The sequence below is a fragment of the Vulpes vulpes genome, chromosome 1, assembly GCF_048418805.1.
Source record: "Vulpes vulpes isolate BD-2025 chromosome 1, VulVul3, whole genome shotgun sequence".
Taxonomy (NCBI): domain Eukaryota; kingdom Metazoa; phylum Chordata; class Mammalia; order Carnivora; family Canidae; genus Vulpes; species Vulpes vulpes.
Window position 1 is genome coordinate 26,852,473 of NC_132780.1, and position 72,089 is coordinate 26,924,561.

The following is a 72,089-nucleotide window of genomic DNA, read 5'->3' on the forward strand; positions in this document are numbered from 1 at the left end:
TTCTTCCAGAGCATGTCCTTCCCTGTCTCCAGACCTCAGGGCTCCCCTTCTCTTGGTCACAGAATTAATTCACCACACCTAAGTCATGGCTGTATTCACGTCCTGGATCTTGTTGGAGGGAATGCCCAGTGAGCAAGGACAGAAGATCTACAGTAGGTAGGGGAAAACAGTCTTCAGAGGCCCTGTGCCTCTGGGGCTGCTTGTTATCACAGGGAGAAGAGAATCCCCTGACCACCACAGTGGGGAGTTCCAGTTCTTCAGAACTAAGCTCAGACTTATTTTGGAGTTATTTGCTGACCAAAGGAGTCGGTTTCATTCAGAGGGCAGGGAAGAATCAGAGAGCAAATTCATTCAATCACATTCAATAGAGAAAGCAACTTTATTTTTTAAAATATTGTATTTATTTATTCATGAAAGACACAGAGAGAAAGGCAGAGACACAGGTAGAGGGAGAACCAGACTCCCTGTGGGGAGCCTGATGCAGAACTCAATCCCAGGACCCCAGGGTCACGACCTGACCCAAAGGTAGAGGCTCAACCACTGAGCCACCCAGGTGCCCCAAGAGAGCAACTTTAAATCGTAGATGATGGGGCAGGCTAGTTAATATTTAGAACAACGGTGCCTCATGGCCAAGGAGCACTCATGGCTCTGGTGACCCTCAGCCAAAGACCCATTTTTTTCCAGGGCAATGAAAGGAAATGTCTTAACAGGATCGGAGAGGGAATGATGCAATTGGACAGCCCTCCCCACCACCACCAAAAAAAAAAAAAAAAAAAAAAATGCCAGTGATCCTGAAATGCCACCTCCAATGTTTCCCATGTCCCTGCCCCACTGCTCTTTAGTGGAGACCTGGTCCCAGACAGGATGCCGAGATGGCGTGTGGGCATCAGTTTCTCAAGGAGCTGAGTCAGGCAACTGTGATGTTAGGATAGCAAAATCATAAAAAGTAGAAGTTATGTAGGAAAATCACTAAGCCACCAAGGGTTTGGCAAACTCGCTTCTGCGTCACACAGTCCTGGCTTTTCCAATGTGCCAAAATGTCCTTAGACTTCGCTCTGGACCAGAGAGCAGGCATTCTCAGTCCCCACCTTACCTACTGCAGTGTCTTGCACCTGCTTCACACTCAGCGACAAGAACAGCCTAAAGCCCAAGGTCAGAAGCAGTGGGACACCCAGACGGGGATGTTACTCTGTCCAAAATACAAAAGACCTTGATAGCCACTGCCCCTCCCTCACCACAGCCCTGTTCCTGGTAGATGATAGAACTTGCCTACGATTCCAATCAAACCCTTACAAGTAAAAAGTTTTATTTTTCCCAGTGTTCACGCTCGTAGAAAGTTTCTGATTTCGGGTAGTACTATGAGGCGATGTTTGATGGGAAAGCAGAGAATCAGGAGTGATCGTTGCCATAGCCAGCAACAACGGGAGGCTCGCCTGCCCTGACGCCTGTGATTCCCTCCAGACCAAGGAAAATGAACTTCCTGTATCATTAGTGAGCAAGGAGTGGAGACAACAGTGCACATGTGCACTAGGAAATCATGATTTTTGCAATGACTCGAGGAGAGAGCTGGGAGGGCGACCTGAGCCAGAGCAGAGAAGAGTCCGCCGCTGGTGTACACAAGCCCCCCATCTGCCTCAGAGCTGCATTCTACTGAGACCAGCCATCAAGGAAAAATCTTCTCTTCCATTAAATTAATTGTGCTAATTTAATTTAACAGATTGCATAGTTTGGGTTGAAATTGCTGTGAAATTCTGTTTTTGTTTTAAAGATACATAAAAACCATAAGCTTCAGAAGTTTGACCAAGGTCTGTGGCTTCATGTATTAAGTGATATTAAGATACAAATCATGTAACTCACCACATAGAGGCCCACCACATCTTTTTCTCTCGAAGTTGTCCATTCATTACTCAAGTTTGAGGAGATAGTGGGACCCTGGGTAACTGTTGAGGGTACGAGTGTATCGGGGTGAAGTTGTGGGGGCCGCTGATGGAGGCATCCTGACAAAGCCTGTATCAGGGCCAGGCCAGGAGCTGACAACATGGTCTGTGTTGCAATGACTTTTTGTCACCCCCACTGCCAGGATGTCTGATAGACACATAGGTGTGCCCGGTGACAATGCAGACAGCAAAGGGACAAGACAGATATGTCCCCTCCTCCTGCCTACTAGATGACCCCTTTCACTGTGGGTGGCAGTGTGCCCAGATCCCTCAGAATCACCCCACTTCCCTGGTGGAAGGCTGGCCACGTCAGATAGCACTAAGCAAGGAAAGGTAAGTACAGGTAACTAATAGGGCTTCCAGAAAGCTCCACAGAGGGAGCTGGGTGGGCACACTCTCCTTCCCCCTTGCCCTTCCTCCTGCTTACAGCCTAGAACATGGCAGGGTTACCAGCACTGGAACAGCCTCTGCCTGAGAAAAAGAGACAGAGAGGCCTAGAGAAATCCGAGGAGCCCTGAGGCCCTCCCCTCCACGCTCCCTAACTACCCAGGAGAAAACCTCTTTTGAGCCAATGTCACTGGGGGTTGGCCTTGGAGGCAGCTGAGCACAGGTCTTGGGGGAAGGACACAGGCCCAGCCCCATCCTCCACCAGTGCTGCATGCAGAGAGAGGGAAATTGTCCCCAAGACTCCTGCCTGGCAGCCGGAGGGGGCCCTGGCACACCACAAAGGGCCACTGGGGGCCACATCAGGAGCTCCCACAAACCCTCTTCTCAACTCCAAGGGAAAGGAAGCTTTGAACAGAGGAGGAAAAAACTGGCTTTTTCAGATTGCCTATATTTAGCATTTCCTGAAAGCAGCTATTCTGAGTGGAGTGTGAGGGAAGCAACAGCGGCTTTTGAAAGAGAGTGTGTGTAAGAAAGCAGAGGAAGTAGAAGCTAGAAGACTCGGCCTGTGATTCAGACGGCTGCGTACATGGGTTCACTCCTAGTGGACTTGTGGAGAACGTGGCCTCCCACTGAGAACAAGAGGACAGAGAAGCATCTGGAGAAGAAACGCTCAAGACAGGAGGCAGGTGGGTGGTGAGCAGCTCTGGGGCGCCCTGTCGGGACAGCTCTCACTAATAGGGACGGTCCTCCCTGTGACAGTTCCAGTGTTTTCCCTCTGATGATGAGGTGCCAAGACTTTCACATCTGCGGTTGTCCTCAGTCCTAGCAGATGTGACCTGCAGTTAGGGCCACAGACAGCGGGGTGTCCATTTGCCCCGGTCATGGTCACGGTCATGATTATGGTCATGGTCACAGTGCAGAGCCCAGCACGGCACCTGCATATTGGATGTGTTTCTAGCTGCAGGACCACACCACAAACAGCCCTGCTCCAGACACTCTGCAGAGGCCTCATTCTAAATGTGATTGTAAAAATCTCAATTAAGAGGATCTTCAATTAATCGAGTGTTCCGGGTAATTTAATTTCCTGGCTTAATTGAGCACTAACCAGAAAAACTTTTCCATTAAAACAGGTTTTTTTCCAAAGTGTCTGAGACACACTTTCTTAACTTAGTGAACCCGATTTAAATTTTCTCTGATAATGAAGTCACTGACAGCGCCTGGGGCCAGCCGTTCAGAAAACTGGCTTCTCACCATCCAGCAGCGCACATGCTGCTCTGCGTGGGATCAGACTTTTCGGGCTTTTTTCAGCCTGCTACTAATTAAGGTTGCAAAGGACGTCTCTGGGCATAAGATGTTTGGTTTTATACTTCAGATTAGTTTCAGATATGCCTAAAGTGGAATGGTAGGTCAACAGGGTTATAAAAAATTTTATAGTTGTTTTTTAATGTTTCCAGAAAATGTTTCCAAAATGCTGCACCAGTGTTCACCACATTGTTACCAGAACCCAGCATTTTATATATAAAATATATATAAATATTTATTTATTATAGGTAATTATATTTATTTATAAGTACATAAGAATATATAAATATGTATTTATAATTATATATTTATTATAAGTAATATATAACAAATAAATATATATTTATAATATAAGCACATATATAAAATATATAGGTATAAATATGCATTATATAATATATAATAAAGTATATGAAATATATTATATAAATATATATTTACTATAAGTAATATATAACAAATAAATATATATTTATAAATCAAGCTTTCTTAAAATGATTTTATTTATTTATTCATGAGAGATACAGAGAAAGAGGCAGAGACACAGGTAGAGGGAGAAGCAGGCTCCCTGAGGGGAGCCCGATATGGGACTTGATCCCAAGACCATGGGATCATGACCTGAGCTGAAGGCAGATGCTCAACCACTGAGCCATCCAGGTGCCCCTACATATTTATATTTATAACATAAATATATATATTTCTTTTTATATATTTATAGATAATATATATAGATAATTACAGAGTGTGATTGCTAATGATGACTTTAGACTGGTAACTGAGGAACTGGAGACCAGTGAGAAAGGTTCTGGGTGAAAGGGAGGCCAGAGAGGAAGGAAGAATCAGAGAACAGTCTCAGAAGAAAAGAAATAAAGCACTTCATCCACTGCCAGCATCGGTGTGCAGGTAAATGCTTGACCACCAGCTCTCCGGAAGAGAGATGTGCTGGGCTTGCCCGAGTGTGGGTTCTTGGCAAACTCAGAACTGGGACAAACGGGACCACAGCGCCCTTGTGACCCAGTGGGAACAGGCCCCAGCCTCCAAGCCATGAGAGGGCCAGGGGACGGCTGGAGGGATAGTGAGGATGAGGGTCCTCAGGGGTGGATGTGCCACCACCAGCGTCCACACTACACCAAGGGACACTTGCTCTGAGATACTACAAGGACCCTAACCAGAGGACTGGGGACCCAGATGCCCTGTGTGGTCGAGAGAAACGCATGCACCTTGACCATGGCCCTGCTGGACACCCCCACACACACACTGGGGAGGCAGATGTCATATAGGAACCACCATGATGACCACCCATCTTTTCACAGGGTCTCGTTCAAGCTGAGCAGACCACGGAGGCCTACAGCCCAGAGGCAGATTTCACAGCATATGTAGCACCTCCTATGGGCCTCCTATTTCTACCAAAGTAGAAAACCCTAATGCACAATAATACTGGCTCATTATGAGTGACAATCAGTGGCCGATTATTCTGGGAGGCAGTTCTCAGTATGAAGGACAAAGGTTGAAAGCAGACATAGAAATGAGGAGATATTTCACGGTGGACCCTCTATTCAGGGCTTTATCTGATTTGAACTAAGGAGCACATATTACTCAAAAGCCAGAGGTTAAAAGTTTCAATGGAGAGATCACAGCAAATGGATTCTTAATCCAGTCACTTATTTCATTTGGCTTTAGAAAGTGTTTCTTCGTGTTCCCTCTCCAGCACTTCGATCTGGTTTTAAATTATGCATATGATGACATTGCCTTATTTCTCTAACAAATTTAGAAAAACATGAAATATGGGGAAAATGTTGATGGCTGAGGCATTTTTTCTTCTCATGAATTTCGATGTCCATGACAGAGTACTAAGTGGCCAGTGTACTAACCATTTCTTTTATTTTCTCTGCTTCTGATGCTTTCACATGGGGGGCGGGGAAGTGGGAAGGGGCTTGCTGACACCCTCCCAGGTGAGCCAATTTCCAGATAGTATGTGAGTCACCTATGAGCCTACCTATCATAGGCAAACCAATCGATGCAGAGGCCACATTGCCACGTTGTGCTCAGTGAGGAGTCCACAGAAGTACAGCGCAAGTGATTTTTTTGCTGGAGCTCAAGCAGCCGTTAAGGGCCATTAGGAAGCATCCTACACTCTAGAGAAGGAGGAGCTGAATCATCCAATGTGTCTGGGTCTCTCCTAATTCCGTGAAGCTCCTAGACTCCTTCCATGTGACCAAGAATAAACATCTACATTGTTTAAATAATTTTTATTTGAGATTTTGCTGTGATCTTCAGCCAAAGAAGCTCATGTGATGCACAGTCCTTCACGTAAACAGAAACAAAATACATATCTTGGCCTCAGGTAGTGGATGCAGGCCTGTGGAGGTGCTCAATGGGACCCCAAAACATGTGTCTTGATTATGTTACTGACCTCCCCAATATCAAAAACAGAAGAATGTAACTGAATGTCAAACATCTGGTAAATGCATTTCTTTTCAACCGTCCATGTACCCTGCTCTTCCACTTATTCTTTTTTTTTAAAAAAAGATTTTATTCATTTATTTGAGAGAGAGAGCATGAGTGTTGGGTGGGGGTCAAAGGGAGAGGGAGAAGCAGACTCCCCACTGAGCAGAGAGCCCACTGTGAGACTCGATCCCAGGACCGTGAGGTTATGACCTGAGCAAAGGCAGATGCTCAATCAACTGAGCCTCCCAGGAGCCCCCAAGAATGCTTTTTTTTTCTTTAAATAGTCCATCAAAGATTAAACCACAGTTTATAAGTGTAACTCAGGCATGTTCTTCAGAATTTCTTACTTCATAGCACTGCATTTATTTGTACTTGATCTATTTTATTTATTCATTTGCTATTTTAAGACAGAACCATTAGCAAGAAGAAATGCTAACCTTGGGGTTATAAACCAGGGAGCGTCTGTGAGTCAAGGTCAGGTGGATGGTGCTACTGGAACCCACAGCCCCCCAGATCTCAACAGCTGAGACCAGCAGAGGCTCCTGGGGGACATGGGCAGGGGAGACCCCAAGAGCAGCTCCTTGGAGATGAAGGGCTCACTCCAGCCTGGAAATAACAGGTGTCTCTTCTGCCCTAAGAGGGAAAGGGCCAGAATCCACCTGACATGTGAGGAGCTAGGACACGTAGTCCTGCTCTGCGCCCTGAGGCACAGATGGGTGCGTGTGCAGAGCCCAAGGAACCCCATCGGAAGGGTTAGGCACCCTCGGCTGCCCGTTGGAACCACGGCCTACGGGCGCTTACTTGCTCCAAGGTACAATTCCAGCTGCCAAGAAGGTTCAGCAGGGACTTCAGGTCCAGCTGCATGGAGTGAATCGGGACGCGGTGTACCCCTTCTCGGCACAAGGAAACCTGTTGGAAGAGCCTTAGAGGCTGGCAAACAGGTGTCAGGAAGGCGGAGAGAATTCGTTTGTTTTTAATGACTGGGGAGGGCTTCCTGGACTTCGCTGGGTGCAACTGGGACATGGGAATGGATGCTCAGGTGTGGGGACGGGACACGAGGACAGAGAACGGGTTTTGGAGCAGAGGAAGCAGCAGTGCCGGGCGACACCCCCACGTTATGGTTGTACGTCTTGGGTGTTACAGCGACAGTGGTGCACCAGGCAAAGCCTTCTCCTAGTCCCCTCCTCTGAGACCCCCAGACTAAACCTGTGGTTGTCACACCGCGCACTGGGGGCTGTTTTAGTGCTACGGTTCAGGGAGCGTGGGCGCGTGCACAAGTGTGTGTGTGTGTGTGTGTGTGTGTGTGCACGCCCTCCCCGCTCATGAGCGGGGTGGGGGGTACTTTCCGGAGGTGCTCCCCGAAGCTCACGCATCCTCGCGGGGAGGCCGCAGCCCGACCTCTGGCATGAGGCTAGCCTAGCGAGCGCCTGACGTTCCCGTCGGCGGCAGGCCCTGTGTGGCCCCAGGAAGCACCTGCTTGGTTTTCATCTCACCGCCCGGGAGCGGCTGCGCCTCGGCTGGGGCTTCCTCAGCCCCAGAGCCCGTCCTTACAGGAGTCGGGCCACAGGGGCGCCGGGCTCGGTTTCCTACACATAGGCTGACGCCCTCCGCGCTGCACGGGGCGCACGGGGCACTGTAGAGCAAACCAATAAAAACTGATGCAGTTTGGGGATGTTGGTGAGGTCAAGAGCCAATGACCAGGAGAGAATGCTTGAGATGTCTTGAGTGCAAAAAGGTGGTTTTATGAAAGCTCAGAGCCTGGGGACGGGACCCGTGGGCAGGAGAGCTGCTGCCCCAGGCTGGTGAGGGGTGCTGGTTCTCTACTGGGGGGCTGGAGGTGTCCGGAAGGGCTTTCACCTGCTCCGGGGACCCTCAGGACCCCAGAGGCCTGGCCCCCGCCCAGTGCAGATGGTTGTTCCTCCCACAGAGGCACCAGCATTGAGACAGTTGGGAGCTTCCTGGAGGCCCCTTACCCTCTTCTCTCTGTGCGCTTGTCAAGGGGCGGCAGGTCACAAAGAAGCTTAATTTCACTTCGCTTCTGCCTCTGTTTCCCACATCACTCACGGAGGGGAGGGTGACGTGAGGGCTCCAGGGAATGGAGTGATGAGCTTCTGGAGGTCAGGTTATGGTAAGAATGCCTTTCCCTTGTGAATCACTGAGAGGTTGGTGGAAGGAGGGAGACTGTCCTGCGGAGCTGTGATCGCTGCCCGTTAGCCATTTGTTTTCCCTTCCCTTGGTTTTAGGGCAGCTGGGAGTGCCTGGGGGACGTCACAGGTATCCCACCCATGGGGACAGGTGTCCCGGGGTGTCAGCTTGTGCTTTGTTCTCAGCTTATCTTCTGCTCCTTCATCAAAAACAACAGTATTATCATTATGACACCAAAGTGCTGTTAAAATCTCGGAGGCAGGTGGCAGCCTCTCTGGGTCAGCCCATGACGTGAATCTCCAGGTTGGCCAAAGTCCGCTTCTAGTCAAGAGAAGATAATGGAAGGGTAAGGTGATTGAGAACCACCCAGAAATGTGGAAATAGGAAGGCACACGAGCACACGCAAGCACAGGCCCCATGTGAATGAGGCAGGACCCAGGCAGGGCAGAGCCAGGGCCCTGGGGCTGAGAAATGGAGGGTGTGAGTGCAGGGTGTCGGGGCTCTGACCACTGACCCTCAGACTCAGGCCTGAAAATCACAGGCAAGCCCGCAGAGCCAGGATGGGACGGAGGGGGAGGCTGTTGGTCTTTGGGATTCAGAGGAGCTTGAGTTCTTAGGAATGGGGTGTGCACCAGAGGTCAGGCCAGCCTAGGATAGAACACCCCAGACAGCGTGGGACTCGGACCCAAGACACACCAGGTCCCCTCACACTCAGAGCTAATGTGACCCTCCTGGGAGGTGCAGGTGAGCGGGAGCTCTCGACCTGGATTAAACATTTCTCTCTGCGCCAGGCTCGGGCACTGCTGGACATGGTGGGGGCCCCACGCAAATCCCTCCAATCTGCTGCCTGGAAAACTTTCATTAAAGAGAAACTTGATTTAATAAGCAATGCCCCTCCGTCTGGGAGATTGAGTGGGAAGGGGCAGACATTCCCAGCTCACCCTGGCTACCAGCAGGGCTCTCAAACTCTATTCCATGTTTTGATTACGCAGAAACATCTTGAGCTAAGGCCACGTTCTGGACCCTCCTACATTAGAATTTCGGGATTGGGGCCTGGGGATCAGGAGGTTTCAGAACCTCTCCAGGTGACCCCCAATGTGCAGCGGAATTGGCATACAAAGAGACGACAGCCTCACGACTCAAAGTGCAGTGGGTCGGTGACCAGAAGCATCAGCATGGCCAGGAAGCCTCCTCGGAATGCAGATTCCCAGGCCCGGCCCAGCCCTGCCCACTCCAGCTCTGGGGAGTCACAAGGTCCTTCAAGAGCTTTATTTGCACATTAAAGCTTGGTAAGTACCGGATGGGATGTCCTTTAATGGGGCCTAATGGGGCCTGCTGATTGCAATTATCTGTGTAAGTGGAGAAACCCCTGAATAATGTAGCAATGCTGACCTGGGGGTAGGGGCGGGGCCTGCGGAGAGCCAGCGCAGCAAAGCCATTAAAGAGGCCTCAGGAACCGGGGAGTTGCTGGCTGACTGTTGTACCTGCACAGATGAATCCTCCCCTGCCACAAACCCTCCAGCAGAGTCCTGCAAGGTCCAGGGTCTCTATGTGCTGCTAATTCCCATTTTATAGAAGCTCGGGGAGGTTCAAAACCTGCCCGTGGTCACCTAGCTGTTCGCGGGTGGACAGAGGGTTTTCTCCTGTCTGTAGTTGTTGATTTGCTTTCCCCGTGTTACCAAAAGTCAGGTTTATATTATAATTAGCCTTGAGAAAGAGGAGTAAGGACCAAGGATGTCAAAACAGCCCAGAAACAGCACTGGGGTTTTCAGGAGCAAACCCACTTAACCCTTGAGAGGAGGTGGGGAGCTGAGATGCAGGAAAAGAAGGGAGCTTTTCCTCACTGGAATTTGGAGCCCAAGAGAGCCCTGCCTCTACTTCCTCCCTTTCACCTCAGCCTGAGATGGGACTGATGGAGGAAAGATGTTGGGGTCTGAAGCCAATGGTCAGGAAAGAATTCTTGAGATGTCTATGATGCAGAAAGGTGGATTTATTAAAGCCCAGGGGGACCAGACCTGTGGGCAGGAAGGGCTGCACTGGGGCCACGAGGAGCAGCCGACCACACACTTTGACGTTGGCAGGGGGTCAGGGACAACAGGTCTCTAAGGAATTTTGGAAGCAAGGCCTCCAGGACCTTGATGGGCCAGCCATTGTCAGGAAAAGGTCATTCATCAGTGTCTAATAAAACCCCACCCATGAGACCCCCCCCAACAGATGTACATCGGTGGGTCATGTGCTTGGGGGATGACCCACAACCCGTGTCCTGGGCGGGAAGAGACAAAGGATGTCTCCAACGGAACTTTTTTTTTTTTAAGATTGTATTTATTTATTTGACAGAGAGAGAGAGAGTGAACGAGATAGCACAAGCAAGGGGAGCAGCAGAGGGAGAGGGAGAAGCAGACTCCCCGCTGAGCAGCTAGCCAGCCACTGCAGGACTCCATCCCAGGATCCTGACATCATGACCTGAGCCAAAGGCAGATGCTTCACCCACTGAGCTCCCCAGGCCTCCCTCCGAAGGAATGTGTACCTGCTAAGGCAGATGCACAGGATTCCAGGGGTCCTGCCAAGACTGCTGCCCCCCCCCCCCCCCCAGCAAAGTACCAACATCGAGGCCACCCAGCTCCAGAGAAATCCCCGCAGAGGACTTGCCCGTGGGCTGCAGGCAGCAAGGAAACTTAATGCTTCTTTTGCCTTGCCTGAAAGCACATCAGGGATCGCCAGCAAAAACCTCCGGAAACACTGTCCCCATCCCAGCCCCGCGAAGAGCCCGTCAGCCTCCTGCCCCGCGTTGTGCGCTCAGAAGGAGGTGGGAGACAAGGAGGTGCAGACCCTCCCCGGCCCGCTGCACCCCCCAAAGGATCGGCAAAAACACCACCACCTACTGGCCAGGGGGTCAAAACTGAAGCTTTATTACAATAGGTTTCATTATGTTCAGAACATCACCGGCAACTAGAAACTGGTATGCAAGGGTGGCTTTTGTAACTGAAGAGTAAATAAAATAGATCATGGAGTTGTAACAATATACACCATAAATACAAATATACACACGTATAAAAGTCATGCTCTGTCAATACTCTGTCCACATTCGGTCTCTGTGGCGGACCGAGTTCCAGGATGCTTCCAGGGTTTACGTGTGTCCCGTTAGTGATGGATGTTTCCAGAGAGCTGATGTATGGGCGACACGTTACAAATCTTGAAAAGGAAATGACGTATCACAGAGCAGTTTTTAAAACCTTTAATAGTTGTTTGTTCTACAAAGAATGCGCATTTCTTAAATATTAGAAATGGTGAAACAAGGATGCTAGCTTACAGGTATGTACAGTGTACGGCTTTATACTTCAAAAATGCAGGAAGATAAATTATATATATATATATAAATATATATATATTTATAAATATATATATAAATATATATATATATATATTTGAGATCTAATGAACAATTCAATATTGCTCTTGTTTGGTCCTGCTGTATTGCATGCATGCCCAGGGCACGCCCATGGCTTGTTACCAGATGGAGGAGAGATGGGAAGGGACAGAAGGGGCTCGTGGAACCCCATGCTTATCCCTGGAATGCCATCTTCAAAGCAATATTTGGAGTTTTGTGACGTACGGTGTGGCTCGGTCCAAAACCTCTGTGCCCATGTGCAACGTGGGACGGATCCTCTGGAACCACAGCTACATATTGAGGACGGGGCCACATACATGCTAAGCACATCTGATCCTGTGGAGCTAACTCCTCCTGGAGCCCTGAGACAACGGGAATCTCCTCAAAGACTATTTTGAGATAATCGTCAAACCCTCAGCGCAGTTAATAGAAAATCACAGCAGAGCAAAGACCTGCGGGTGAGGCATCAATGACCTTCCTACAGATCCACAGGCAAAGCACAAAGGGACAGAATGTGTCCCAAGCGCACTTCAATTTTCAACCATCTGAAGCTTCTCCTGTTGGTGAAGCTCTAGACATTCGATGTGAGAGGCAGAACGGGAACTGTGACTTATATCTGTGGGGAAAGGATGCCTGGCAGAGAGACCTCATGCTTGGGAGCCTTAGGGACACGCAGCCCGTGGCCAACCCCCAGCCTCCCACTGTGGCCACCAAGTCCTGTTTCTTCTTCCACTGAACCCACATCCAAATGACAAACTTATAACATCTTTCTGAGAATAGAAACAGAAAAAAAAAATAGGGATAGGTTGGAAAATAAATGTTCTAGGAAGTTCACCAACTAGGTGTCACTGTAAAGGCTGTGGGGCGGCCACCGCAGGGAGAGTGCATGCATTGGGACTGGACGGGGCCTCAGGTCTGGCTGGGGCGTTCTGGGGTCCCTGACCCCATTGGCTCCCAGGCCACATCCATGCCCCCCTCCTCAGGGTGGCTCTAGTTGGCCAAGATACGGGAAGACAGTGGGGCCGCTGATTCTCAAAGGTGCCTCCACACACGGACACATACCACAGGGGGACCTGCCAGCAGAGTATGGAAGATGAGCAAAAGCAAGGACATTTAATCACAAAGGGCTGATGAGGATATGCCGAGGGCAGGGAGGGAGTTCCTGGCTGTGGCAGGAGAGTGGAGCAGAACCAAAGAAGGTGCACGCAAACGTCCCCAAGTTGGGGACCTCTCTGCTGAGGCTGGTGCAGAGGCCCCACAGCTGGGGGCTCCCTGTACCAGCCCAGGGCTTCCTCTATCTGCCAGGCAGGGAGCACTGCTGGAAGGAAGATTCTAGAGTCCAGGCCAAGTGTGAGCTACACGGACTGGAACAAATAGGAGGACTCACAGGCTCTGTCAGTGGGAACTTTCTGGAAGCAGAGCCAAACCAGACTAGACAGAGCAACTGAGTGGACTGTGCCCGGCCCACAACGGAGCAGCTTTCCTGTCTCCAGCCACTGGCCACCGTCCATCTCGTCACCAGCATGCAGGAACCGGCAGGGGCCCTAATTTGGTCCAGAGGATCAAGGATGCACACAAGGTCACTAAGAGGAAAAGATAACTGTTTCCAGAGTGAACATGGCATCGAACGGCTCTTAGAAGACACTTCTGAGGGAGCATGCAAGATAATCTATTACTTGAGCACATTTTCCAGGAGTATACTTCTGTGATAGATCATCAAAAACACAGTGAACAACTTCTGTTTCAAAGTATTTTGTTGAGGTGCAAAGTATGGCATTTAGATACCCATGTGATTTAGAAAACGGATGTGCTTCTGGTCTTTGGGTGGCCTTTGTTGGCTGTTCCCCAGCTGGATACAGACGGAGTTACTGAAAAGAAGGAAACTATTTTGGAGGGAAAATAATTGTCTAAAAATAGCTACTTTAATTGCATTTATTTAAAATCTGAGGGGCTGGAAGAAGCATACCACTCATGGGTCAAAGGAAGGAAAATAAAGCGCATTTCTAAAATCCTCAAGTGTAACACACAGAGCCTTAGGGAGCTGCTCTAGTCACGTCAAAATATCCTCACTCCCACATGGAAGGGTCTCTGACCCAGCAGGACGCCCTTCAAGAACTCATCATTGTATGGGAAATAAATACTCCAAACGGGGATGGGGATGCCTGCTAACTAGGCCTAGTGAGGTGAGTGCATCCCCTTGAAGGGGAAAGGCTCCCCCGAGCCAGGGACCCGACAGTGAGCACCCTCGGGGGCGGAGGGGGAAGCTGTGTCATTTTATTTGTGATTTTGCTAGAGAACCTGAAATGGAAGGAACCGCATTGGCCTGGTCTCCTCGCCTCCCACCCCCCTCCCGCCTCCAAGGATGACCAGCTCCGCCACCGGAGGGAAAGGTCTGGGCTGGGTGGGCTGTAGCTCTGGGTCATAGGCTGTCACATGCATGCAGAGGGGACCCACTCCCGCCCATACCAGCCCCACGCCTTCTCCGGGCACAGCCACCGGGGGCCATGGCTGGCGCCCGTGGCGGTCCCCTGTGCTGCCGGGCACACGGGTTTCCATCTGAGCCGCTGGGCAGAGTCCCTGATTCCAGAGAGGGGTGCTGATCGGAGGCGGTGTGAAATGCCCTCTCAGGGACGACAGGGCACATCTCTGTCAAAAGGCGATATTGAACACGTGGGCATCATACATGCTACCCTGACGACGGTGGTGTCACGTGGGGGGGGAAGGGGACGGAATGGGGGACACGCTGCGGCTTCTCCCACGGAAGGGCGTTCACATGACCACGCATTTACCCTTGAGCTTTTCTTTCCTCTTCTGCTGCTTGCTCTTTTTCCCGTCGATCTGGAGGCTCACGGTCCTGCGTTTCTCCAGGTTGAGCAGCTCCTGGAAGAGCTCCTTCACGTTGTGGTTGAGCTTGGCGGAGGTCTCCATGAAGGCGCACTTCCACTTGCGGGCCAGGGCCTCGGCCTCGCCACTCTCCACCTCGCGGTTGGGGCTCTCATCACACTTGTTCCCCACCAGCATGATGGGGATGCTCTCCACGTCCCCTTTGATCTCGCAGATCTGTTCATAGATGGGCTTGAGCTCCTCCAAGGACTGCCGGCTGGTGATGGAGTAGACCAGGATGAAGGCGTGCCCCTTGGAGATGGACAGCCGCTGCATGGCAGGGAACTGGTGGCTGCCCGTGGTGTCCGTGATCTGCAGCGTGCAGATGCTCTTGTCACAGCTGATGACCTGCCGGTAGGTATCCTCCACCGTGGGGATGTAGCTCTCCCGGAACGTGCCCTTCACAAACCTCAAGACCAGCGAGCTCTTGCCAACGCCACCTGCCCCGAACACGGCCACCCGGTAATCATTGCTTTGTTCCGGCATGGTGCTTGAGAGCTCAGACTGTCAACCAGGAAGCACCTAGCAAAGGAACCAGATGTGTGAGAGTATTAGTTCAAAAAAAATTTTTTTTTTAATTAAGACAATCTCAAGAAGGATGGCTCTACCCCCTTTTGATAGTTTAAAAAGAACTAGAGTGATGAATTTTGCTTTTGCTGTCCCGACATAAGAAAATTTGAATTTCATTTAAAAATTCTATCCTTCTATCTAAATCCAGTAATTATGGGCAATCTCCAGTTTCCAATAGGACAGCCAATCTATTTAGTAGTTAACTGGAGTCTATTTCTCCTTCTTGGGCCACGACTGAGCATCCCTGTGCCTACGGAAGAGGTGCCAAGTCAGGCCAAGGGAGGTGGAATCAAGAAAACGTAAAGGAAAGATGGGAATTAACCACCCTCCCAACAAACACACACACACACACACCACACACACACACACACAATATCACCAAATACCCTTATTGTTTTACACAAAATACTGTGAACATCCGAAATTCAGGTGATAATGATACATGATATTTTATAAGTACAGGGGGAAAGGGGAGGAGAATTCTATTAATATTTATTCAATGTTCACATTAACTAATGAAATCCTCACCACCCTGCAGCACCGGTGTCACTGTCCTTTTGCAATGAAGTAACTGGAAACACAGAAGGCACTGGGGAATGTCATGTCCCGATTTCACACAGCTGGTGACAGGTGAGCGCTGGAAGGCAAACCAAGTGCTGCTGACACCCTCAGTGCCCCCAGGCTATGTGGACAGGGAAATGGTCTCAGAGGCTTGGGTGCTACTAAGGCCATGATGTAGAGGGGCTCATTGAGTAGCATAAGTGGACAGTCAACTAAGAAGCTTGCAGGGTCCTTTTGTTCAAATCAAATTTCAGTCTAAATTAAGATGATGATAGGTACTTTATTTTTTAAGAATTACCAGGCATCAAGTGTTACCAAGATAACAGCATGGTGGGGCATCCAGTTCTGTGTGGGGCCCTCAGTAGAGATTTCACAGAAGGCTGGGTGAAGACGTTAAGTGATGAAAGGCACATCATCCAGAAGATGGTGCCACTTGTAGACATACAAGGGCAGGAACAGATCCAATGTTCAGGCCAGGGCACAAAGCTGATGGGCACTGATATCTGGGGCAGAGCTGGGCAAGCAGGTGAGTGGTGGCTCCATTAGTCAGGATGAAAGGCAGCAGAGAGAAGTAGGTTTGAAGAAGGTGATGAGGAGGCAGCTGTGATTGGGTCAGGTTTGTAGGACAGACAAGAAGAGATAGTATCTGGTAGGTGACTGGGCTTTAGTCTGAAAGCTCAGCAGAGACATCTATTCTAGTGTTAAATACTTGGGTCTCATCCACACATAAACAGCACTATAATAAGTAATAGCCAGAGGTAAGGCATGTAGCAAGAGAAGACGGAATGCCAAATCTGATATAAGAGAGCTTAGTGAGTTTTCTACTTGAATTTTCTGCACTGGAGTTGCCTGCAGATGGAGAATAATGACAGCACCTTCTTCCCAATGCTGCTTGGGGGGGGGGGCGCTAATGAGACAAGACAAAACCAAGCACTTGGCACAGTTGGGAGAGCCCAAGCTCTCTGGCTACATTTAGTAAGGACGGGGCAGAAAAGGGGGTCACGAAGGAGCAGTATGAACAGGCACAAACTTGAGAGAAGGCAGCAAAACTCCAAGAAAACAAAAGAAAAAAAAAGTCAAAAAGTCATGGGGGGGATGCAGCTTAGTGCTTAGAAGGAAACTATAGCTTTGGACAGCTATGTTAAATGAGAATAGAGATCGAAAATCTGTAACCTAATCTCCGACCTTATAAGAGCAAACTAATTCCAAAGGAAGAAAAGTGTAGGAAAGATCCCATTACAGTAGAAGTTAGTAGAATAAAGAGTAGAAAAGCATTAGAGAAAAATCAACAGCCTCAAAGTTGATCCTTTGAAAATATCAACAAAATTAACAAACTTTCTGCTAGACTGACCAAAGATGGGGGAAGACTCAAATTGTTAAAATCAGAAGTGAAAAAAGGAGACATTACTACAGACCTTGCAGAAACATAAAGTGTTATAAGGGGCTCCTGTGACCAGCTGTATGGTAACATGGTGACTCTAGGTAGCTCAGGTGAGAGACCCAAACCACCAAAGTGAATCAAACAGAAATGGAAAATCTGAAAATATCTATAGCAGGACAGTAATCAAAAAACTATCCATAAGGAAAGCCAGGTCCAGAGCTTCATTGGGGAATTCCAGCAAACATTCAAAGGACTAATACCAACCCTTCACAAACTCTGCCAAAAAGTGGAATAGGAGAGAACACTTATCACTCTTTTTGAGGCCAATATTACCTTGATACCAGCTTGAGACAAAGATTTCACAAGTAACTACAGACCAGTATCTCTTACGAATATATACAAAAATCCTCAACAAAATACCAGCAAACTCAATCCATCAACATATAAAACAGATTGTACATCATAAGCAAGTGGGATTTATGCCAGGAATGCAGTGTCAGTTTAACATCCAAAAATTACTATAATATGCCATAGCAATAAAAGACCAAAAAATGATAATCTTGGTAGATATAAAAAAAGAAAAAAAATGGACAAAATTCTGCAATCTTGATTTTTTTTTTTTAAATTGACAGAGTTTACCACTTGATCATGATTTTTTTTTTAAAGCAAATCAGGAATAAAAGGGAACTTCCTGAACCAGAAAAAAAGGCATACTATGAAATACTGTAGCTAAGACAATACTTAATGATAGAAGGCTGGATGTTTTCTCCCTGAGATCAGGAAAAAGACAAGAGTTCCCACTCTTGCAGCTTCTATTTACCATTTTCCTGGAGGTTTATAAACCAGTAGAATAAGTCAGGAACATGAAATAAAGGCATCCAGATTGGAAAGGACAAAATGAAACTATTTATTGCAGAAGGCATAATCTTGTATATAGAAAATTTTGAGGAGTCTTCCAAAAAACAGGAGAATAAACTAGTTCTAAAAGGTTTTTAAGTATCCATATGAAAGTCAACTGTATTTCTACACAGGTACAATGAACAATCTAAAAACAAAAGAAACCAATTCCATTTATAGTATCATTAAAAAGCACAAGATACTTAGGAATAAAATGAATAAGGAAGCATGAACATCTTGCTGTAAAAATTAAAAAACACTGTTTAAAGAATTTGAAGACTTGGGATCCCTGGGTGATGCAGCGGTTCGGCGCCTGCCTTTGGCCCAGGGCGTGATCCTGGAGACCCGGGATCAAATCCCACATCGGGCTCCCGGTGCATGGAGCCTGCTTCTCCCTCTGCCTGTGTCTCTGCCTCTCTCTCTCTCTCTGTGACTATCATAAATAAATAATAATAATAAAATAAAAAAAAAAAGAATTTGAAGACTTAAATAAATGGGAAGGCACCCATGTCTATATATCAGAGGACTTACTCTTGTTAAAATGGCAATATTCCCCAAATCACTTAGGGATTCAGCACAATTCCCACAAAAAGCCCAACTGGCTACTTTGCAAGGACTGACAAGCAGATTGCAAAATTCACATGAAAATTCAATAGGCCCAGAATAGTGAACCAATATTGAGTTTAGAAGGGGCAGGGGCACCTGGGTGATTCAGTGGTTGGGCATCTGCCTTTGGCTCAGGTCATGATCCTGGGGTCCTGGGATCGAGTCTCACATTGGGCTCCCCACAGGGAGTCTGCTTCTCCTGCCTCTGCCTGTGTCTCTACCTCTCTCTGTGTGTCTCTCATGAATAAATAAAATCTTTTAATAAATAAAATAAAATTAAATAAAAACCTTAAAACAAACAAATGAAAATTGACATCATGCATGCACTTGGCTAAAAAAGATAAAGGCGACTGCAAGACACATTTTTATCTGCACAGAGGCCCCCTTCCTTCCTTCACCAGCCTGTTTCTCTTTCCAGAAATAACACCATGAAAAAGAACGGACACTCGGTTGTCACTTCCTGGTGTTCACCATTATAATTTTAGATAATGCACTCACTGCTTGAATCATGGATCTTAATGTCTTGACTTATTGACTTGGGACCATGTCTTTCTATGCTATTTAGCACAATGCCTTCCTCCACTACCTACGTCTTGTTAGACTCTATTTTTAAAGTATATGCCAGTATTTCCAGGTATAACATTTACAATCTACTCCAAAATTTATATCAAGTCTTCTGTAACTTCCCTGCAGGTCGTTTCCAAACCTTATCAAGAGACAGTGTTAAAAGGCTTTCGTTCCAATTTTTCAAGGCCGAAGTAGAGGGTAGGATGGAACCCACCGAGGGAAAGCCATTGTCAATCAGACTTTGCTGACTGATGCATAATATTCTGTAGGCATAGGTTTCGTTGGTTTTTTACCCCCTACTTGTTTTTGTTTTTGTTTTTTTACCTTGGTAACTCTTAGTTGCCAGTTCTGGTATTTCAATTTATTATCACCTTCCTTGGATCCATTTTATGTTTTGATATAAACATTACTGATAAATTCTTATAGATGGCATTAAAATTTCTGACTTCATGTCCTTCTTACCTGATTGATGCAACCCTGCAGCTAAACCAAGAGCAAATTATTTCTCCTCAGATTTTGAGGATAATTTTATTTCTAACTTGATCATCCAGAGATGTGAAATCCAAGGCAGTATGATGCTCTTGCCTCTGCAGGGAAGTGGGGATTTTCCCTTCTCTTTGGCAGGGGGAGGATATTCTCTCTCTTCTGGGAGTTACAACATCTCACCAGGATGTACCTAGAACTGCTTTTTAATTATGTTTTTGAAGGCTGAGGGAGGCTTTAAAAACCTGATCATTTTTGCAGCCTGGAGGAATTTCCTTCTATTTTTTTTTTTTCCTTCTATTTTTAAAAAGTAAATCATCCTAATCCCTATATCTTCTCTCTGTTTCTGGAACTCTTCTTAGATGATGGATCCAGTGTACCTATACCTGACTTCTTTAGAATTTTTCCCCTTATATTTTCAATCCCCTTTCTTGCACTCTGTTTTTGCCTTCCTCATAGCAGCACTTTCTTTCTTTCTTGGGGTGCCTGGGGGACTCAGTGGGTTAAGCATCTGCCTTTGGCTCAGGTCATGATCACAGGGTCCTGGGATCGAGCCCTGTATCAGGGGGTCTCTGCTCAGTGGGATCCTACTTCTCTCTCTCCATCTGCACTCCTCCCACCCCCGCCAGCTTGCTCTCTGTCTCTCTCTCAAATAAATATCTTTTTTTTAAAAAAAAAAAAAAAAAAAAAGCACTTTCTTTCTTATCTCAAGAAAGGCAATACCACCCTGACTATCAACAAGAATGCTAATTGAGATTTGTTGCTGCGGTTCTTATCACATATCTGAGCTATCTCCGGTTCTGCTTGTTCATTGTGATCTTCTGTCTCACGATGTTGTTTTCACTTATGTCTGTTGGTCCCTGGCTGTCTCCTGATTTAGGCAAGAGTCACCACGATGGCTAGGAGGGGCAGATAGAGTGGGTTCTCTGGATGCACAGATGCCCTGCATAGGATGACTATCTGGAATGATATCTTTCTACTCTCTTTTTCCAGAACTTGTCTGGACTACATGGTCTCTCAGCCCCTTAAAGCATCTAAAAAGCTTATACATTGACAAATGAGGGAAGAGATCAAAGAAAGGGAGTAAATGATACATCCCAAAGTATCATAAATTATGTGTCTTAAAGAAATTAAAGTAAGACATTCTAAATACTGAAAATCAGGTTAGTGATGCAGTATTATGATTTGTAAGAAATATACATTTGATCATTCAGATGATGAAAGACATTTTTTTATATATATTTGGTCTTCATCATGGTTCCTGGCTCATAGCTCCCCAAACCCTTAGCATTTCTTGAGTGAGGAGAGGATTGGGAGCATATTTTATCACACTGTCTGGTCTCCTGAGCCATAAAGGTGAAATGGGTGTCTTGGTATTCATAAGGAGCCCCTTCCCACCACACCTTGGTTCGTGTCAATGAGGTGACCTTTGGAAAGAACCTAAAGACTAGGGGGCTGGTTGCTAGGGGAGGCAACCATAAATAGAGGCTTGGAACTTTCAGCCTTCCCCTCCTCCAACCTCCACGGAGGAGAGAAGGCACTGGAGGTTGAATCCTTTGCCAATGGCCAGTTATGTAATCAGTCATGACCATGTAATGAAGACATGGTAAAACCCCAAAAGGATGGGGTCTGGAGAGCTTCTGGGCAGACAGATGCAGAGGTGGATTGTGGAAGCTCCACCACCTTCCCTATTCCTGATCCTGCACATCTCTTCCACCTGCTGTTCCTGAGCTCTCGTCTTACATGATAAACCACTAATCTACTAAGTAACATGCTTCCCTGAGCTCTGTGAGCCACTCTAGCAAATGAATCAAACCAGAGGAGGGGGGTGGTGGAAACCTCTGATTTACGGCCAGCCAGAAGTGCAGGTGACAGCCTGGACCTGCCACTAGCATCTGAAGCAGAGGGCAGTCTGCTTGTAGGACTGTGCCCTCAAACCTATGAAATCCGATGCCTTCTCTGGGTAGATAGAGTCAGAAGTGAGTTAACGTGCAGGGTACCCAGCTGGTACCTAGAGAAGTATAGGATGTGTGGGGGAACCTGCCACACTTCACTGTCACTGGATACAGAATTATGGGAGGTTATCCTAGCCTAGAGGGCCTAGACTCTAGGGAAAATGGACTTAGATTTCCTGAGTCACAGAAATTGGCTGTTCAAATATCCTTTGGGAGAAATAGCAGATTCATGTGAATGAGAAAAAAGGAGCATCTCAGGTAAAACCACAATCTTTACCTGTATTTTAGCCTGAATAAAGCCTGCTGCAAAAATAAATAAATAAATAAATAAATAAATAAATAAATAAATAAATAAATAAATTGTTCAAACCACACAAAAATTAGAGATTAGAAAAATTCAGTTCATGAAGTGTTGGTGTTTGGAAAAGCCTGAAAATCTGTGTGCTCTCCTGCCATAAATCCTTACCAACGGTCTGAAATCAAAGGCACTCCCCATCTCCTGAAGATTACACAGGTGGTCTCTGCCTGAATCTTGCCTTGGTTTTCCACAACAGCCTCTCCTCAAATTGATCTGTCTTTATTATAACACTTAAACTTCACTGTTAAACAAATTCCATATTTAAAGTCGGTACCTGAAAGCCTATATTTAACACTACGACTAATAAGGGATGAATGGGTCACTGAAGTGAAAATAACTATTACTGATTTTACAAGATAAATAAGGATATCTTGAAATTAGCTTTCAATGGAGCATAAATTCTCTAGGTAGCAGAGTGTACTTCTATGTATTTTTAGAATCTCAATTTAATTAACGATTCATTTCATGGACCTTCCTAGCTGACCCTAAAAAATGACAGATTTGTTTGTTAGTGGGGAACATTTGCCAGATTGTAAAGAGTTAAACGTCTATGGCTTATCTTTCCCCAAAGAGGCAGGCTCCTTTTTCAGGAAGCTTGCTTCATGGTGTTCTGGAAGCATCCTGCCCTGCAATGTAAGGACAGGCATAGAAGCAGGTGACACATGTGCACCCAGATAATGGAGCGACCATCCCCTGAGGGGGGACCTCGGGTATTCATTGCAAGACTCATGATAGCTGCAAGAATGAAACAAGTGGAGAGACACCGAGACATGTCTTGGACTGGAAAGGTTACATTATTCTTTAAGACTTTCATTATTGAGAGGCAAGTAATCCCACCACTTAGGCACAGAAGAAAGATGTGCTAATGTTTGTTTGATGCAGTCCTCTGACCATCATGCTCAGAAATGCCAGAGAGCCATGCAACATGCATTTTGTAACACTTTTCACATTGCCAAGAGCTTGACTCTACTTGGGACACTCTCTGCTTGATTGCTTTTCTGTCCATGCAGGTACGGGCAATGAAAAGGCAAATCATGTGAATAAAAATACCATCATCACTCTCGTCAAAGGATCAATTACCAAGGTGGTGCCACAAGCTAACCCTGCAGGGGAGCAGACACCAAGGGACGAAGGCAGTGTGAACATGAGAACTCTGCGGAGCAGGAGAAGGAAAGTGTTTGGTGCCAGGCGTGAAGGCTCAGTGTGCTGCCATGTGCAGCCCGGGGCCTCCCTTCGCCAAGATTGTTTTAGCTATTTGAGGCCCCTTGCAATGTCATACAAATGAGTGAATTGGACTTTTTCAAAATTAGAAACTTTTGTGCAACAAAGAACATTATCAAGAAAGTTAAAAGAGAACAGACACAATGGGGGGAGGAATATATTCTACATTCTGATAAGAATCTACCATAAAGAATACAGAGAGGACTCTCACAACTGAGTAACAAAAAGGAGAAACAAACCAACTAAAAAATGGACAAAGGGCTAGTATAAACATTTCTCCAAAGAAGATTCTACAAATGGTGGAGAAGCACATGAAAATATGTTCAACATCATTAATCACCAGGGAAATGCAGATCAAAAACACACTGAGGCACCTTCACACGCCGTAGGATGACTACTATCCAAAATCAAAACAAAAGACAAAAGGCAACCAGAAAAGAAAAAGTTTAGGATATTTGGAAAAATTAAACATAGAATTACCATGTGACTCAGCAATCTACTTCTGGGTATATAGCCCAAATAACTGATACATAATTGGTATATAGATATGTAATTAACTGAAAAGGTACTTGCACACCCATGTTTGTAGCAGCACTAATCACTACAGCCAACAGGTGGAAGCAACCCACGGTCCATTGATAGGTGACTGTATAAACAAAATATGATATATATACATACAATGGAACATTATTCAGTCTTAAAGGGGAAGGAAAGCCTGACACCTGTGGCAGCATGGATGAACCTTGGGGGCACTATGCTAAGTGGGATAAGCCAGTCACAAAAAGACAAATACCACATGATTCCACTAAAGTCCCTAGAGTAGTCTAGAGTAGAGACGGAAAGTAGCATGGTATGTGTACCAGGCTAGGGGGAGAAGGGGATGGAGAGCTAGTGTTTGATGGGGACAGTGTTTCAGTTTGGGGAGATGAAGAATCCTGTGGATGGATGGTGGTACAACAGTATGAACGTACTTAAGGCCACCGAATTGTACATTTGAAAACGATGAAAATGGTAAATTTTATGTTACTGGTATTTTAGCACAATAAAAATATATGATTGCAAGTAGAAACATTTCTATCAACAACAGAACCACACTTTAAAGACCACACTCACGACACGAGCACAACTAACAGCACTGGCAGGACAGAGAGGCCCTTTCCTTTCTCATCCACATCACACAGTAAAAGCTTTAAGAGTCTAATCTCATCTGACAAAACCAAACAAAAATCTAATTTCCTGAGAAGACCAATTAACATCTGCACCCGCTTCCTGGTCCTAATTTTATATTGTATCAAAGGTGATGTTAAGCATCACTATTAGCCAGGGCATTTAAAACTAAGCCTGGTAGCTGGTGTTGTCCAAAATGGTAGCCTTTCCCAAGTGTGCTGCAGCTAGACTCTACACCAGACTTTGAACACATAGTATCAAAAAGAATGCTACTTTTTTTTTTCTTACACTGTGTATTTGCTGGTATGCCACACTTTGGAACAAATATCTATACTTTTTTTTTTTTTTTTAGCAACACATTGTTATAACTCATCCAATCCATTACACAATTTGACCACAATCTTTTAGAAAATTCTAAGAATCCTCTTCTAACTAATAGTGAAAAGCAAATAGCCACAAGCCATCAGAAAATACTTATTTTCCTGCTGTGGCAAAATATGTAAAATAACATGCCAAAATGCACGGTGACAAACTGAAATGCATTCCCTTCCGAGAATCCTATAGAAAGATGAATAAAAACATAATGCATGAGGTGGGAAGAAACCCATATTGGAAATTTCAGAGGAGAAGACTGGCTATAGTTGAGCAAAAGTACAAATGTCTCAAACACACTTTAGTGCATCTATTATCTGCTATAATGATTCTCTTTCAATAATGATACTTTGGCACATCCTTTTTTCTCTCAGTGTTTGTCTGTGTTTTCTCTCCACTCTCTGTCTAGCATCAGTACCACAAAGGCAGGGTCCCTGTTGAATTCATTCACCAAGCACATCAATGCCTCTGACTCATCGCCAAACACATCAGAAACATTTAGCACATACTGAATGATTATCTGCTGTTGGAATAAATTTTTCTGAGCCAACCAAGGAAAATTGTACCCGAGAAGAAAAAATGAATTCTTTGAAGAAACAAAATAAAGTTTTGAAACATCAACATAAGACTTACCATTCATAGGTTGGCAATGTCAAGTGAAATAAAAATTTACTGAAGGATATATGGTAACATTATAGAGATAGAACCAGAGGTGCAGAATCTATTGCAGCATTCAGTACGTTCTTACGGCAAAGAAGTTGAAGCCAAAAGCAGGTAGGAGCGACTGCATATCATGCATTTGGATATTTAATTTAATTTTATTTTTCCCCTTCACCTATTTTATCTACTCCCCTGCCCCTCCCACCTCCAGGCAGTTTATTCTCTGTATTAATGAATCTGTTGCTTTTTGTTCAACTTTTTTTTTCAGATTCCACATATGAATGAAATCATACCAGTTTTTGTCTCTGACTTATATCACTTAGCATAAACTCATCTGTGTTCTCATAAATGACAAGATCTCATTCGTTTTTGTGGTTAATATTCCATTGTCTGTCTATCTATCTATCTATCTATCCTTTTAATCCATTCATTTGCTCTCTCTCTCTCTCTGTGACTATCATAAATAAATTTAAAAAAATTTTAAAAAAATTAGGGGGATCCCTGGGTGGCGCAGCGGTTTGGTGCCTGCCTTTGGCCCAGGGCGCGATCCTGGAGACCTGGGATCGAGTCCCACATCGGGCTCCCGGTGCATGGAGCCTGCTTCTGCCTCTGCCTGTGTCTCTGCCTCTCTCTCTCTCTGTGACTATCATAAATAAATTTTTAAAAAAATTTAAAAAAAATCCATTCATTTGTCAATGGACACAGGTGCTTTCATATCTTGGCTATTATAAATAATGCTGCAATAAACACAAGAGTGTATGTATCTTTTTGAATTAATGTTTTCATTTTCTTTGGGTAAATACTCAATAGTGAGATTATTGGATCATATGGTAGTTCCATTTTTACCTTTATGAGGAACTTCCATAATGTTTTCCACAATGGCTGCACGAGCTTGCATTCTCACCAACAGCGCACAAGGGTTCTTTTTGTTCTACATTCTCATCCACACTTGTTATTTCTTGTTGTTTTGATTCTAGCCATTGTGACAGGTGTGAGGTGGTAACTCACTGCAGTTTTGATTTGTGTTTCCCTACTGATAAGTGATGTGGAGAATCTTTCCATGTATCTGTTGGCCACCTGGATGTCTTCTTTGGTAAAACGTCTATTCAGGTCCTTTGTCCATTTTTAATGAGATTATTTGGGAGGGGTTTTGGTGTGACTTATATAAGTTCTTTACATATTTGGGATATTACCCCCTTATTGGATATATCATTTGCAAATATCTTCTCCCATTCACTAGGTTGCCTTTTTATTCTGTTTATGGTTCTCTTTGCTGTGAAAAAAACTTTTTATTTTGGTGTAGTCCCAACGGTTTATGTTTGCTTTTGTTTCCCTTGCCTGAGAAGACATGTCCACAAATATGTTGCATAGGCCAATGTCCAAGAGATTCCTGCTTGTGTTTCCTTGTACAAGTTTTATGGTTTCAGGTCTCACATTTAGGTCTTTTATCCTTTTGAGTTTATTTTTCTGTATGGCATGAGAAAATGGTCCAGTTTCATTCTTTTCTATGTGCTTATCTCCAACTGGTGTTTTTTTTAATATGAAATAGGTACTTCTAGTTTATAAAAGGTAAGAACATATATTATATATTATAAATAAGGCAAGTATTTTTAATATATACATATAAATAATATATAATAATAATATATAACATGAAAATTAAATCTTTAAGATACAGCAAATTCTTTAACATACTTTATAAGGAGATAAGATGCAACCACAAAAATACTGTCTACTGTAGGATGGCTTACTAATTACCTTGTAGCAAGGAATATATATGTCGTAGAACTAAAAGGCAAGTCAAGTGTCTTTTATACAAAAAGCAATTGTTCTAAATTCATTGCCATTTTCTGTATGGCAGACGGCTTTGAGTAGTAGGCCATATGGTAGGTATTTTACAAAACTAAGGCTACTTCCTCTCTCTCTCTAATATAAAGATGAAATTGTAAACATGAGGGACACCATACCTCCTTTGGAAAAACAACTGTCCTATGGAGATAGGATATTTTGAAAAGAGATGCATAAAAACGCTCCTAGGAGCATTGTCACTATGATGGTGACATAGGTTGCTCCTAGGACATTTCCAGTGGGAATCTGAGAATAGAAAATCAGAACAAATCAATTACCAGTAAGGGGATTGAATCCCTAATGGAAAATCTCCCAATGAAGAAAAGCCCAGGACCAGATGGCTTCACTAGTGAATTTCAAAGAGAATTTGCAAGTGAATTGATACCAATTCTAAAACTCTACCCCCCCCCAAAAAAAAATGAAAGGGAGGGAACACTCAAACTCATTCTATGAGGCCAGCATTATCCTGATCCCAAAACCAGAGAAGGATGCTACTGGAAAAGTAAATGACAGACCAATAAACCCTGATGAGTATAGATGCAAAAATTCTCAGTAAAATACTAGCAAACTGATTTCACCAGCACATCATAAGGATTGTTGACCTTAATCAAGTATGATTTATCCATGGGATGCAAAAATGGTTCAATGTATGCAAATCAATCCACATGATAGATCACATTAATAGAATGAAAGAAAATAATTACTTGATCATCACAATAAATGCAGGAAAAGCATTCAACAAAATTCAGTATCCACTCATGATAAAGAACACATAACAAATTAGGCATAGAAAAAACACATCTCGACATAATAAGACCATCTATGACAAGACCACAGCTAACATTATGCTCAAAGGCAAAGGGCTGAAAGCTTTTGTCTAAGATCAAGAACAAGACAAGGATGCCTGCTGACACCACTCCTATTTGACATCGTACTAGAAACTGTAGACAGAGTAATTAGGCAAGAAAAAAAATAAAAGGCATTAGGATTAGAAAACAAGAGGTAAAATGGTCTCTATTTGAAGATAACATAATTTTATAGAGAGAAAATCCTAATGACTCAACCAAAACACTGTTAGATCTAATCAATGAATTTCACAAAGTTGCAGGATATGAAACTAACATAAAATCAATAGCATTTCTATACACTATCAACAAATCTTCTAAAAAATAAATGTTTGTTGCCTCATTGTTTACAATAGCCAAGACACAGAGACAACCGTAGTATCCACTGATGACTAAGTAGATGAAGAAGTCGTGTGTGTTTATACAATGGAATATTACACAGGTATTAAAAAGGGCCTCTTACCATTTGCAACAACATGGATGGACTTTGAAGGTATGATTCTAAGTGAGATAAATAAGATAGAGAAAGATACTATATGATTTCACGCACATGTGAAATCTAAAACACACAAACAAAAACCCACTTCAAGCTCATTGAAAAAGAGATCGACATGTAGTTATCAGAGGTGCAGGGCAGGAAAGGGAAAATGGAGGGCAGTAATCAAAACAAACAAGCTCCTAAGTTATAAGATATATGAGTTATAGGGCTGCCATGTGCAGCATGATGACCAGAACCAGCCCTATCCTCGGAAACACAGGAAAGCTTGCAAGGGTGTAAATCCTAGGGATTTTCATCTCATCTCAAATTTTTTCCTTCTTAAAATTGTTTTCTTTTTTTTATAATATTTGTAGGAGAAAATGGATTTTAGATGAACCTTCTGGGGTACTCGTTTCACAATATATGTAAATCAAACCACCATGCTGCATGCCTTACACTTACACAGTGATGTATGTCAATTATTTCTCAATACAACTGGGGGGAAAATGCTTCTTTTATTACATGACTTTGTCAAAAGCAATGCAAATATAGCCCTAAACTGTTATCCTACCTGCACAATTAAAAATTAGAAAATAAAATTTTTTTTCTATCATTGTAAAGGTCTTCCAAATCTCCATGGGTGTGGATGCCCTTGATAAAAATGCATGGATGCAATATCCACCAGTCCCATTTCGAGAACATGCAGTGGGGATTGGAAAGGGACAGAAGCCAGAAAAGGCTCCTTGGAAAGCTGCCATTTGAGCAAAGCTTTGCAAGAAGCAATGGTGTGAGGTCTGGTGACCTGGGGAAGAGCTCCCCAGCAGAGAGAGCATCAGGTGCAAGCATAAATGCCAGCATGACGTGTTTCAGGAGCACGGAGGATTCCAGAATGCAGGGATGGAGAGGAGGAGGAAAAGCAGATGAAGTCAGCAGTAACAGGCAGGGACAGGCAGTGATGTTGAGACAGCTTTGACCGTGAGAAGGATGGTGGTCACTGAGGGTTCTCGAGAGAGAAGGGACCGTCGGACTCCTGCTGTGTGGGACCTCTTTGAGGACTCTGAGGGGCCAGGTACAGGCAGGAGACAGTCAGGAGGTCCTGGCTTGGACCAGGGTGGTAGCAGGGGAGGGGGTGAGGGTAACCCCTGCCAAGGTCCCCCTGTGGGTCCCTGACTACACATGCCAACTATTAGCCAGCAACACTGGACGGCATCCCAACAGCCAGGCCTCCACCCTCACCTGCAGGCCTACATGCCGTCTGCCTCCTGGACCTCTCCACTCAGATGCCTCGGAGACATCCCCGAATAACAGGTGCACAACTGAACTGCCTATTGCTCCCCTTGCAGCTTTCTTCATCTTGGTCAAAGGCAACGTTCCTTCCCAGTCGTCCAGATCTAAACCCTCAGAGCCCTCCTGATCCCCTCTCAATCTCTTTGCACCTCATGCCCATGCTCATCGCCAGGGGAGGCCACGGCCCTGTGCAGCCCCTGGGGGAGACCTCTCCTTGCATCTGAAGCTCTCTACCCATAGCCCTCCAAATACCAAAGGCTGCAAGAGGGAAGCGGGGTGTGGCGAGGCTGGACGGGAGACATAGAGGGCCATGCACATTTCAGAGGGCAGCCAGAGCCCCCGAGAGGAGCTGTCTCCAGTGAGACAGCGCACGGGAAGTCGGGTATCACGAGTGGGGCCTAAACCCAGTCAGCTTAGACCAGACGGGCAGCTATAGGCAGGTGCTGGCTGGTTCAGGAAGGGGCACAGATGTGGAGCTAAGGGAAATAAAGCGTCAAGGGAACCTGTAAGGCTTCCAGTGGCAGAACTTGAGAGACAGGGTCAGATCCTCTCCTGAGAGCAGGTTGGGCCAAGGCCAGGCTGGAGGGCGATATCACCAGCAGGACTTCCCACAGAGCGAGCTGCAAGTACATCTGTGCTGCGTGGGCAGGTGGATAACGCGTCCAGGGCTGGCTGTGGGTGGGGACCGTGGTGACTAGGGCCTGAAGCCCCAAGGTGGACAAGACGGTTGGTGAGAGCTGCGAGGATGGCAGAGGGCTCCAGGGTCGCAAGCTGGGGGCGGCGGTGGGCCTGCAAAGCATCACAGGGAGCCTCAGAGAGTGAAGCTGAAGACAGGGCCAGACAGTATGGACTGGATGGAGGCAGCGGGACAGATGAGAGCCCCTGGGCAGCCGGCAGGAGTGGTCCCGATGGAATACGAGGTGCAGCTCAGGAACGTGCCCTGGGGTCTTGGCTGTGAAATGAGGGATGATTGCAACTTGGTGGCTGAATGACACCCAGTTTGGGTTTTTAAAAATTAATTTGAAAATAAATAAATAAATAAATAAATAAATAAATAAATAAAATTAATTTGAGGATACACAGACACAAACATGTATACTCATCAGCAGGAAGGGAACAACTGAAGAGAGCAGCAGGACGAAATGTGAGTCCTGGGAGAGCAGTGGAGTAAGTGCACTGAGCAAGCGCGATACAAGGACAGGATGCTGTGGACGCTGTGGGGAGAGGGGACTCCCCACGTCCCTCAGGAAGGGGGAGGGTTCCTGAGACTGTCACTGTCATGTGGAGCTTCAGAGGAGAGGAGGGAAAGACACAGGTCTCCTGGGTGACACCATGAGGACCAGTGCTGCGGGGCCAATGCTCTTGGTGAGTGAGGAAGAGCATCAGAGGTCAGAAGTGGACAGGATGAGCCCAGGCAAGGGTGTGGAGTCAGGAGCTGTGAACCACTAATCAATCTTTTTCTGCATCTGCTCTACAGTTACCAAGCAGGTCAGCAAAACGTGCCATAAAAATCTGTAGCCACCAACGTGTCTAGGATCCAATGACAGGTGGTGCTGGACAGTCCTTGGCACCACCTGTCCTCAGCAGGCTTCCAGTCAAGGCCAGGACGCCCAGATCCTTGCAGAGACGAACAGACTAGAGTGACAAAAATGCCAAGCAGGGGATATTCTTACATACGCAGAACAGCCTGAATTCAGTGACAGAGGCGGGACTGCCCATGGGGAGATGAGCTCAGCCAAGGAACAGAAGGAAAGAGTTGGCAAAAGAAGGAACACAGTCCTAACCAGAATCAAAAGAGGGAGTCCCTGCAGGCCCGGCTCAAAGAGCAAGACGTAAAGGAAAAAAAAAATCAATATTTTAAGATTAATTGGAGAGTGTGCACACCAGGTGAGCTAGACAGGGCTGAGGCTGGAGGCGAGGAGCACGGAAGACGGCGGGCTCTGTGCCAGGTTGTGCAGGAGGACAAATCCGACCCAGCGCGGGAGCAGAACCCGTGAGATGCTCCCCAGGTAATCACCACCTGCCCCAGCAGCCCCGGGAATCCCGACCCTTCAGCAAGTGTGGAGAGGTCAGTCCTAGACAAGCTACGTCTTCAAAACACCTCTGATTGAGGTTTTAGCAGCCCCGACATGCAGAAGCGGGACCCAAGCCTCCGGGTGGTTGCGGCACTGCTAGGAAGGGGCGGACCCTGCATCTCAGCTCAGGTGTAGCAAACCCAGGAAGTCACCCCAGCTGATCCAAGTCAGCAACCATGGGACCAGGGGCTGAGGATGCTAAAATGGTGTGGAAGGGAGCTGTCGATGGGATAACATATAACATTGCCAAGCAACCCTCAGAATGGCCTCCTATTCACCTTAAAGACGCAACAGCCACGTTAGGCAGCTAATAACCGACGGCTGTGCGTGTTTTCTGACTCAATAGCCAGAAATAGCTCTCTGCCAAGAGCAGAGATCTGATGGAACAGGAGGGTAGGTACCCAAATAGTTAGCATGCACCCTGAGCGGTCAATAGTAAGGGCCAACATTATCATCGGGTGTGGATACGACGGTATCTAGTCAGAGGGGGATGGATAGCGAGGGATCGCTACTGAGTGAGAGACAGAAAGCCAAATGGGAGGGTAGTACTCCTGACATCCAAGGGCTATTCCACGGGCTTTCTGTAAATCGCGGGGGACAGCTCACAAGCAGGGGTCAGTGAGACAGCCGAGTGATACCATGCACACGTGTGTGCTGGGAGGGGGATAGGTAGCTGGGTAGTGTGGTTAGGAAGGCCTAAGTTCGTCCAAAACAGGAAAATGCCACTGAGCTGGATTCTTGATGTGGTCGAGCCGAGTGAGCTGCTGGCTCTGCTCGGGATGCAGAGACCTGGATCCTGATCAACCTTGCCCAGTAGGGGCTAAAGATAAATCCCACATCGAAAGTTCTAGGTGTGGGACACCTGGGTGGCTCAGAGGTTAAGCATCTGCCTTTGGCTCAGGGTGTGACCCCAGGGTCCCGGAATCGAGTCCCACATCGGGCTCCCTGCACGGAGCCTGCTTCTCCCTCTGCCTGTGTCTCTGCCTCTCTCTCTCTGTATCTCTCATAAATAAATTAATAAATAAGATCTTTAAAAAAATTTTTTTTAAAGAAAGAAAGTCCCAGGTGTGCTCCAATAAGGCCATCGGAGGGTGAAGGTGACATTGAAAGGACGCTCTCCCCCTCTAAGAGCTCCTCTGTCTGAACCCTCAGGAGCACATGGACCCTTCTGGAGCTCAGCCTCAGAGGGATGGGAGGAGAGAGCGGGAAGTCCCAATGAACAGTCCTGAATTCTCTTACTTCTTCAGAAAAGCAATCACTTTTCAGACATCAGTTAGCTTTAGAAGAAACCTGCACAAACTCCTTTCATACAAACTCCTTCCTCTTCAAACCTCCTACCCTGGTTCCGAGCCAGCCAGCCATGTGTTAGAAATGGCCCCGTACCCCTCCATCACTCATTGACCACCAAGGCTATCCAGGGGCGGGGTGAAGAAAGTGACATCTTTTCATGAAGATCACTCGTTTTTTTGGGCTTCAAGAAGTCAGAATTCACAAGACACTCAATTATAAAGCATTCCACTTCACCGAACTTTATTTAATGGTGTCAAAACGGACAGAAGTATGGAAAATACACATACCAATAAAGGGTAAGTTGAGAAGATTCATGAAGCATCTTCAATCATGCAGTACATACTAGCTCACTCACTGTTTATTGATTTTACAATGGATTTGCTGTTACCTGCCCACCAGTAAAGGAATTTAAATATGAAAATTGAATGATCTCCTGTGGGACATGGGGACGCAGTGGCTGACGTCTGCCATCAGGGATTGGACTGAGGCAAACAGGACTTGTGCAAAATGGCAACACCCACCACCACGATGGCTTGCTTTGTTCCTGCTACGGTACATCTCTAGGTTGCATGTGGGTTGAATTCCCCAAGTCTCTCCACTGGTTAATTTTCAGAGAACCAGGTATTTGACTCAGGTAGCTGACACAGCAGGTTATTTGAGCCAACCCTCCTGTTTTACTGATAGAGAAGTAAAAATAGGTTTCAAGACCACACAACTAGCTAAAGGTAAGGAAGGATAGGACATGGGTCTTATAGCAATTTGAGATTATCTGTATATTTATTTTTGATAGTGTTTAATTTAATGGTTTAATGGCTCCTAACCTGTCAGCTTTTAAATTGCCTTGTCAAAAAGTTTACTTTCCATAGCCATGCTAGCCGATACAATAGTCACTAGTTACATATGCTATTGACCTCTTAAAATGTAGTTAATCCAAATTGAGATGTTCCATAAGTGTAAGACTTAGCATGGAAAAAAAAAACCATTTGTAAAGTATCTTATCAGTATTCTGTATCAATTACATCTTTAAATGGTCATTTTTGACAGATTGGGTTAAAGAAAATATATTATCTAAATTTATCACACTGGTTTATTTTTACTTTTCTAACTTGATTTCTAGGACATTTGAGTTTATACATGTGGCTCACACACTTTATTTACATTGAACAGTGCTGAGTTATAGGAAAACACTTCACTGCATTAAGGACAGAGCTACAAGGAATCTTTCTTTCCTGAATTTGCCAATGGCGAGAGCGAAGCAAGAGAGGATGAGAGAGCACCTGCTCCGGGCACTCTGGAGAACCCTCACCTGGTGAAGGAAGGGAAACTTGCAAGACTCATAATGAAATAAAAACTAAAGCATAACATGAAGTCAATTAAACAACTTGAGGCTAATCCTTAATTGTGCACGCACGTGCAAATTTAACCTGCAAAACAACAAGGGCAATCATGACAGTGTGACAACCATCTCCTTCCCTTTTGATTTCAAGAGCAGGTATTTTCCTAGAAAAAGCATAACCAAAAACAATGTCCTAGAAACCAGCTGTGTCTTTAAAGAGACATCTGTCCTCTGGAAATAGCCACACTTGATAGACAGACAGACAGACAGACAGACATCCAACCCCCTTATAGGTGAGAATGGGACACAAAGTTACAGGGCAGCACTGAGCCCTTTCTAACTTAAAGCAGTTTGCAGGCAACCTCCTCCTTCCAGAAAAACCAAATGCTCCTCTTTATAACAAATAAATTTTTTTAGAGCAAAAGTTCACTGCATTCATCTTTGGGTCCTGGGGGTGGGGGTGAGAATGAGGACTTTGTCCAAATCAATAAGGTTCATTACATGTCAACTATGGCAACAAAATTAGAAGAGGGAACAACACATGACTATCGGCACAGATGCACTCTCTTTTTGACAAAGAACGCTTGCTATTTTATTTTTCAAAGGGTTTTAATTTTCAGTATGATGTGCAGGTACCCGGGGAGAGACAGCATTCATGGGCTGCTGGCAATGCCAGATTGCCAGACACAGGCGCAGAGGCACTCCCACAACTCGGAATTCAATTTGGGTTGTTTTCTGAGTCTCTCCTTAGGAACAAACTATGAAAGCTGCCACAAGAAAAGATTCTGGAGGCTTCTGCAATAACTGTGCACCTCTAATTGCCGTCTGCAGAAGTAGCCCAGGAGGAAGCAGGGATTCCAAGCGCTGTGAGACAACCGCCTCTCCCCGCTCCCTTCCCTGCGCTCCCTGGGATCTCTCACCCTATTACCAAAATAACCATCATGTGTTAAAGGGGGTAAAAATGCTTCCCCTGCCTCATCCCTCCTGTTCCTGCAAGATGAACCATGGGGCTTCCAATGCCTCAGCCCACAGGGACGCTGAGCTCCTGCAATTCCACAGACAGAACTGTTGACAATTTGCAATTTCAGGCAACGACAAAAAAAAAAAAAAAAAAAAAGACAGACAGAAAGAAAGAAATAGTATTATCCACCGCCCCCTCCCCCGGGGAAAATCTGTTAAATTTATTCTAATGTTACCCTCCCCTTGTCTCTCCCTCCCTCTCCACCTCTTCAAATCCAAATGCCACCGGAAAAGAAGCACATTTGGACTGATCTGGAATGTAAGATGCTCCAGCTTTTTATCGTTACCTAGAACAATCTTCCCTACAAAGAATATTTTACAGCTTTTTAGTTCCACGCTGGAGCGGTCCCCTAACGCTAAGACAAGCTTCTTCCTTGGAAGGGGGTCGCTGGAAAGTTGGTAAGGGCAGAGATGCAGAAGACACCCCTGAGGAAGGAGCGCTGTGTCACTGCACAGCTGGGGAGGCTGAACCCACCAGACGCTGCATCTCACGGGCCAACGGAGAGGACTCCCAGTGCACAGGGCTTGCAGTTTAAAAGTCTCCCAAACCCCCCAAGAATGGGCACTGGAGTTTTTTAAAGGAGAAAACCAGCATGCTCCCCCCCCCCCCCCCCCCCCCCCCCGCCCCGGGCCGGATGGACGGCGGGATGGAGGACTCCGGCGGGCTCCCGCAGGGCCAGCAGCAGGGCTTTGCAGGGAGCGCGGGCCGGCAGGATCCTCGTCATCTCGGAGCAGCCCCGTTCGCACACCTGCAGGCGGGCTGCGGCGCCTCCCCCGCGCCCGCCTAACACCTGGGAGCCGGGAGGGCCACCTGGACAGGTCACGAGCCCCCGTCCTGCAAGAGGAGAATTACAGTCTTCCCGCCGGGTCTCAGCCAAGCCCGTCAAGGGCTGCGGTGCGGTCGGGGAAAACATGCTGAGCCACCGGCGGTCCGGACGCGCTCTGCATTTTCCTCACCTGGGACCACAGCTTGGAGGACTTGGGCAAACCCACTCCGGCAACTTCCACCCTAGAAACACCTGCCCCACAGAATTCCCGAAAACACCAACTCCCGCGTTGGAAGAAAGCCCGCGTCGGGTACGGACCTGCTTTTCCAGAGAACACGCTGGAGACCGAGAGCGCCCAGGCGCACCCCCGCCCCGACGCGGATGCAGAAACGCAGCTCCCGCTCCCCCTCCCCGCGGCCAACTCCAGGATCCCGACCGCCTGCTCGCCCTCCCGGAGGGCGGCAATCCCTTTCCCGGGGCTCCCCAACCGGGATGCCCCGGGCCGTCGGCGCCCCAATGCGGACGCGGCGAAGCCCCAGCAAGGGAGGGGGGATCGTTACCTGAGGAGCCGCGCAACTCTGCGCCGAGCCTCTCCCGAGCTCCAGCTCGCCTGGCACAGGACAGGGCGGCGCAGGCTGTGCGGCTGCGGGCTCCTCCCGAGGCAGGCGGGGCGCGCGCTCCCTCGCGCCGCCGCCGTGACGCCGCCGTCAGCTGCCCGCCCGCCGTGCGCCCCGCGCCCCCCGGCACCTGCGCCCCGCGCCCCGCGCCCCCGGCACCTGCGCCCCGCGCCCCGCGCCCCGCGCCCCCCGCACCTGCGCCCCCGCGCCCGCGCGCCCCGCACCTGCGCCCCCGCGCGCCCCGCACCTGCGCCCCGCGCGCCCCCGCGCGCCCCGCGCACCTGCGCCCCCGCGCCCCCCGCGCACCTGCGCCCCCGCGCCCCCCGCGCACCTGCGCCGCCCGGCCGGCCGCTCCCCTCGCTCCCCTCGCTCCCCGCGCCCCGTCTTCAGTCCCCGACTTCTGAGCCGTGCCAGCTGCTGCAGCGGCCGCCGCTTTTGCTCGAATGGCGCCTGCTCGCCTCCAGAGAGCTTTTAGGTGCCACCTACTGCATGCTCCTGGAATCGGTGGCCGGGACTGGAATTTTCTGAGAATTCAATGAATTACAATCATTCCACGGAAAGTGCACCAGATTCTTTTGTTTTAGATCCGTCACATCACCAACTGGGGTCCCCACGAGCCGCGTAAGCTTTTCTTTCAGGGTCCAGATACCAAGTGAAGCACCTACTGACTGAGAAGGCGGGAGAGGGCCGCGCCGACACGGATTAATACATTCTCATTTAATAGACTCCTGTGACAATCACCGTGGACCATCCCCGGCCAGAACTGCCTTTCCCCCCAGTAGTTCCACATTAGCGACTGCAGGAAATAACCAGGTTTATTTTCCGACAGGCATAGACCATTTTGTCTAAGAAGCATTGATCAGAAACAGGTGAATCAGCAAGAAATGAGATTTATGGCTCACAATGCTGTGCCAACACTTTTTAAAAAATGCTTGCCTGTAACACTGATGGAATATTGAATTTGAACTACAGGACTGAGGAATATTTTGACTCCCTATTATAACTCATTCTTTTTTAATACCAGTTTTTCCAAGAGACTTGGGCAAGTGTTTTGTTGTTCTTTAAATTTGACTTAGCTTATAGAATCCCATTTACCTGTTCTAAACCTGTCTTGAGTTTCTGTATCATTTCAAATTACCCTAATCTTTGATGTTCACTTACAAAGCACATTTCCTGCCCTCTTATTCACAGGAAATTTTTTTTTAAAAAAAAATCTTACTTAGAACGATAATTATAATCCAGAAAATTTATTTTTACCACTAGTTCACCCTAATCCTGACCTAGAAGCTAAGGCCATTGGAATAGTAAAAAAAAAAAAAAAGATACCATTTTTGTCAAAGTCATTGAAGGCCACTATGGGCAAATCTACCCCTATTTTAATGATGCAGGAAAGCGGGGTGGCCACTCCGTCTAGGTCTCCTCTTTGGTATAAACAGATGGCCAATAGGAAAGCCATCTCAGGGGAGGGCTCAGGTACCCTAATGATGAGTCTGGGCACTGCCTACCTCCATTTCTGGAATCTGAAAGTACCCAGGCTAACAAAATAAGATGTGGTTTTCCACAACAACCAAAAATGTAGATTACCAGGTTAAATGGTAAAATGGAAGTTGAGGACTAAGTGGAGAATGGCAAAGAGATTTGATGGTGTGGAAGTACTGAAGGTGAAAAGCTTATCCTAGCCCAGGCCTGGAAGGAGAGAGAGAGAATCTGGACCTTGTGAATGGAACCAGTTGGTTCTGCAAATTCGACACTGCAGAAGAATCTGCATTTTGCCACATGCAGTCATTATTTGTCCTGAGAATGTGATGCAGGGGCCCCAAAGGCCCCACTGAAACAGGAGCAGCGTGCTTACAATGACATGCCTGGCTGGCCTGTCACCCTCAAGCCCTGACTTTTCTCTGGCTAGGAGGAGTAGGTTGCTCCTAAAATCTGACTTTAATAAGACGCCCAGGAGATTTCTCAGCCTGTTGGACTTGAGAAGCTCTAAGCCAACATCTCTCAAACTCTTAGCATGTTCAACAGTCAGCTGAGCCACACCCCAGAACACCCCAGATGTTCTGACTCAGCTGAGGGCGAGGCGGGGGGGGGGGGGGGGGGGGGGGGGTTCCAAAGTAGGTGATTCTAACAGGTTCCCTGGGCATGCTTAGGCTGCTTGAAGCAGGGACCTGCTGAGATCAATCACCACCCAGGTGATGTCGAGACTAATAACAGATGGCAATGTGTTCCGGTAAGAGAAACATACATACTCCTGTTTTTCTCCAGCAAATCGAAACCAGGATAGTCAGGCCAGCATCCCCCAGTTACAGGAAGCCCTGTCCTTCCCCGAGAATCACACATGAGCCTCAGAACCTTTGGGGGGGGACTGTAAAAAAAGCTTCCTCAGCTATGTCCCCACTTTGCACTCTCCACCTAGGACCAGCCAAACTCACCCTTTCTGCTAAGTAGAAAAAGGACCCCTCCCTTGGGGGACACACTCTCCACTTGCCACCAAGATGATGCAGGACTTGAGGAGCAGAGAACTCTCGGTGCAAAGAATCTTCCTGGAGCAGATGCTACCCATTCCAGGTTTCCAGAGGGGTGAGTGCAGGGTACCTGCTGGACCCCAACCTCGCTCTCACCCTCTGCGGGTCACCTTTGTACATGACACAAACTTCCCAGGCAAACACACCCAGCCCATTCCTCCCCCAGGCCAGCACTGCTCACCTGGGCCCTGGCAGCTCCATTTAGGACCTGATGTCACAGGTCCTCAGAGTGCCAGACGCCATGGAGGGAGAAGCAGAGCCAAAGTCTAACATCGGGGCTCCAGGGGGGCAAGGCAGGAGATGCTCTAGTTGGCTGCTGGGCGAGCATACATGTGATGAAAAGATATACCTTTGGACTGTGTTTCCTCCATGTCTCATGGACTCACTTTCATCTTCTTTTCTCTGAGACACTGGCTTGGGCACCAGTGGTAGCAGCAGCAGCTGGGAACTTACTAGGCAAGCGCATTTCAGCCTCTCCTGGTCTTCCTGACTCAGGAACTCAGAAGGTGGGGCCCAGAACATGTGTTTAGCAAACAATCCAGGGATCTGGATGACACACGGTAGGGTTTGAAACCCACCGCCCTAACCTAAGCCTTTCTATCATATTTGTAACAAATGCCATGTCAGCCTACCTCCTTAAAAATCATTGAAAAGGCACTGCCTCAATGGAATGTGCCAGGGGGACAATGCACACCACCTCCAGGTGTTTCTGTCCTGTGGAAGGTCTTTCGGGATTGCAGCCCTTATGCCCTGTCCATGCAGCTGTCCCTTCTAAGGGCCTGTCTCCCAGTGATCAGGCCAGTGGTCAGGCTGTCCACCTACAGGGCTGGCCCTCTTCAATCCATCTTCCCCTCATGGAGCCTAATCCCTGGACAGGTCAAACACTCCAACTGACTGCTCAGCTCTGCAATGTAAGAGGCCTTGCAGATGTCTACTCGGAGGAAGGGAAGCCCAGGCCCAGGAAAATAAAGTCTTCCCACCAAAGGGAAGAAGAGAATGAAGTTTTCTTTTGATTCTTGTCCATGAGTTCGCAGGCCCGGAAATAAGGGCTCTGAAATTGGGTTGGCCCTCCGGAGATGTCCCACATCAAAGGCTACCTTGGGATTAGTCATCACAGGCTGTGCTCTCCCCAGGCCCTTTCTGAGCCAATTCCCAGGAAGGGAGTCAGCTGAGAGCCTTCAGCAGCAAGACTCCAGTCACGGGGGTTGCCAGGCTTCAGGTCCTGAGCGGTGGCTGTGGTTGTGCACTGCAGCAGAACCTCAGCAGCCACGGACGATTTCCAGAGATGGGCATCCACTTACCATGAATGAAGAAGGCCAAAGGCAGGTCTTTTTGCAGGTGAAGACTCTATTTTTCCATTGGTTTCCATCTCAGTTCTCTATTTTTAATCATCCCTTCAGGCTTTGCCAAGCTGTACTGGATGCTTTTAGGTCTAAGGAGGCTTTGCTTCTGTTCTTCCTCCCCTCCCTCAACACTGGGAGGGCAAGGCCCAGGCATCATGCTTGCTATCTGTTCTTAATCTTTTCAGCTTACCGGGGCTACACAGATGCTAAAGCTGACATCTGTTCTCTGTAATCTCGAGAGTTTCTCATCCCTGCCTTATCTAAGGTTGACCTAGTTATCTTGGTCTACTGAAATATTAGCGAACACACACAGATGATTATATCCATAAAATGCAGCCCTGTGTACTCATCTGCTCTGCCTATGCCTGGATCCTGCTCATGAAAACCTTTGCTTTCCCTCCTCCCCAAACCTTTCACTGCATCCTTTGGGACACCTGGGCCTTAGCTATCGAGCTTCTCTAAATGCTAGACTACTTGGTAGAAGTTTGCTTCTCTTTTGACCTCATTAAAAGCTGACAGTTGACCCGTCCCCGCTTCTTCTGTAGCATCTAAGCAGAGGCAGTCTCTCCGCCCATGCTCCATTATCTCCTTAATCTCAGAGCAGTCTCTCCTGAATCATAGCCTCCCCTCTGGCTGCAGGATCCAGCCTCCTTCTGGACTGTACCAGCCTCTCCCCTTTGTCTTGCTGTCCTTTGGGTCGTCTGTTGTCCTTTGGGTTTAGTGGTCTTCCTCTCCACATGGATCCAGTGCCACCTGACCACCCACTCTCTGCTTTCTTATGCCCATGGTCTCCTTGTCCCCAGTGGCTTCTTCTCTACACATCTTGCCACACGCATCATGGTGAATTGCAGGGCAGCAGGATATTGGTTTCTAGCATGCCCCCACTCAAGGCCATACCTCCTCCTTGGGAAGCCACTTTCTGCCCTAAGCTCAAGATCACCTTCCTTTTAAGTATCCATCTTTCCTACATCATCACTGCTCCTGTTCCTACCTGCAGTATATGTAGAGAAACAGGCTTGCTGTCCCCCTCACTCTTGTCCCCTCTGAAGAACTGAAAAGATCGAAGGTGACACTGATGAATCTGAGCCTCTGCCCTCATCCCTGCTCATGATTTCCAGTCTGTTCTCCAAGCACCCAGGAGGAGCAGAGCAGGGAGGCCCTGTGGCATCCCAGAGCTTTTAGACTCAAGTCCAGCCTCCATGTTGGCTCATAAGGCACTCATGATCCAACAGCTTGCTATGCCTCCAACTTGATCCCATATTCCACTCTGCTAAATGCATTGTTTACAGAGGGCTTCCTGGCTGCCCTGTTTAAACTTGCATCACCCACTCAGCATGAATTGTGTCCCCCCCCCCAAAAAAAAATATGTGTGAAGTACTAGCCACTAGTAGCTCAAAATGTGACCTCGCTCGGAAATGGGTGGATTGCAGAGATGATTAAGTTAAGATGAGATTATACTGTAGTAGGATGAGCCTTTATTTTCATTTGACTGGTGTTCTTCTAAGGAGAGGACGATACACAGGGAGAAGCCAGCTCTGTGACAAAAGTGCCAGAGATGAGAATGACACATCTCCAGGTCAAGGAATGCCAAGGATTGCCAGTGAACACCAGAAGCTAGAATGGCAAGGCAGGATTCTCTGCAAGGTCTCAAAGGGAGCCTGGCACAACAACAAACAGCATGAAGACTCTGGACCTTTGAATTCTAGTTTCTAGAGTTTTAGTCTCCACAGAGCTGTTTCTTGGTCCTCCAGTCTGGGTATTCGGTGATGGCAGCCCCAGTAAACTACTACACCTCCCCTAAACCAGCCCCCAGATCCTGCTTCCTCCATAGCCTAGAGCAGAATGAGTCTCCAGTGTTTATTGTCCCTGTACTTATTTATTCCATCTTCCCCTTTAGCCTGTAAGCTAAATGAAGGTAGGCACCATGAACACCTCATTCATCACTGCCACAAGTGTGTTAGGTTGAAATAAACTTAAGGAAGGAAGTGCAGAAATGCCACCTCCTCCCCACCCATGTTCTAAACCAATGAAGCAGGGGTGCCTGGGTGGCTCAGTGGTTGAGTGTCTCCCTTTAGCTCAGGGTGTGATCCTGGGGTCCTGGAATCGAGTCCCACCTTGGGCTCCCTGCACGGAGCCTGCTTCTCCTTCTGCCTGTGTCTCTGCCTCTCTGTGTGTCTCTCAAAATAAATAAATAAAATCTTTATAAACAAACAAACAAACAAACAAACCAATGAAGACTCTACATAAGACAAAAGACTCGAGCAAGATGGCAAAGCAAGGAGCCCCAGGCCCTCATTCCCCTGTGGAAACATCAAGTAAATGACAACAGTGTGAGTGAAATATGTCTATGGGAACTCTAAAAACCAGTCAAGAATCTGTGGCAACCAGGTGAAGCCTAAATCAAGAAAAAGCCACACTAGAAACAACAGGAAATGCTGTGTTTTGCTCCCCCTGGCCCCATCTCCTTTGAGCACATTGTGGTCCATGGGAAGCCACCCAATTCCTAGTACCTCCTTTGGGACAAAAGGATGAGTGTTACTTTGTTTACTGTATTCTTGATTGTTGGCAGGCTGCCTGGAGGGCAAGGTTTCTGTCTTGCCTGACTAGATAGCACACAGGAATTATATTGAAGAGGTTCAGAGCATCCCAAAGCATGCCACTTTGTATTGGGATTATTCTGAACTGAAGGTGATTGAGAACTAGAAAATTCAGTAAAAAATCTTTAACCTGCCCCTTACCTTTCCTCTTTTGGCAAAGGAAATCTCTAAAGGAAGTTCCAAATAGAAAAGGAGCTTGTACCAGGAAGAGAGCTAATCTCAGAGATAATTCTTTTTCCTGAGAGAATCTTATCTGCGTAAAAAGGCAATACTTATTTACCATACATTTTCTTCCCTCACATTCATTCCCATAACTTCGCTCTACTCACCCCCACCTAGAAGCTCCAAACTCTTGCCCTTCCTTAATGTCAGATATATAAGTTTCAAGTTTTTGTGAGCTCCTATGCACACATACATAATTAAATTTTTTTTCTCCACTGATCTACCTTCTTATCATTTAATACTTAGACCAGTGACAGAACATAGAAAAGTAGAAGGAAAAGTTTTTCATCCCCTATAGTAATAGAGTTCATATATCAGGTCTGAGGATGCTGCAGGTCATGGCAGGGGTCATAGCACCTAAAAACTATAGGGAGCCTACAGATGCATGAGTTCCTGGGAGCTGAGATCAGAGGCAGAGGAACATAGTAGAAATCTTCAGCCATGGGAAAAAGCAGAGAAATTGAGGCATTTAAAAATAGTCAGGTGTATGGGGGAATCAGAAAAAAGCACATACACAGTCCCAGGGAAGACACATGTCCAGAAAATTCCTCAGAAGGTATTAAGCTCATACCAGGCTCATGACTAAAGGTCTTGCCCTGCACATAGCTGGTCTGCAAAGAGTGGGAGCAATTGCTAACCTTTTCAAATGCTTAATTTTCAAATAAAGTCCACAAAGTGTAATTGAAATAGGAAAACATGGCCCACTCAGAGAAAGAAAATATATCTCCAGACATAAACTCTAAAGAAATAAGGCTTTAGATTGCTAGACAAAGACTTTTAAACTACTGCCTTGTAACTCTCACAGAACTAAAGCAGAACATGGACAAAGAACTAGAGGAAATAATAAAAATATATAAACAAAATAAGCATATCAGCAGAGATCAAAATTATAAAAAGAACCAAATACTGGACCTGAAAAACACAATTTCAGAATTGAAATCTCACAACCGAGCTTCAACAACAGACTCAAACAGACAAAAGAAAGACTTAGCAAACATGAAGAGATGTCATTTTAAGCTAACAAGACCAAGGAGTAAAAATAAAAATACAAAGAAAAAAAGGTGAACAGAGCCTATGGGAATTATGAAGCACCATCAAGCAGATTAGTATATGCATTAGAGAGGTCCCAGATGCAGCAAGGAGAGAAAGAAACAGAGAGATTATTTGAAGAAATAATGACTAAGATTTCCCAAATTTGAGGAAATATATGAATATATAAATACAAGAAAAAAACAAACTCTAAGTAAGATAAATCCAAAAAGTCTCACACTAAGAAAAATTATAATTCTATGAGGCCAGCATGACCCTGATACGTCAATATAACAAAGGCCATATATGGAAAGCCCATAGCTAAGATTGTACTCAATGGGGAAAGACAGGAAGGTTTTCCTCCAAGATCAGGAAAAGGATACCAGCTTCTGTGACTGCTATTCAATATAATGCTAGAAGTCCAACCCAGAGCAATTAGGCAAGAGAAAGAAAACAAATGCAAATTTAAAAGAGAAGTAAAATGATTTCTTTTTACAGAAAACATGATCTTATGTAAAAGACAAAACAAAACTATAGATCACACACACACACACACAACACAAGGTGTTAGGATTAATGAATGAATTCAGCAGGGGTGCCTGGCTGGCTGACTCAGTAAGTCGCGCATGCTACTTTTGGTCTCGGGGTTGTGAGTTCAAGCCCCACACTGGGCATAGAGCCAACTTAAAAAGAATAAATAAATAAATGAATAAATAAATAAATAAATAAAAATAAGTTAAATAAATGAATTCGGCAAAGTTCATGATATAAAATCAATATGCAAAGTTGCATTTTCTATACTTTAGTCAAGAAAAAGTTCAGTTGCATTTTTATACACTAGCAATGAAAAATCTACAAAAGAAAATTAAGGAAAACAATCCTACTTACAATAGCATATGAAAGAATGAAATATTTATGCTGAAAACTATGAAACACCACTGACAGAAATTTTAAAAGACACAAATGAAATTGTCATGATTGGAAGACTGAATGTTGTAAGATGTTGCTACTAACCGAAAGGAATCCACTGCTTCAATGCAATCCTTATTGAAATCAAAACAATGTTTTTGAAGAAACAAAAATCAGGGGATCCCTGGGTGGCGCAGTGGTTTAGCGCCTGCCTTTGGCCCAGGGCGCGATCCTGGAGACCCGGGATCGGATCCCACGTCGGGCTCCCGGTGCATGGAGCCTGCTTCTCCCTCTGCCTATGTCTCTGCCTCTCTCTCTGTGTGTGTGTGACTATCATAAATAAATACAAAATTTAAAAAAAAGAATTAAAAAAAAAAGAAACAAAAATCAATCCTAAAATTTGTATGTATCTCAAGGTACCCTGAATCACCAGAATGATCTAGGAAAAAAAAAAAGAACAAAGTTGAAAGTCTCACATTTCTTACTTGCAAAACTTACCGCAAAGCTACCATAATCAAAAAACTGTGGTACTGGCCTGAAGACAGACACATAGGCTAAGAGAATAGAATAGAAAGCCCAAAATGAACCCTCACATATGTGATCAAATTATTTTAAACTAATGTGCCAAGATTATGCAATGAGAAAATGGCAGACTTTTTAATAAATGGTATTGGTAAAACTAGACATCCTACACACAAAAATATGAAGTTTGAACCTTAACTTACACCATATATAAGAATTAACTTTAAATGGATGAGGAATCTAAACAGAAGAGCTAAAAATATAAAACATAGGGGAAAGACAAAGGGGAAAACTGTTATGACGTTAGGTTTGCCAATGACACCACTAGATATGACATCAAAGGCACAGGCAAGGGGCCCCCAGGTGGCTCAGAGGTTGAGTGTCTGCCTTTGGCTCACTGTGTGATCCCTGGGTCCTGAGATGGAGTCCCACATCGGACTCCCCGCAGGGAGCCTGCTTCTCCCTCTGCCTGTGTCTCTGCCTTTCTCTCTATCTCTCATGAATAAATAAATAAAATCTTAAAAAAAAAAGCACAGGTAAAAATAAAAAAATATAGAGAAACTGATTTTACCAGAATTTAAAATATCCTCCGGCCCTACATAACCAGGGAGCCTAAAGCATGGCCTTGAGCAGCCTCAGATCCCAGTGTGTGGATCCACCGACCACAGAGCCCAGCCAAGAATCTGAGTGATTCTGAGCTCATGGTATTAAACCTTTGGTTTGAGTGTAAGATGAGGGATAGTGAATGAAAGACGCTTCTATATCTGTGAGAGAAAACGTGGATTCAGATAGCTAGTTTTTTACTAGGCAAACATTGAGTTGGATAGGACTTGATGGGGAGAAGAGTGCACAGGGTGATGGGGTTTGGGTTTGCTGGAGAAGAGGGAGCACAATCTGGTGGCTCCTCTATGCTTGCTTCTGGAAGTTCTCCAAATGGCCATCCCATTTCCCTGGAAGAGAAATCTTAACTGGTGAAGAGGTACCATGCAGTTGCTTTGAAATCCGAAGACCAGAAGGATCTTCCTTTTCAGATGGCACATGTCCCCTCATTTTCTTACATTGACAAAATGTACAAAGGTCCTTTTTAACTGTACCTCTTCTGTTCTTCAAGTGCCCTCCTCCATTAGATTATGGAGGAAGAAGGAGAATATAATACTGCAAATTATTGGTGACAGGTTTCTTGAGCTTGAAAAATATTTTTAAATATTAAATTTTATTATTTTTGAAAAGATTAAGTTAATTTTTTAAAAATTTTTAAAAAAATTTTAAGGCAAATCCTCAATCTTTCAGATACGCTTTCCCTGTATTAGTTTGTCCCTAAATGGTGTCTGGGTAAATTATAGATGGGGCTCAAATGGCCACTTGGTTCCATGAAGGTGTCTGCTAGGGTCCTGCTGGTCCTGGTGGCAGAGAGATTGAACCAGCCTGGTCTGACCCATGTACTAGACCCCACTGACATGTGGCTTCTCATCCTGGCCCTTGTTCCTGCTGGCTTCTAGGGATGAAGTCCTCACTTGGCAACCCCAGGCTCCTGACTATCGACAGAATTCTACTCTTCTGGAAGTCCCCTGGGAGTTAGGAGGCTGGGGACCATTTGGGGATCTACTACTTGAACGCTGGGTGCCTTAGGTAACTTCCCTAGGCCTGAAAATCCTTAATGAGAGAGAGATGGCAGATCCTATAGGATGATCTCTGAAATGTTCTTATTGAAAACAATCCTTTGATTATATGTGAGTCTTTATTTCTGGTTGGCATGTGCCTTTGTTGCAGTGAAAAGATCTCTAGAAGGTGTCACTTGATGCCCTTGAGTAAGATGAACACATAATTTATCATCAAAATGGGACATTTTGAGGATGAAAAGGAGCAATAATTAATAACAGGACAGAAAGCAAGACACCTGGGTGGCTCAGCAGTTGAGCATCTGCCTTTTGCTCAGGGTGTGATCCTGGAGTCCAGGGATTGGGTCCCACATCGGGCTCCCTGCATGGAGTCTACTTCTCCCTCTGCCTGTGTCTCTACCTCTCTCTCTCTCTCTCTCTCTCTCTCTCTGTGTGTGTGTGTGTGTGTGTGTGTCTCATGAATAAATAAATTTTAAAAAATCTTTAAAGAAAAAAAATTATAGGAGAGAAGGAAAAACCCACAAATGTCCTGGGTAAACTCGGATCTACTTATGATGATTCTTCTATTTCCTACTTTAAGGGATCCCTGGGTGGCGCAGCGGTTTGGTGCCTGCCTTTGGCCCAGGGCGCGATCCTGGAGACCCGGGATCGAATCCCACATCGGGCTCCCGGTGCATGGAGCCTGCTTCTCCCTCTGCCTGTGTCTCTGCCTCTCTCTCTCTCTGTGACTATCATAAATAAATAAAAAATTAAAAAAATATATTTCCTACTTTAAGATCAATATTAATATTATTTTAGATGTCTTACAACAGTTATTAATATCTGATAGGAATCAGGCCCTGTTAATTCAGGAGGTGTAGTTATTCAGCTAGGAGATGTTTTCATTCCTATCTTGTGTGTACAATACATGGCTTCATGACATAAGATTCCTCTGAACTATAAACTGAAAATGTAACTCATTTTGTTTTTATGTACCCATTTGTTTATACCTTAGTTCACATTTTTTAAAGATTTTATTTACTTAATCATGAAAGACAGAGAGAGGGAGAGGCAGAGGCAGGCTCTATGCAGGGAGCCTGATGTGGGACTCGATCCCCGGTCTCCAGGATCATGCCCTGGGCCGAAGGCGGCGCTAAACCGCTGGGCCACCAGGGCTGCCCTAATCTCACATTTTTTTAAAAAAAGATTTTTATTTATTTATTTAAGAGACACAGAGAGAGAGAGAGAGAAGAAAGAGAGAGAGGAAGAGGGAGAAACAGGCTCCCCACTGAGCAGGGAGCCCAACATGGGGCTTGATCCCAGGACCCCAGGATGATGACCTGAGCTGAAGGCAGACACTTAACCAGCTGAGCCACCCACGCACCCCTAAGCTCAAACATTGTGCAGTGTTTGCAAATAATGGAATTACAAGGAGTCCAAGCTAGAAGAGGCCTCAAAAGGCCAATTAGTTAATTAGTTGAGCTCCTTCTTTTGAGCACGAAGCACCTCTGAGAACTTACACACTTGGCTGTGATCCCTCAGTGGCCAAAGGGCAGCTGCTTGAGGGCATCTGAGCAGAGTCTGTATGGGGGGAGGCCTGAGCGTCCTTGTGGTTGTGAGAGTTCAGGCCTAGGACAGCATTCCCTGGGGAAGCACAGAGAAGGACACGGGGAGGTGTGGGGGGGCAGTGACACTCCCCAAACCAAAAAACCACTGAGTGGAACCTGAAAGAATTTCATACTCTAAATGTGAATCTCAAAGCATGTAGTGGTTAATTTTTCAAGGTAGGAGGACAGAACATGTTTTATTTAATAGTTTGTCAGCTTGATTTATTTCTTTTAAATATTTAAGTACAAAAGTACACCTTGTGGGCCTTCCTTTTTGCCCTGGCCCGCTGTGTGCAGACGTCAAGACAGTCTGTCTTGAGTTTAGGGGCCCTTGACCTTACATAGAGGCCATGCATTCCATTTTTGGACATAGCCAAAGGTTAAAAGGATTCTTTTTTTAACTAAAGCCAAAACCTATCTCTTTCTTACATCCACTCTCTGTATCCTCACACTAGTTCCATAAAATTCTTCAATAATTCAAATTTCTCCTAACTTAGAACATCTTCCCTAGCTTTTCTCAATTTAACATTGATTTATTATCAGAAGTGTTTCTCTGGGGAAGCCTGGGTAGCTCAGTGGTTGAGCATCTGCATTCAGCTCAGGGCATGATCCTGGAGTCCTGGGATCAAGTCCCATATCAGGGACCCCACAGGGAGCCTGCTTCTCCCTCTGCCTGTGTCTCTGCCTCTCTCTCTGTGTGTCTCTCATGAATAAATTCTTAAAAAAAAAAAAAAAAAAAAAAACCAACTGTTTCTCTAATTCTAGTAGGAAGAAAATAAAAGGAAAAATTATAAGGCCTGTGAGTGGTCATACGAGATCTTACACAGCTACAGCATCACAGTTATCAAATTTAATTTGCTCATTGCATTCTATATGAATATCAGGTGGAGTGTTTTTACTATTTTATAGATAGAGAAGTCAGAGAAATGGGTGATTTTCATAAGGTCTCCAAACTAGCAGTGGAAGGAGCAGGTCTTTAGACTGGCTATTCTTACTAACTAGCTCTTTAGCCCCAGAAAAGTCACAATTTGCTCACTTGCAGGAAGCTACAATCTTTTCTTGAAGATGCCTCTATGGTTCAATTGGGGCCACAGATGAAATGGAACCAAATTCTGTATCTGTTATCAGTTGCTTCATAACAAAAAACACCCAAAGCTTCATGGCTTCAGACAATGGCATGTGATTTTTTTAAAGATTTTATTTATTTATTCATGAGAGACACAGAGAGAGGCAGAGACGCAGGCAGAGGGAGAAGCAGGCTCCCTGTGAGGAGCCTGATGTGGGACTCAATCCCAGGACCCTGGGATCACCACCTGAGCCAACAGCAGATGCTCAACCCTGAGGCACCAGGAGTCTGGCATGTGATTTTTCATGTGTTGTGGGTTTGCTGGCCTTTCTTCTACTGGTCCTCACTGGTCTCTCACATGGATACAGGTGGTCAGAGGCATGGCTGGGGCTCACACGGGCTCCGACAAGCCAGTAGGGGTCTGGCTGGACGTCTCTGCCACTCTTCGCAAGCCTTCTCCACGTTGACCTTCTCACATGCTGCTGAAAGTATTCTCTGATGCCCTCCTGGACAGGTCAAGGCCACTTACAACCTACCTGGGGACCGCATGTAGTCACTCTCACTGGACACTGTTGGTTAAAGCAAGGGACAAGGCTGGCACTGACTCAGGAATGGGAAATAGTCACCAGCTCTCAGAAGGAGCAGCAGCAAAGTTACCTAGCAAAGAGGCGTGGACATAGGGAGGCACAATCCTCCTGGGCCATTAAGGCAGTACTATGGTTCCCTTCTGGCACCAGTGATTCACAGCCAACAGAGACCCCTGAAGTTTCATGTTGTTCCAGCACCTGGGATGAAGTCCATGAGCTGGTGACATGCATCAGGTGTGGGTGCAGATGAGAGACTACTGGGGTACAGCTCCCTCTGGGCTGTTTCCCTTGTTCGAGAAGCTGGGTAGGGTGGCTCAGCCTGCAGCAGCATACTTAGATACCTGCAGCCTCATGTGCTCCTTTCCAACCCAAATACCTATGGTGTTCCCCACTCCCCACTGGCAGCATCCAAGTAGAGCGCACATGAATGAGGACCTCCGTTGGGACACTTTCTGGCCCAAGCCTTTCTAGTTTGGAAGGTACAGCTGCAGTGCAGCCAGTGAACTGGAAAACTTGCATCTGACTCAGATCAAGAGCAGCTGTGCCAAGTCCACATCACTCTGAATGTCCCATGGCAGCCGGCACCTGCCCCATTTTAATACACCTGAGATCGTGCCAGCCTCTCTCCCACTTTGCTGTCTGAGAGCAGCAATAAATCCCAGGCTCCTCAAATCTACCAGAGAAGACTGTGTCTAATTTTGGGAAGCCTTCTAAAAATAGAGGCTTTGGGGAGGCTGTCCTTGATTAATGATCAATGGTCACTATAAAACAGAATGCGTAAGCACTGTGCATGCTCAGACTGAGGACAATCTTCCTCCCAAATGCTTTGATGGCTATTGGTCATATTTTCAAAGTGAACTTTATCCTGTAAACAGGAACCTCATGAAACAGGAGTTGGCAGTAGTAGTTTCATATGTTGGTGGTCAGATAAGAGCCCTTGTTCAGTTTCCAATTGCTTCACCTTCTACAAAGCTCTTGGTGTGTCTGTATCCCCCCTCTCCTCTTTCCCTTCTTCATATTCATCAACATCAAAGATTTCTTTTTACTACAACTGAAGCTACACATTATTTGACAGCCTGCTAAACTATAGAATTTGTGATGTGCCATGCCTGGTAAAACTTATTGTTGGTGTAAATAAGCATCTTTGAAAGATTTTTCAAGTAAAACACAATAAAAAAAAAAATTTGGATTCTGTTGATCCCAACCCATTGAGTCTAAGGATGATTACCTTCAAAGAATGGGTAGTGATCACTTGGGAAAAAAAAAAAGAAGTCTTTGATAAACTCTGAATCTACATGGATGGAACTGGAGGGTATTATGCTGATTGGCATAAGTCAGTCGAAGAAAGATAATCATCATATGGTCTCACTCATCTGAGGAACATAAGTAGTGAAAGGGACCATAAGGGAAGGAGGGAAACTGAGTGGGGAAAAATCAGAGAGGGAGACAAACCATGAGAGACTCTAAACTCTGGGAGACAAGCTGAGGGTTGCTGGAGGGGTGGGTGATGGGATAACTGGATGGCGGGCATTAAGGAAGGCCTGTGATGTATGAGCACTGGGTGTTATATTCAATTGATAAATTATTGAACATTACCTCGGAAACTAAATATGTACTATATGTTGGCTAATCTAATTTAAATTAAAAAAATAAAATAAATCTTGAAGCTGATTTTCTCGTGTTCCTAGACAGGCGATCATCTCAAAATTCAAGTTTGGAGGCATTAAAAAGGGATTTCTAGCTATTAAAGCTGCCTTTTCATCTTGAAAGCCAAGCCAGTAGGCCTGAATTTGGAGCTTCTCATAAGCCTCGAGGAGGAGAGAAGTCAGGACGTGATATAAAGGAGCTTTCCCCCTGCAAGAAGTAGAAATCTCTGATCTGGGAGGTGGGAAGTACGGAAGGGGAGGTGGAGACAGGGAGGTGCAGGTGGAAGCAGCCAGATGGTTTACATCTCCGTGGGATGGGTGGAATGGAATGTGGGGGACCTCCAAAGCTGACTCTGCATGCCCAGTCTGTCCCTTGGCCGCATTCAGCTGCCTTGAGGGTGGCATGGCAACAGGGGATGGGATGCACGGTATCAAGAGGTGGCAGAGGGTTTCGGGGTGACTGCCCAGCGTAGGGAAGAACGCAGCCCTCGGAGAGGATGCTTTCGAGATGACTCTAGCAGACTCCTTGCTCCTTAGCAAGACGAATGCAAATAGGGAAGATCCAGGACTTGTGGGAAGACTCTTTGGGAAGTCTGGATGATCTTGCAATCTGGGCTGCAGAGGAAGGGACGCACCTGCCACGGGGCTCGCATTCCATCCTGAAGAGGCCCGGACCGCAGAAGAGGGTGCCCGCCTGTAGCATGTCCCTGGAGGGGCCTGCCTGAATGAGGTGCCCGCAGTCCCGCCTCGGTGCCCGCGGCCCGGCCAAACAGCAAACCCTGCAGGGGAGAGCCAGAGCCGTGGCCGGAGTGGCCCGCAGGACTGCACGCACCCTCGCTGGTTCTGCTCCGCGGACACTGCCGGCCGGTCCAGCCCTCCCCAGCTCGCCAGGGTTGCAGGAAACCCAACCGGCCTGAAGACCACGCACAGGCCAAGAAAGGTGAGACATTTAAGAAAGCATTGAGGGGACACATGGCAGGGTGGGCGCAGCGGACTGACGGAAGTCCTCCCAATCCTCCCTTGCTCGCACTCAGCGGGCACCCCACCCTTGCTCCTTGCGGGAAACCCCTTCCCTGTGAGGTCTCCCCTGGCTGCCCTGGGCCCTTCATCTTCTCTTGCCTCTAATCCCCTGCCTTTTGGGGCCTCGAGCCTCCTCTACCAGGACTCCTGTCACATTACCCATGGCGTTGATCCTGTCAAGGCCAGAGGTGAATTCTCAGTGTGCATCTTACCTGCTTGCCAGCATCTGCAGGAGGCTGACCTACCCTCCTCCGCCTCCCTCCTCCTCGTCCTCCTTGGGGCACCTGCACTTTCAGGCTGTGGTTTACACCTGCCTCACAGGCCACCCATTATGATCTCCCGGTGCTTATCTTCCACCAGGTCCCTGGCTCCCCCATATTCTCCCTGGGTGAACTCACCTCCCTTCACGGTGTGCAGTGTCTCGTGTCCTCTGATGGCATTAGTACCCCCCCCCCAAGTCCTGACCACCTCCTGGGGCTCAGACTCCCACACTCATTGTCCACATGTCATCTCCGATTCCACCTTTTATGGATGCATCTCAAGCTTACCATGGCCGTGAGCACAAGAGTATCACCGAGGCCAAGAGTATCAGGCTCCCCCTCTGTAGACCCTCACCCCCCACTCCAGGGTCTTCCCATCCTCAGGAAATGGCATGCCACTTACCCTACTGTTCAGTCCAGAGAACAAGGAATCCTTCATTCCTCTTGTTAAAAACCTGGTTCTGGATGTTTTGCCCTATCCCCAAATCTGTGACGAGCTTCGCCCACATCAGGCCTAACCTGGGTTACAATCATCCCTATTTGTGCCTTTGATATGACACTCTGTCGTTATCATACTGAAACAAGCCAGTCCACACTCAGTGGCATCAAACATCCACCACAGTAGCATGGCATGGATCCTGGGGGTCAGCCTCTGCACAAACCTGAAGATTGACTTGTCTATGCTGCACACCTCTGGGCTTCAGTGGCTCATGGATCTGGAGTCTGGGTTGGGATGACTCACAGCCTGGCCCCACAGGGACTGTGGATGCTGGGGGTCTCTCCGTGTGACTCAGGCTTCTCAGAGCACACTGGCTCACTCCTAGAGAGGGCATCCCAAGGAGGAAGCTGCTTAAGGGTGAATTTTCCAAGATGGCCAGGCAGAGGCTTCATGGCCTTCTATGGCCTGGCTTCAGGAGTCACACTGTGTCATTTGCACCAGATTCTACTGGTAGAAGGGACCCCAAGCCTACTGATTCAAAGTGTGGGAACGCAGCCCCACCTCTCTATGGGAGCAGGTGAAGAACTTCCATATACTTTTTAAACATTTTTTAGAGGTATCCTACAGAATGGGAGAAGATATTTGCACATGACACATCAGATAAAGGGTGAGTATCCAAGATCCAGAGAACTTATCAAACTCAACACCCAAAAAACAAACAATCCAGCCAAGAAATGGGCAGAAGACATGAACAGACATTTCTCCAAAGAAGACATACACATGGCCAAGAATCACATGAAAAAATGCTCCACATCACTTGCCCTCAGGGAAATACAAATCAAAACCGCAACGAGATACCACCTCCCACCAGTCAGAATGGGTAAAGTTGGCAACTCAGGAAATAACAGGTTTTGGTGAGATTGTGGAGAAAGGGGAAGCCTCTTACACTGTTGATGGGAATGCAAGCAGGTGCAGCCACTCTGGAAAACTGTGTGGAGGTTCCTCAAGGAGTTAAAAATAGAGCTGCCCTATGACCCAGTGATTGAACTACTGGGTATTTACTCCAAAGATACAGATGTAGCGATCTGATGGGACACCTGCACCCCAATGTTCACAGCAGCAATGTCCAGAATTGCCAAACTGTGGAAAGAGCCCCGATGTCCTTTGACAGATTAATGGATGAAGAAGATGTGGTCTATGTATAAAATGGAATATGATTCAGCCATCAGAAAGACAAATACCCACCATTTGCTTTAACGTGGGTGGAACTGGAGGGTATGATGCTGAGTGAAGTAAGTCAATCAAAGAAAGATAATTCTCATATGGTCTCACTCATATGTGGACTATAATAATGAAGGGGACCATAAGGGAAGGAAGGAAACTGAGTGGGGTAAAATTAGGAAGACAAATCATGAGAGACTCCTGACTCTAGGAAACACACTGAGGGTCGCTGGGGAGTATGGGGGGATGGGGTAACTGGGTGATGGGCACTGAGGAGAGCACCGGATGGGATGAGTGCTGGGTGTTATACACAACTGATGAGTCATTGCACACTACAGCTGAAACTAAGTATGTACTTGATGTGGGTTCATTGAATTTATGCTACCTCTCCTCACCCTTCACTGTCCGTCGCCCAGTGGTGGCCTTTCAAAGGCATAAGTGAGGGCAGTTGGTCCTTGCTTACATGGAGACCCTGCACACATCCCTCCTCTGCCTGTGTCCTGGAACCCACTCTCCCTGTGCTCTGCTCCTGGGTGCCAGGCTCCTGCCACACTTGTCCCTTCTGCCTCCCAATCGAGCCTGGCTAAGGAGGGAACATGCTGTTCCCATCTTGTGGAAGGCACGGCCCCAGACCTCCACTTCCTTCCCGCTCCTCCCTCAAGACCCAACTCGGCGTCACCTCCTCATACTTCTGCTCTCCTCCAAATCCCTTTATTGTACCTGGGGTTGTGCACGCACATCTCCTCGGGGTCTTGCCTGGCTTCCCCAGATAGAATGGAAGCTCCTCAAGGACACACAGGTGTCCCAGAACCCTCACCTATGGTGGGGTGCTGTGATGTGCTGTGAAAGAGGGACTCCAGGGCAGACCTGAGGAGGCCGGGGCTGGACGTTCCAGGCAGAGGGGTCACGTCCAGTCCTAACCCTGAGGGAGGGTGGTGCTATAAGTCTCACACTGGATGGGAAAGTTCAGAAATCCAGAATGCACATGCCTAAGGGCAGGAGAAGAGAGAGGCTTCTGCTCAAGCAGGGAGCAAATTTGCCTTTTTTTCCCGTCTGCCTTTTTGTTCTAGTCAAGCTCTTGAGGTTGGATGACGCCACCCACCTTGATGCAGGTGACCTTCTTCAGGCTACTGATCCAAAGGTCATCTCTTCTGAAACATCCCCCCTAGACACACCCAGGAGTCAGGTAATGCACACTGACCTGGCACCCCCTAGCTCGGTCATCTTGACACAGAAAACCAACCATCACACCCTCCAAAGTGCAATCATGGGAGACAGGCTCCGTAAGTTAGGGGGTCACCCATAGGGAGCCACCATAAAAATAATATTCGTGATAAAGTTCACCTGCTTTGAACTTTGCTTATTCACCAGTGACAACCTACAAATGGGGACATAGAACAGGATGTGCAGCAGGAATGTCCTGGAAGGAAGGACCGGATGTTAGCCCCACCCACTCCATCAGGCGGGGGTTGTTTTGTGCACACACCTCAGTATCTCGGAGGAAGATACGTAACCGAGGCAGATTCAAAGGTGTGAGTATGATGGAAACCTCCAAGGGAACTGCTTTCTGGTTCTGCCTCTGACCTAGCCAGGTGTGTTGGGGTCCAAGTCCCAGCTTCTGACCTGACAGTCCTGGTGTAGCTACTGGACTCTGGCCCCGAAGGGTTCCTGCCCCAGACCCAAAGGCAGAGCACCCTCATACCCTCATCCTTTCTTTCATGATACAGTCAGAAATCGCCAAGGGATCAGTATCTAAAAGTGTGAGCAATGAAGCATAAGGAAAATAGTTATATTTTTCTGGAATTTGTCTGCCCCAGGACAAATGGCATGCACATAATTTATATCCTATATGTGCGTTCTTATATATGTATATATAAATTTATACCATATAGTCTATATATTTATATGTATTTATGCCATACATTTATACTCTATTTACACTATGTATTTACACATAGTATATATACTTATGCAATATATTTATATTGTTTTTATACTATATATTTACATATTTGTATAGTGTATATACACTATATATTTATACTATATATACTCTATATTTATGCTGTGTTTATACTACATATTTATTTATACATAGTATATATACTATATATTTATATTTATACACAGTATATATATGCTATATATTTATACTATATATAGTATATATATTTCTGCTATATGTTTATACTCTATTTATACTAAGTATTTACATATTTATAAATGGCATATATTATATATTTATACTATGTATACTATATATTTATGCTATATATTTATACTGGTTTTATACTATATGTTTACACATATACACATATACCATACATTTATACTGTGTGTGTATATATATATATATATATATATTCCCATAATATCAGTTGTGTTAACCTAATAATAAATGAGAAAAAATCTATGCTTCCAAATAACATGTCACTTATATTGTTTGGAAACACACAAGTTAAAACATTTTTTACTTGCTTATCGCACCATCTTCCCTCCCTCTCACTCCCTCCCTGCACTTTGCTCCTGGGTGCCAGGCTCCTGTCACACTTGTCCCTTCTGCCTCCCGAATGTGCCTGGCTAAGGAGGGAGCACGCTGCTCCCATCCTGTGGAAGGCACGGCCCCAGCCCTCTACTCCCTTACTGCTCCTCCCTCAAGACCCAACTAAGTTAACAACCTGCTAAGTATCCTTCCCTAACTTTCTCTGCTCACATAATCATATGCTAACAAGTATACATAGATATATGCACATGCATATAAACATATATCATCTTAAACATTTTTTAATGATCTTTATTTTTTGAACAATTGTACATTTATTTTAAAAACTTAAAAAAAACTTGCTGTGAAGCCTCAAAGAGTTCCCACAGGTCCCGTTCCCACCCTCTGCTTTGCTAACACATGCGGCCCGTCGCGGTATCAGATGCCCAGTCCTTCCCACTGCTTCTCCTCCATGGGCTGGGATGGATTCTCCAGCGTTTGCTGGTTTTGAAGGACTTGACAATTTTGAGGACCCCTGGTTGGTATTTTGTCAAATATTCTTCTATTTGGATTTGCCTTTTTTTAATGAGTAGGCTAGGATTATGGATTTTGGACAAAAGAACAGAGGTGGATTGTCATTCTGTTGCATCAAGGGTACGCACTATCCACATGCTTTGCTCTCACCCACGGTGATGCTGATCAACCTGCGGAGACATTGTCAAACCTCCCCGCTGCTGTAAAGTTACTCTTGCCCCCACTTCCCATTCTGTACGCGTCCTAGGGATGTCTCTCTGGGCAACCCACTCCATCTACGCAAGTTGTCGGTATTCTTCTACACAGGACAGTTGTGTCTTCTCGTTTATTTATCATATTATCTACTTTGGTGCACGCTCACCGATATTCATTATGTACTTTGGGTCACAATCCAATACTACTTGATTCTGTTGCTCAAATTGTTCTGACTTTGGCAGTAAAGAGCTCCTGCAGCTAGCTCCAGGACCCCTTTGGCATACCTTCATCATCCTGACCTTCCTTGGGTACCATTTCACTACTTTCTTACACAAAAAGATGCTTCAGCTTTGGATTCTTATACTTCTTAGAAATCTTAGAAATAGTCATTTCTCCAAGGAGCCCTGTTTCCTTTTATTTTTAATTGAGGTATGTGGACACACAAAATTATTTTAATATTATATTGGTTTCAAGTGCACAACATAGCGATTTGACCATTACATGCATTACAAAATGCTATCATGATAACAGTAGTTGTCATTTGTCACCATACAAAGTTATTACAACATTATTGATTATATTGATTGTATTCCATACAAATTTTCATCTCCATTCTTTATTTTATAACTGGGAGTTCATACCTCTTAATCTCCTTTGCCTATTTCACCTATTTCCACTCGCCCAGCCCAGCAACTACCAGTTAGGTGCTTTGTATGAATTGCTAAATTAATCACATGATGAATATCTTTTCATACTTTTCTCTTTGCTCTAATTACACACAAACACATATATATATAGATATAGATATATGCAGGCATATATAGGGCAGACATATTTTTTAAATTATTTTACAAGGAGCCCCTGGGTGGCTCAGTGGTTGAGCATCTCCCTTTGGCTCAGGTCATGAGCCTGGGGCCCTGGAATCGAGTCCCACAACAGACTCCCCACAGGGAGACTGCTTCTCCCTCTGCCTATGTCTCTGCCTCTCTCTCTCTGTCTGTAATGAATAAATAAATAAAATCTTTAAAAAAATATTTTGCAAATGAAATCATTTAAAAATAAAAGAAAAACACTTCTCTGAAATTGTCTCTTAATCCAACGGTATATTATGGAAACCATTGAGCTTTCTACTGAGATCTCCCCAGCGCTGGTTCCCCAGCAAAAAGGAGCACCCTCCTGCCCTTCACCAAAGCTGCACTGAACACTTTAGTTTTGCCAATCTGAGGGGTAGCGATCTGTCCTCAGTGCTTTGATTTTACCTCCTGGTGAAGCCAAGCATCCTTCCAAGGCCAGTGGGTCATGCATGGTGTGTGCTGTGCCCAGACGACCCTGGAAGCCTGTCTCTCCGTCCTCCTCCCACTGGTCTTTTTTGGGAGAGTTTTGAACAGAATGGGTGTTTGATATGATCTACAACTTTAAGAGGCCACCCTGGCCAATGGGAAAAGCACACACGATCAGGCCAAGGACACCCATCCTGCAGCTGTCGTGGTCACTATTTTGAAAGTGTCTTGCTTGGACTGATGTGGTGACTTTCAAAGGAAACATGAAACATTCCGTCAGATCTAGTAGTGTTTGCCAATGGATTGTTATTCCCATTTGCCTATAACTTTTATTACAAATGATTGCTAAATTTTACCTTTCAGCATTGACAGAATCACATGATTTTCCTGTCTTAATTGAATCGTCAACATTTTAATGTTTTTGAATCATCCTTCTGTAATTGATTATTCTTGAAGTTATTTTGAATAGGTTTTAAAGACGTTGCTAGGTCCTATTTTTCAACATTTTATTCGGAACTGGGAGTGAAGCATTTCTTTTTGAAATAGTATTATTATTATTTCTTTAAGATTTTGTTTATTTATTCATGAGAGACGCACACAGAGAGAGGGGCAGAGACACAGGCAGAGGGAGAAGCAGCCTCCGTGCAGGGAGCCGGACATGGGACTCGATCCCTGGACTCCAGGATCACGACTTGAGCCAAAGGCAGAGGCTCGGCCACTGAGCCACCCATGGATCCCCTTGAAATCGTATTATTGTAAAATATCTGACAATGCTTCTCAAATAAATCTAGTGACTTTACACCTTCGTTTTTTTTTATCGTGCTCTGGAATACTTTCAATATCACCGGAACTATCGAGCGTCTAAAGATGGGTAGAATTATGCTTGGAGCCATGTGTGCATCACGTTTTTTAAAAAACGTGATGAGCTTTCATCCTATTTCTGATCCTTCTATGAAACTTAACTATATTTTCTTCTTCCGATTGACATTTTGATAGGACGTTGTCCTTGCATCGTTGTGGAATTGTACCGATCATTCTCTCGTCGTTCTGATCGCCTTGTATGTGTGTCTTCTTCCTTTTCTATTCTCATACAACATTGGTTTGCCTTCTTTTCACCCATCAAGGCTCATGAAAATTTCATCTATGTTGTCGTTTTAAAGAAACTGGGTGTCATTAGAAACATTTGAAGGAACACCACCAGCATGCTGTAGGAGGGAAAAACAAACACCTCACTTTCAGCTCTACAGGTACCATATTTTAGTTCCAATTTATTAATTTCAGCATTTATATTTGTGAAATCTCTCTCCCTAGTCGTATTTTGCCTCTAAAGTTTCATTCCCATATTTCTATATTCCTTAGGTAAGTACTGACGAGTTCCTTTATTTTTAACCTTTCTTTTTTTAGTAGTGGAGGCATCTAAGATGATGCATTTTCCCTGGAGTGTAGTTTCCACAGATTTTGATGTAAAAAAAAAATGTCTTCCTATTATTGCTTTCTGGTCTTTGTGGAGCTTCAGTTCTTTGCACAACTGTGGGTTCCTGTTTGCGAGTCCCTGTGCATCGTGAGGGACCCACGAGGGAGGGTCCTGTTTGCTAGAATCAGAGACACCTGCAGGAGCTCATGTACTTGGATCCCTACATTTGAGGGACACTCACCCATTTGCCTTGATTTATAATTTTCTAAGCTTAGTTTTAAGTACAAATCTCACTCCTGAAAGCTTCTGCAGATCATATCCGAAGAGCACATGGCAAAGAGCCACTCGGAAAGGTGGGGCCACAGGGATTGCCTTGAGGGCAGAGAATTCAAATTACTTCCAGAAGACACATGAAATACATTGATTCTTAAGTTTCCTGTAGGTTTATATTTGCACACCTGGGCAGTGGCCACCTATTTGACTCAAGTAAGGCTCAGATTTAAAATTATCTTCTCTGTTTTTCTTCCCCCCCCAAAATAGCCCTGTTTCTATATTCCCTTCACTTCCTCCTTTCTCAAAAGCATTCTTACTTTTTAAGACTATATCCTGTATTTTTTTAAACTCCATCATCTGTAAGTTAAGGGAAACAAACTGCCAATCCCAACATTCTATGTAACTTGAAAAAATATGTTGATGGCAATATCATATGAGGTTTAATGCCACGTAATCCATGACTTGCAAAAAGAAATAGCTGTATTAAAAATACTGAGCTTCAATAATGTGGCAGGAGAGGCACAGGCAGGATTGGTGCTCCCTCTCAGTGACTGTGTCTCCCACCGTAAAATAAATAAATAAATAAATAAATAAATAAATAAATAAATAATTTTTAAAAATCTAACTTGTCTGGATATAGCAAAATATATTTTTATATTTATATAGAAAGAAAGATATTTTCAGCTCGCCAGTCATTTTTGCTGAAACAAAGAGGTTCAGGCTGCCATTAACCTGGAGATGAAAAGACGAAGAAATGATAAATGACTTACTACCCAGCTGCATCCTTTGCAAAATGATGGTTTCCACAAATTTCCCAATCCCGAATGCAGGAGAGGCTCCCACAGAACAAAGAAGTGAAGCAGAATGCCACAAGACATTTATTTAAATGTCACTTAGGCATGGGGTAATGGGTGTCGAAAGAGTTCCATTTGAGCTTGTAAACCAATCTGGGGGAAGGAAGATGAAGTAATTAATTATTCAAGGGCAAGGATTTCTCCTGCGCTTCATTTGCCCAGACCACACTCACCCTCGGCTGTTTGAACAAGAAACATCTGGAAGTACCTCCTCAGACCAGAAACCCACCACCGTTCCCTGGAGACATCAGGCCTGCTGCAACTGGCCACATAGAAGACGCCTGGTGCCATCTGCTCCTGGAGCCAGGCTCTTGGTCCCCGACCACCGGAACCAGGCTTCTGTACCTACGCCTGCCTCCTGCCCCACCGCCACCCTGCAAACCTTGGGACAGAAACAAATGAATGCCAAGTTCAGCTGCAAGAATAGTCCCTTCCTATCATGTTTTCCTGAGGATACAGGAACACAAGTGATCCTTGGGTGAGACGCCTCTCTCTGCTGGTTGAGGGTCCCACCACTGCCGACACTCTGCCCATCCAGCCACCACAGTGAGCCTTAAACCTTCTCTGAAGAGTTGTGCTAGGTCCTCAATTAGTTCCAAGCATAAGGGTTGGGGGTGATGTAACAGCTAAGGCTTCCTTTGTGTTCAACATGATGGAAGAGACTGCTTTTTACCCAAATATTTTTTTCTCCAAAAATCTTACTGCATTAGCCAGGGCTCCCCAGAGAACTAGAGCCAATAGGGGTGTGTGTTTAGTGTAAGGAACTGATTCGTATAATTATCGAGGTGGATGAGCCTAAGGTTTGTGCTGGGCAGGTAGGCGGCCCGGGACAGCCAGGGCACCGGGCAGGGTTACAATCTGAATGCCAGTGGGCTCCAGACCCAAAAAGACTCACTGTTTCTGTTGGAGTCTAAAGGCAGGAAAAAGCCAATGCCCTCATAGGAGGTCAGTCAGGCAGGAGGAATTGCCTTTTTCTTGGGGAAGGGTCGATGGATGGTATGAGTTCCAGCCACGCCAGGGAAGACAATGTGCTTTACTTGTTCTAGTGATTCGAATGTTAACCCCGTCTAGAAATAGCCTAACAGAAACACCCAGAGTAGTGCTTGACCAAATATTGGGGCACCAAAACTTATCCACAGTGAGAGACAAAGGGGGTGGGGGAGACCAGAGTCATAGGAGTGCTGGCTGCAGGACGGGGAGTCAGGCCTGGGTGACCTGGGGCAAAAAGAGACCCTAGCCAGGCAGTGGCAGTAAGAAGAGGCTCTCCCGGTGCTGACATCCAGGCTCCAGTGGTATGGAGGGAGGGTGGGTGTGCAGAGAAGCACAAGCCAAAACGATTCTTTAAAAAAGCAAAACATGCTCTTTGCAGAAAGATGGAAGGGATCGCTTACCCTGCGTTAAGATGGAGCAGCAAGCTGAACCCCAGGATGAAAGCAAAGAAATAATCACTGAGAGAGAGAAAGGAGGATAATAAAAAAGATTTTATTTATTCATGAGAGACGCAGAGAGAGGCAGAGACATAGGCAGAGGGAGAAGCAGGCTCCCGGCGGGGATCCGATGTGGGACTCGATCCCAGGACCCTGGGATCACACCCTGAGTCAAAGGCAGACGTTCAACCCCTGAGCCCCCCAGGTGTCCCTATAAGAGGCACTTCCTGTGAAAGCCAAAATCTGGAATAAGTCTAAATGTTGTCAGCAGCAAAAGGAGAGGTAAACCTTGGTACAGCCACGTGCCATTTGGTTTTGTGTAACAGGGAACAAGTCCTATCTCTTTAACACAGATGAGAAAACTAAAGGTCACAGGCACAAAGAAGCCCGCCCAAGGTCACAGGACAGCAAGTGGTCAGGTTACAATACAAACTCCAAGGCCTGGCTGCAAACACACTTCACGTGCCCAACGCTCTGCCTTAAACACGGAGGGCGTGTCAAGCGTTTCCAAGAAGCAGCGAATTAAAATGGACAGCGCTGGTTCCTGGGAGGACTGCCCGTGCTCGGGCCCTGCGCACTCCTCCCAAATCAGAAACTTGTGGCTCTCCTGGGGTTAGAGCAGGTGCTCCAGGGGACTGTGGTGCCAGTGCCACACTGGGAGCTCCGCCCGGGCTAAGGGATGCTCACAGGGCAAAGCCTAAGAGCGTTTCTGTGCGCCCCCTGGGCCGCTGGGCCAACCATACCTGCATGCGTTTCCAGAAGATGCTGCACAGAGTCAAGAGGTTAGCATTTGATCAGAAGGCAGAAGGGTTAGAGTGGATTTCCCGTCACCACGGGCCCCCGCCGTCCTGCCCCCCAGGCCCTCTGTGCCTCCAGAGGCCACAGCACGGGGCTCCGTTGGCCTGGCAGGTGCCGCACACCAGGCCTGGTGTTTTGCCGGTAGACACCCACTTTTAATCATGCAAATATATCAAGACCCTAATTGGTGACATTACTCTCCTTTTTAGGTGAGGACACCCAGGCCGGGAGTGGTTCGGTTGCTTGGTGAGGGTCACATGAGGTTCTATCAGGATCGATGGCTTCAGGTTGAGATCCTGGCCCTGCCAGTGTCCACGGGGTGCCCGGGGGCAGGTTCCCTCCCCTTCCTTCCCCGTGGCGTCCACGTCTGTCAAAGGGCCAGATGCCCAGGGCCGTCCCTCACAGGTCGGATGCTCGGCTGCCATCCTGGGGGAGTCTGAGAACCTGCCCGGTTTGGGGGGATTCTGGGCGCTGTTTGGTACGCTTCTCTTGTGGGAAGATTGTTGTAAATTGTCTTCTTTCCTCCACCCACATCTGTCTGTGTCTGTATTTGGAGACAAAGGCAACACACACACACACACACACACACACACACACACTGCGTATCTAGTTGATAAACTAGATCTGTATAAACTATACTCAGTTATCACATTTTGAGAAACATTTGTGGGGAGGAACCACATTTTCGCCTGCCCTACCCGTACATGCTCCACGATAGAGGAAATGAGTCTTGAGAGTTGAGGGAATTTGTAAAACTTCCCAATTCATGTCATGGGAGTTCTGAGTTGCCAGTGGAGTCCGAAGAAATGGACGGACTTTGCTTCCTTAACAAAAATCACCTGAGTGACGGCTGTCATCTCATTATTCTGGAAAAATCATGGAATCACAGACTTTGGGAGAGGCTTCACTGCCCAGATTACAGTGTTACACCCTCTCACATTACCTTGAACAGAGGGAGAATTTTCTTTTATTTAAAGAATAGTAACTACTGGTATGAAGTTGAAGTGGAGGGGTTTAATATAATAAATATTTAAATTGAGTTAGGTTATAAATCTTAGTGTAGCAGTGTAACTCAAAGGAATAAGCTATTTTTTTGCAAAGGTTTTTTGTATTCCTCATGTAAAATAATTTACTGGTAACTTCTAAAGGAGACACAAAAAAATTATTTTCCAAGGAAAGACCGTGCATTGTGTGCACGTGTAGGATTCTCCTGGAATGAAATGTGCACGCACACACATATCCCAAAAACAGTATCACCCCAGGTGACTGCTTATTTTAATTTTTTAAAAATGATTTTATTTATTTATTTGAAAGAGAGCGAGAAAGCACAAGCAGGGGGAGCAGCAGAGGGAAAGGGAGAAGCAGACACCTCGCTGAGTGGGGATCCCAACCAGGGACTCGATCCCAGAACCCTGAGATCATGACCTGAGCTGAAGGCAGGCTCTTCACCACCTGAGCCCCCCACGCATCCTTACTTTAATTTTTTTAGCATCATCGTTTGATTCAAAAGTACTCAAATGATGTAGATTAGTTGATTTAATTCTTACTTTCACCAAATTGTGTGTTTCAGTATGAAAATGGTTAATTTTACTAGTAGTTTGGAGGCTGGTAAAAAAAAAAATCTGTGCGAGAACCCAAAGAAACCAAAATGTAGGTATTTTGTAGGTATTTTGATTCACCAAAAAAAATATTTTTGCTGGCTAAGCAGATCTGGACAATCTATTTCCATTACAACAATGGTTTTATACCTGAGATTGGCCTCCTTTCATCCTTAATTGAAAGCTTTCATGATATCTTTTTTAAAAATTGTGTTCCTAGTTGTTAGATGAGGGAAACCAGCAAGCAGGTGTTCTGTATCCCTTATTGGTTTGCAGTTCCAGGTAGTAGAAAGGGTCTGTGCCTGTCCTGAGGTCCAGCTGACACCACACCCCTGGAGGAGGGGCTGAGCTTGGGCCCTGGATTTAAGGCACTTCACGGCTTTAATCTTTTTTTTTTTTTTTTAAGATTTTTATTTATTTATTCATGAGAGACACATAGAGAGAAGCAGAGACACAGGCAGAGGGAGAAGCAGGCTCCATGCAAGGAGCCCGACGTGGGACTCGATCCCGGGTCTCCAGGATCACACCCTGGGCTGAAGGCGGCGCTAAACCGCTGAGCGACCCGGGCTGCCCACTTCACGGCTTTAAACATCAAGTCACATTTTCATTTTCAGCAATAACAATTGTCCTACCTTCTAGTAGATAGATTTGCTCTGCAAAGTGAGGGAAACAGAAATAGGGAATTGTGTCCTGGGCTTTCCAACATTAGGGACATCTAAGCTTATTTATGGTGTGTCTAGGAGACTCCTTCTCCTAAAGGGATAAGACTGAGACCAATTACTGAACAAAAATAGCTTCTGCTTTACACAGGTGACTGTTCTATAATGCTGTGCGTTTCTTCTCTCTAAAACCCTACCTGGGGGAAGTGGACCTAATAAGAAAGTCATAAAAACTGAGATAGGGGCACCCGGGCAGCTCAGGGTGTGATCCCAGGGTCCTGGGATTGAGTCCCGCATTGGGCTCCCTGCATGGAGTCTGCTTCTCCCTCTGCCTGTGTCTCTGCCTCTCTCCGTGTCCCTAGTGAATAAGCAAATAAAATCTCTAAAAAAAAAAAAATCTAAGAGATAACTCCCTGTATTTCTGGAGTTTTCTAGATATTTCTAGATCCTCGTGTTAATCTTAACAGGCCTCCCTAAGATTCTCAATTCTGCTTCTTGACCCTTTGAACTGCATGGATTTTTCCAGGTCTCTTCACCTGCCTTGCAGCTCCCCAGTAGGTGACAGAGGAGATTTCAAGAAATCAATGTTGTTGGACGCGTCGTGCCAAAGTAAAGAAGCAATGTGCAATCCAGGGCATTTCCTCAGGGCGGTTAGACTCTGCATCTTGAGACCTGGGTGGCTCTGGGCAACTTACCTAACCTCTCTGTACCTGCTTCCCTAACCAGGAAGATGGGATGGTGATGGTGGCTTCCTCACAGAGCGGCGTGAAATTTAAATGAGATAACACAATGCTAAGACCAATACACTTGCACAGAACGAGCTAGAAAGATCTCTCTACTCTCTCCATCCTGCTCAGCGGCTGCCAAGAAGGGTTTTCTGAAGCAGGAGCAACTAGAAGGAGCCCTTTCTCTGGGCTCCTCACCTCCTGACCGGGGTGCAGTGCCCTTAGGTGGATCACAGATGAGGCAGCCAGATGCCGCTGAGGTGCAGGGAAGGAGGGAGGCCGTGGGGGTGCCAGCCTCCCCTCCTCTGAACACTGCTGAGAGCATCGGTGGTGTGTCACGATTTGAGCCTCACTTACGTCAGCACAGGCTCTCAGAGCCACCTGTACAAGGGAGACATACCAGGATATAAAAAGCTTCAGAACACAAAATGTTAACTCCAGGGAAATGCCACATGCTCGTATTCACAAGCAAACCACATAAACAGGAAAATGTGAAAGACACCGGGTGTTTGGCCATCTTTCCATCTTGGGACTGCCCACTGGTGCCATGAACCAGCCACCTGCCCTCTGCCGAGGCGACCGACCAGCACCCCTGTGGGCCGGAGCAGCTCCCAGATGGCTGCTGGTGCTGCCATGCACGTTCTTTCCATGAAGGTAGAGTCTCAATGCTAAGCAGCCTTTAAAAAAATGTTGTTTTTCAAAGCAGAGCTGAAAAAAAAAGTGTGAAATCTGGGTTATTATTAGGATGGGGATGAAGCATGCCTCACTTATGCAAAACCATTGACAAAATTTCAACAGAGAAATAAAATGGGGTGGGGGTGGCTCACAGCCGAGGGGACCAGCCTGACAGCGAACCCAGGTGGGTGGTGACTGGGATGGGTGCAAGCAAAGGGGAGCCTGGTTCAAGCGTGTCACACCCTCGGAGCCAAAGATCCTGTCCCCGCTGCATCCGCCAGGTGACATTCCTTTGCTGCAGACCTTTGATCTCTAAAGCAGCAGCAAAGATCGCCAGGACTGCTCCTCGCCCACCAAGGTGGGTCTGCCCGTGACAAACGAGGTGTTACTTACATTTATTTTCCTTTTTCAGTGGGAGTTGTAGCTGTAATCGTAGTAATTGTGTAAGTCCAAGTGACATTATTGCCTCCGAGAGCCATGCGATTGCTCTGTGTGTTCTCCGTGAAGAAATCTGGGGAGGAAACCGTCACGTGTGTCGCTGACCATTAAAAATAAACGAGGCAAAAGCGATCTACTTTGCACATGTGCACACGGTCATCTATATGCCCTTGCAGCACCAGTGCTGGTGTGGGTGAGCGTGTCTACTCGTAACACGCTTCTCTACCAGATGTGGGTCCTTGCACGCCCGGACTGCAGCACGTGCTCCAGCCTTCAGGCAAGCCGCTTCTCCTCCCCTGGCCTCAGTTCTCCCTTTGCAGGATCAGGACCAGGTGGATTCTGAGGCCTGTGGGGTCCCTGAGCCGGAGGCAGACGCTCAACCACTGAGCCACCCAGGCGTCCCTTCCTTAGGGTTTCTGTATCAAAATCGTAGCCTTAACGCATCTTCCACCCGAGCTGAAATTGGTGTTTGTACCATTTAACAAAGGATCCCAGCACGGAGGTCTCCAGAAGGAGAGAAGGTGGCAAGCACAAGTGGGAGAAGCGAGAGCCCGGAGCATGGAGCGTCCCCCGTGGCGCAGGAGAGCTCAGTTCTCGTCCCACAGACTCGAAGGATGAATCTCTTGGGCGACGGAGAGCGAACAAAGCTGCAGAGGAATCAGAGATACAGAGAAAGCTCTCAGAAGTGAGAGGGGCCCCGACAGGGCTGCCCTGGGGGCTTTCTGAGAACCTAGCCAGAGAGCCCCCGGCCTTGAGATTCTTGAGCCGCCTTGGTTTGAGCAGGGACTGCTGGTAGCACCCTCAGTGACTCACGCCCTTGTGGTCACTGAGTTTCTGTGATTACTTGGGAGCCATTAAAGGAAGATGCTCCCTAACATTTTGGAGCTTGGGAACCAGGTTTATATATACATATATTTTTTTTCCTGTTTTTCCTGTCTTATCTCTGCTTTCTTGGGATAGGTAGGAGTCTGACTCTGGGGCCTCTTCATGTCCTTGGAGTTTATGGGAGCCCACAGATTTCTGGGAGCCTGACCTTGGGCCATCACTTTATCTTTCTCTGCCTATCCCTGTCTGCCCCTAACTCATTCCTACACCGATCACCATGATTCACATTTACGGGAATGTGGCAGGCTTAAGGCTTGGCTGGCACCCTGCCCCTGGCCCCTGTCTGTCCCCTGGGAAAAGTGTAGGTCAGGTTCTCTTGACATGGGTCGGTCCCCTGGGCGTCTCTGCTCTGGAACAGACTGTGGCCTGGGGACCACGCATGCTTTGCGGTTGGCGGGACATCCATCAGTAAAGTCTTGCTTACCTGATACAAGACCACCGACACCTGATAAGTCAGCCCTTCGGCCGCCGGACAGGCTAGTGGAGTGAGGGCAGGAGCCCTCCCCGGAGATACCGAGTCCAGGACAGATGAGGAAGTCCCCCTGGGCTCCCCGCACACCAGTGTTTTCCATCAAACCACCTGCTTGCTGTCTTCCATCGCGGCCCCCTGGCCCCAGCCCAGCCCCCGACAAGGAGGCACGAAGAGGGGCCTCCAGTCTCCACACCAGCTTTGGTGTTGCACTCAGTGTGTCCCGTCACAGATCCCATACTCTGTTTTGTGCACAGAGATCCGCTGAGTGATGGGCCCTCCCACTTTGTATTCTTTTTTTTTAAAATTTTTTAAAGATTTTATTTATTTATTCACAAGACACACACACACACACACACACACACACAGAGGCAGAGACACAGGCAGAGGGAGAAGCAGGCTCCATGCAGGGAGCCCGACATGGGACTCGATCCCAAGTCTCCAGGATCAGGCCCTGGGCTGAAGTCGGCGCTAAACCACTGAGCAACCCGGGCTGCCCCTGCTTTGTATTCTTTACTGTCCTGCCTTGGTGGCCACCTTGCCGACTTTCTGGGGCCCACCTGCGACCTGGAGTGCAGCTGGCTCACACACCTGGGCTCACCTGGGGCTCTAGCCTCCCAGGCTGTTGACAACACATGGGTGGTTTGCCTTTTTTATTCAGTATGAACAAGTTTTAAACAGAGCTCGGTTCGTTTTCTACCTTTATATTGTGTTACATCCATTTATATTTATTGACATGGCACGTATGCTTTGCCTTACCACCACCATTTCATGATATGATTTTCATCCTAAAGCTTCCACGTTTATGTTTTTGCTGTTTGATCTGTGTTTGGTGTTTTTTTTATGTAGACGCTTGCTGGGGTCTGATTTTTCTGAGAACTGGGGAGTCGTCTCTCTGCTGGCAGTCTTTCTCTTGGTTACCTCTTTTCACAAAATTGATGTCTCAGTCTCTTGAGTGTTCACACAGGATGTGTCTGAAATGTCTCTTGACTCTGGGAGAGATGAAAGTTTCTGAGAACCCTGCCTTTCCCCTCCTCATGGCTTCTGGTTTTCGTTAATTATGTGATGATGTGTACACTCAGCTCTTTGGTAACATTGACTTTTCATTCTGTAACCATAGTTTCTGCACAGTGTAGGTTGAGTCTGTCGACCCAGGCTTCACACCAAGCTTTCCCGTTTATTCCCTCATTTTCTGGAGATCCCTTTCTTGCCTCCCCACCCACCCTGCACCTCAAGATTTCATGCTAGCTAGTATTTGAATTGCACTCTACATAAAAAGTTGGTTTGGGTCATTTGTGCGTGCATGTGTGTTAATGACGGGGAATCTGGGGTATATTCTGGGTCAAATTTTTCTTTTCCTAAAATATTCCAACAACGCTTCCATCTCCTTATTGAATGTGACTCTCTGGCCTGCTGAACCTCTTTATACCAGGCAACGCTGTTCTCCCAGGAGGGAGGAGGGCTGGGTGCTAATCAGGTCATCACATTCTTTCCTCATATTTAAAAGGCTATTAATATGAACAATTATGATCTGCCCTAGTCATTTTGTGTCTAGCTTTCCTAGGACACACTGTATGGCTTTAGACTCTGTGTCAGAGAAGATTGCTTTCATGACATCTTTAATGGGTGTTGGTTTCCGTGTAATTCTCCTGCGGCATCTGTTACACACACACACTGGTGTCCCTTTGTCCTTCATAGTTAACACTTTTCTACCTACATTGACGGGCATGCTTTCATTGGCAAGAAAAATAAAACCAACAGAAAGTGAATATGCACAATAACACACACAGTTGCCCCAAAGCATTATAAGCAATTTTCTCCCAATCACAGTCACCACTGTGTCCCTGCTCCTTTTTCTTTTCTCTATAGTAGCAGATCCAGTGCTGTTTTCCATGGTTTACTGTGGTGCAGAGCAGAGCTGTCAGTGGCAGGAGAAGATAAATC

At 46.3% G+C, this 72,089-nt stretch overlaps 1 protein-coding gene across 3 annotated transcripts; it reads right to left on the reverse strand.

Annotated features, from left to right (window-relative positions):
• Positions 1-11,105: 11,105 nt before the first annotated feature.
• On the reverse strand, positions 11,106-37,308 carry DIRAS2 (DIRAS family GTPase 2). Of its 3 annotated transcripts, none has more exons than XM_072761271.1 (2): positions 37,183-37,308; positions 11,106-15,012 (listed from the first exon to the last, which is right to left on the reverse strand). In XM_072761271.1, the coding sequence occupies exon 2, from the start codon at positions 14,974-14,976 to the stop codon at positions 14,377-14,379; it is 600 nt and encodes a 199-aa protein (XP_072617372.1). In that variant the 5' UTR covers positions 14,977-15,012; positions 37,183-37,308; the 3' UTR covers positions 11,106-14,376. The 3 variants fall into 3 exon arrangements, with proteins under 3 accessions (XP_072617372.1, XP_025839911.1, XP_072617379.1); XM_025984126.2 differs by lacking the exon at positions 37,183-37,308 and adding an exon at positions 36,795-36,946; XM_072761278.1 differs by lacking the exon at positions 37,183-37,308 and adding an exon at positions 36,553-36,596.
• Between the last annotated feature and the right edge of the window lie 34,781 nt (positions 37,309-72,089).

What these genes read in the sequence shown, in the direction of transcription:
- DIRAS2 (XM_072761271.1), bottom strand. Translation starts at nt 14,976, where the DNA reads ATGCCGGAACAAAGCAATGATTACCGGGTGGCCGTGTTCGGGGCAGGT.